At 36.0% G+C, this 72,089-nt stretch overlaps 1 long non-coding RNA gene and 1 pseudogene across 8 annotated transcripts; both read right to left on the reverse strand.

Moving 5' to 3' along the window:
* The window catches only part of LOC114303331 (pentatricopeptide repeat-containing protein At1g15510, chloroplastic-like), a 2,869-nt pseudogene extending 1,080 nt beyond the window's left edge, over positions 1 to 1,789 (reverse strand).
* Positions 1,790 to 23,865: 22,076 nt separating this feature from the next.
* Positions 23,866 to 40,922, reverse strand: LOC114303323 (uncharacterized). 8 transcript variants are annotated; one of them, XR_014332247.1, is made up of 6 exons: positions 40,490 to 40,922; positions 40,310 to 40,398; positions 39,605 to 40,218; positions 38,014 to 38,047; positions 36,334 to 36,440; positions 23,866 to 24,204 (listed from the first exon to the last, which is right to left on the reverse strand). It is a non-coding gene; the product is annotated as an uncharacterized LOC114303323 (long non-coding RNA). The 8 variants fall into 8 exon arrangements; XR_014332242.1 differs by having other exon boundaries at positions 38,014 to 38,368; XR_014332249.1 differs by lacking the exon at positions 23,866 to 24,204 and adding an exon at positions 24,577 to 24,983.
* Between the last annotated feature and the right edge of the window lie 31,167 nt (positions 40,923 to 72,089).

The raw sequence follows: 72,089 nt of genomic DNA on the forward strand, positions 1-72,089 counted from the left end.
TCATCATATTGTATGAAAATCTCCATTACAACCTAAAATAACATTAAGGGACCTTAGGCATCAAAAAATATTATTGTGGACCTCTCCTCTTACTAAAATTGGGCAGGGATCTTCGACCAATTTTCCTAGAATAATAATATTCTATATTTATATATAGTATTTTATATATATCATAAATGAAATATATCTCATAATAATTTTCTCTCTCCTAGATATATGGTATATAATATATATATATATATATTATAATAATAAAAGTTTATAAAGGTAAAATATTAATCTACATAATAATTCTAATATGAGAAAAAAAAGAATTACTGGAATATAAGTTCAAATGTATGAGACTAAGTGGAACACAAGAATACTTTATAGACTTATTGGGCTATAAGTCTTCTAAATGAGATTTATAAATAAATCTCTCTTTTACTACTCGATAAATCTATCAAATAAGATCTCAACTGAATATATAAAATATAAGAAAAATAAATCATTTCTTTTTTGTATTTAAAAGTGTGTAAAAATTTTCACTTCCAAAATTTTACACTTTTGATAAATATTTTGTCATAGGACTCATCCTCTCCGCATATATAGATATATAAAATAAGTGTCAATATTCATACTTTCAATTAATAAAATATTATGCATTTTTGAAAAGTACAAAAGTTTGTGTGAATGTTCATGCTTTTAAAACTATTCACACTTTCTAAAAAGAAATATTATGTAAAATGAAAATGTAAAAATTAGCATGAATATTTATATTTTTTTGCATTCAGTATTTATTTATGAAAAGTGTGAATATTTATAACTTTCACATTTACTAAATATTCACACTATTTTATTCAGACTTATTTCGATTCACCTCATTATATATGTGTGTGGACAGAGATGATTTTAAAAATAAAAAATAAAAAAATTATAAAAAAAATTCAAAAATTTTAATCGAATGATTTTTATATTTTCAAAATAAAAAAAAATATATTGTACATGTTCACACTTTTATTAGAAATTTAATTTTTAGATAAAAATGTTAGATATTCACATTTGTAATTGAATGGGCTAAAAATGTAATAGTGTTCAAAAGTGTGAACTTTTAGATTTGCAATTTTTGTGTTACAAGTGTGAATTTACAATTCCCAAAAAATTATATACTTTTATTTATAATGTCACACCCTGAAAATTAACGTCATTTTATTAGTTACCAATTTATTATTATCATTTAATTTCATAACTTTAATAAATTCCGGATAAATAAAGATAACAAATTATAAATCAAAAACTCATCTATTTCTTGCAAATCAGTCATCTCATGCATTATAACAAATTACAGTACAAGCTATATAAAAAATATATATATATATATATCAAATTGTCACAGAGACTTACACATTTCAAGGTTAGGGGCCTTGATCAAAAATAAAATAAAATAAAATTCTATGTCGGCAGTTAAGCTTGTAGCTAAAACATGAAACGTTAGCTTTAGGGCTCCATCTAAAACTCCAAATACTTCTCAACGAATGAGTCACACCTTGATCACCTACAATTTGGGAATATCCAGCCTATAAAACGGGAGTGAGCAATGACGCCTAATATGTATATATAAATGTTCATATTGGTTACATTCATGCAACACCTCATAATGTACAAGTCTAGTAACTTTATTTGACATTCAATATTCAATGTAAACTTTAAACTCACGATGGACTCCACACTTGGACCTTACTTCTTCTTGCAAACATTTCTTTTTCCGTTTTTGTGAAATCCCAAAACACATCTTGTAATACCTCCACATTTATTGGCTACCAAGCACGGAAGGGTAATTGGGCACCTTTTACATTTTTCAAAAACACCTCCACAGTTATCGGCCATCAAGCATAGATGGGCAATTGAACACCCATTACATTTTTTAAAAAATACCTTTACATTTACTGGCCACCGAGCACGGAGGGGCAATCGGACACCCAACACATTCATTCAACCGTATCCCCTCCTCCCCACATTTATCGGCGTTAAGTACAAAAGGTAAATTGGGCACCTTAACCATATACCAATGACATTCTCACATTCTCCAGCCTCAGAGCATGGAAGGGCAATTAGGCACCTCAACACACACAACACGTTCTAAATTTACACACACCCAATTACACAACCCAACACTTAATCCAACACTCTATGAATGCAATGCAATGCAAGAGTTCATAATATTGTAACTTAACTGAAGTCCAATTCAATCACACACAAAATCAATCCAATGAATACGATATGAAGTACATAAATATTTCCATGTCCCCATGTCATCCCCGCCATCAATTTTAATTATATACTAATTCGTACATTAAACCTTTCAACATTGTCGGATTTTCTACCCAAAACAACTTCCTTAAATCCTTCATTAACATCATCATAACACCAATCCCATTCCACATATGGATACTCAAGAAGATTAATTGAAATTTTCACATAAAGTACAATTTTAATTCAAACCCTCATTTAAAAACAAAATCCCAAATCTAGGGTTTCAAGAAAATTGGGAGTTTTCTTCATTTCATCATCAAATCTACCAATCATAAAATATTACCCATCAATATCTTAAAACATTCTAAATATTTCCAAAGTTTGAGTGAAAACCCCAATTTTTGAATATAAACATCTTTTAAACAAAGATTTCAAAATCAAATCAACCCATACTTCCCATAATACAACATAATCAAATGAAATTATAAATGATTAGAGTTAACAGAACTCTCTACCTCAAGAAGGTGAGCAAACAACGAAGACCCAAGTAAGAACTCCGATGAATTCGCAATCCAATCAGTCAAGAGAAAGATCTTCACTCATTCTTCACTAATCTTGTAAGAACTAAGGTGGATCCTTGGCGTAATGAGGTGAAATCAAAGGTTTTGTGGCTAAGGTTTTCGGACATAAAGAGAGGAGGGAGAGAAAAGAGAGAAAAGAAACAAAAAGTGGGTTTTATACATGCTGATCCCAAATAAACGGCTTAAGAGACCACTTTTGCACTAGACCGAACACAACCAACTCTCAGCATCTCAAGCTTGCAAACAAAAGTACTAGATGCCTCGAAAGACCTCTCAAGCGAACAATCCGTCGCTCAAGTAAAGAGAAAAGAAGAATAGAAAAATTTCCAAAGTGTTACATATAAAAAGTACGAAAATTAAATCATCTAATTTCAAATAATCTTGGATTCTTTTTCACTGTTGATTTCTTAAGTTTTCAAGCTGATTGCATTCCCATTTATGTTTTTTTAATTATCAAATCTATTTCAATAGCTATTTCCATGCTTAATTACATTTATCTATGTAATTAGTGACAATAGAGTCATTTTGTATCACACATAACATGATAGGCTATAAGAATTTTCATAGTACTAAATAAGACATTAGTTCACGTCTTGGGTCAAACGGGGTGAAAGATAGAGATTCAATCGGTGGCTATTCTTTGGGCTATATGGTGTGAACGTAACAGTTTTGTGTTCCAACATCTCCAATCACCATTAAGGAAACTATAGAATCAACTAATGTATCTGATAATTTAGTCATTGGATGAGGATCTGCTTGCACATATACACATATAGCTAATGTTAATGACTCTGTTCAAACTCAAACTAACACATGTTTTGCAGAATACACTACATCAAATAGGAGGTTTAGCAAGCTGGTACTTGGGTGTGTTTGGATGACAAGTACCAAATTGTCACCATCAAAATTGATTGTCAAGTTTTGGTTGGTATGCTTCAGGATCAAGAAGTAGTATGTAATGGCTACTGTCAATGATATTAGATTTTTTAGTCAATATTTTTCTTTCCTTTGTATAAATAAGGTAGAAAATAACGTAACCCAATCAGCTCATAGCCTGGGCACTAATATAAATTGTTTTAATATTTTTAATGTTATGATTTTTTAGTTGTCAAAAAAAAAATAATAATAAATAAGTTGTCCAAATAAAATTTTCTAATAAGTGTCACATAAACTTATTCTAAATCAACACATATATAATAAAATAAATTCTAAAATTTTAATTTTATCAATTTAAACTCTAATGTTTTGATTTATTTTCAATTTAGACCATTTGTCTTTTTTTTTTTTTTATGTGAAACTGATAGAAAAATAATATTTTTAGCCATTAAACTCAATTTGGTGTACATAAAATGTTTAAAATACCATTTATTAAAATACCATTTTTTTTTGTTGATTTTGGTTAACAAAAATAAGCATGTGATTTAGATTAAAAACAAATCAAAAACTTAAGATTTAAATTAACAAAATTCAAAATTCAATTTATTTTCTATATTATTTTTTATCCTCCAAAACACATGGTAACAAAATTATATAATTTTTTTAAGGGAGATGATTCTCTCCAGTTGAGTTTCCCAACTAGAGAACGTTGTTAGGCTTCCGTGGGCCCACCACGAAACCCACATCAATAATCCAAACCATTTAATATGTAAAGCTTGTCGAGTATTTCATCCCTATAAAAAATTACGTTGATCAGATATCGATAGCCACTTAATCAAATCACATTTGTATCAACAATTTATTTTAAAAATTATATGTCTAATTAAATGACTATCGATATCCGATCAACATGATTTTTCTATAGGAATTAAATACTCAACAAACTCTACATATTGAACAGTTAGGATTATCAATGCGGGCTCTATAATAGGCCCACGGAAACCCAATAGTACCCTCCAATCCAATTTGAATTAGAGAGAAGACGTCTCATTTTTTTAACTCCTTTGAAAATTTCAAAATTCTATCACTTGTGATCTAACCTCTATTTTTCATAAATTTGTATTTTTTAAATTGTTTCGTCAAGATTTGTAATTAAGATGCATAATGAATACAAAATTCTAATAAAAAAAGTTGACAAAATTTCACTGACCGAAGATAGGTCAGTGAAATTTTAATTGGTCAGTAAAATTTTGATGACCAAGTCTAAGTCAATTAAATTTCGATTGGTCAGTACAATTTCAATGACCAAGTAAATGAAATTTCGATAACCAACAATCTAAGTCAATGAAACTTTGGTTAGTTAGTGACCAATGGTCTAAGTGGGGAAAATTTCAATGACAAAAAAGTCAACGAAATTTTAATTAGTCAGTGAAATTTTGATAACCAAATTAATCTAAGTCAATGAAATTTCGATGACTAAGTCAGTAAAGTCAGCAAAATTTCATAATTTTTTTTTTTCAGAATTTCATATTACTCATGAATCTTATTTGAAAGATCTTGTCAACAAAATTCTAAAAATTTTAAATTTTAAAGTTTAAAATTTTGAAATCAGTTAAACAATGTAAAAGATGGGATAAAAGACCTAAATTACTAAAATAATAACACTAAGGGATCATAAATAGGAGGATAAATTATCTTGGCTCTTTCCTACTACCCAAACTATATGAAGAATGAATTATTAATTTCCCCACTCTTTTTTAAGGTAAATATTTATATCTATTTATTAAAAATTAAAATACTCATCACTGTGGTCATAATTGTAAAATGACTATTCAAATCATGAATTTTTTTTATTATTATTTTTGGGTAAAATTTTTTTGTACATTTAGCAAATATTTTTTAATAAATTATAGATATACCCCTTAAAATTTGCTTAAAATATGAATTATCCCTTATAGTTTTAAAAATTACATCACGCCCCTTGACATTTCAAATTTCATAACAATTGATAAATTTTATTAACAAATTATTAAGTCAATTAATAGTTTTTAATAATATCAAAATTTTATTTCAGTTAATAATTTAAATAATTTTATTATTGTATAAGAAAACAGTTAGAAAAGTGACGTGAAGCCTAATACTCTGAATCGATCAAATGCTAGGTTGTTCATCTTAAGTGACACATTGCACCTGCCTCCAAGTGTTTCAAAAAGTGAGCAAGGGACGTCACATCGATGCTTAGGTGTGGTGAAAAATGGGCAAAGGTTTTTACATTTTTCTGGAAGAGCGCAGATAAAAAAGTTAGTCCAAGATTATAGATTTAGGGTAACCACATGAAATATACAAACTTTAACTGGTAAGACTATGGAATTGGTAGATGTCATGATTATGAGGAGAGTTAGTATAGCTTGCGTATAAGAAATTAAGTGAATGAGTGAGAAGGCTTGGGAAATAGAGAATACCGATTTTAAGCTGTATTATCGTAGCAAGGATAGAGACAGGAATATGATAGGAATCATAGTTGTCAAGGGTCTTGTAGAAAATATAGTTGCGGTCATTAGGAAAGGTGATAAGATTATGTTAGTTAAACTAATTATTGGAGAGAATTAGTGCATAGGCCCCCCAAGTAGGATTAGATGATCAGACGAGAGTTTTTAGGGACCAAATGGATGAGGTATTAAGAAGATATCCGTAGGAGAGAACCTAGTTATAGGTGGTGATTTCAATGGCCATGTAGGAGTAGATAAACTAGGTTATGAGAGGGTGCATAGTAGGTACGGTTTTGGTGATAGAAATGAGGCTGGAGAGAGTATTTTAGATTTTGCGTTGGCTTCTGACCTTGTAGTGGCCAATACTATGTATAAGAAGATAAAGGAACATTTGATAACCGTCAAGAGTAGGTCAATTAGGAGACAAATAGATTACTTTCTAGTAATAAAAGGAGACCATCTAAAATGCAACGACTGTAAGGTGATTTCTGGAGAGAGCTTGACGTCTCAACAAAGGATTTTAGTACCAAATTTATGTTTTGAAGGACAATACCAAGCTTGAAAAGATAGTGGGCATCGTAGGACCAGATGATGGAACCTAAAATGGAATAAACTAGACACATTTAAGAATAAAATGGATAAAGAAGGTATTTGAACATGGAAGATGATGCTAACACTATGTGGAACTCGATAGCCAATTGTACGAGGAGAATCTCAAAGGAAGTTCTTGGAGAGTCGAAAGGAAAAGGATACAACTTTAGGGAAACTTGGTAGTCAAGGGAGGAGGTCCAAGTGATAATAAAGGCAAAAAAATAGAGTTTTAAAAAGTGGCAGAATAATAGAACTAAGGAAAACCTTAAGAGCTACAGATTGGCTAATAAGGAGGTCAAAAAAATAGTAAGAGAGACTAAGTTAAAAGCCTATGATGACCTATACACTAGACTAGATAGTAAAGAGAGAGAGAATATGATATACAAACTTGCTAAGATAAAAAAGAAGAAAACAAGAAATTTTAATCAAGTTAAGTGCATCAAGGGTGAGGACTCTAAGGTGTTGGTGAAGGATGAAGAGATTAAGGAGAGGTGGAAGAACTATTTTGAAAAGTTGTTAAATGAGGAACATAGAAGTTGGTCAAAAGGGAAGGAAGTAGGCAGTAATAAGAAAAACTAAGACTATAGGTTCTATCGTAGGATTAGGGACTTTGAAATGAAGTTTGCACTTAAAAAGATGAAATTGAATAAGGCTTAATGACCCGATGATATACCTATGGAAGAGTGTAAATGTTTGAGTAAGAAATGCGTTGTTTTGTTGGCTAGGTTATTTAGCAAGATTTTGTTGAACAGGAAAATGCTAGAGAAGTGGAGGAAGAGTATTTTAGTACTAGCATATAAGAATAAAGGAGATGTCCAAGAATCAAATTAATGTGTCACACAATGAAATGTGGGAGAGAGTGATGGAACATCGATTGTGAGATAGAACAAAAGTGTCAGAAAATCAATTTAGGCTTATGACCGGTAGGTCAACAATGGAAGCGATTTATCTTTTGAGGAGAGTAATAGAAAAGTATAGAGAAAAAAAAAAGGCATTCATATCATTTTTATCGATTTTGAGAAATCATATGATAGAGTGCCTCGGGATATAATCTAGTGGGTATTAGAGAAAAAAGAAGTAACAAAATGTTACATTGGTGTGAAGAAACATAGGTATGAAGATGTGGTGACCACTTTTAGATCACCTACTGAAGAGATGAGTGAACTTCTAATTGTTGTAGGGTTGCACCAAGGATCAACCTTAAGTCCTTATCTTTTCATTTTAGTTATGGATGAGTTGACGAGCAATATTCAGGATGATGTTTCATGGTATATACTTTTTGCAAATGATATCATGTTAGTGGATGAAACTAGATAAGGAGTTAACATTAAGTAGAAGATTTGGAGAGAAAAAAAACCCTTAAATCTAAAGGATTCAAGATAAGCAGAACTAAGACAGAGTATATGGAGTGTAATTTTAGTAACAGTCACAATGGAAGTAGAGGAGAAGTGAAGATTAAGAACCAAGAACTACCTAAGAGTGAACATTTTCGTTATTTAGGATCAATTATCTCAACGACTGGGAAGATTGGAGCAAATATGGTCCACAAAATTAAGACGAGGTGGCTTAAGTGGAGAAGTGTGTCTGGAGTACTGTGCAATGAACGAGTACCTATTAGATTAAAAGGGAAGTTCTATAGAACGGCTATTAGACCAGCAATGTTGTATGGGACGGAATGTTGAACAATTAAGAAACAAGATGTAGATAAGATAATTGTTAGCTAAGATTAGGATGCTAAGGTGAATGTGTGCTAAGACTAGAAAAGACAGAATTATGAATAAATATATTCGAGAATAGGTAGGAGTAGTACCGATAGAAGATAAGTTGAGAGAGAATAGATTGAGATGGTTTAATCATATATAACGGAGACCAACAAAAGCAGTAGTGAAGAGATAAAATACAGTGACGGTAAATGGAAATGTTATGGGAAGTGATAGACCTAGATTGACGTGGACTAGTATAGTAAATAAAGATATAAATCTCTTTAATTTGACTAACAAATTGGTCTTGAATAGAGTCAAGTGGAGAAGAATTCATGTAGTTGACCCCATTTGATGGGACTTAAGGCTTGATTTGATTTGGTTTGGTTATAGGAGAACAGTTAAAAATTTTATTTTTTTCAGTTAAATAAAAAATTCCGACAAAAAGATATTTATAATTTTTCAAATCACAAAAGACAATTTATATTTTAAACAAATGTATTTATCTTTTTTGTAAAGTGGCATCACTTTTTCTATCATATTCAAGTTCATTTGGTAACATTAAATTTTAACCACAGTATTATAAAATCCACTAAAATAGTCCCCCAAAAAAAGGGTAAACTACCAATAGGTCCTAATAGTTTGACTTAATTCTCATCAAGTCCTATTGAAAATAAGTCTTAGTAAAATAGTCACTAAAAATAATTTTTTTGTGACAATTTTTTCTGTCACTAAAAATTGATAATTAGTGACTTTTTTTGTCATGATTTTTATAAATTGTCGTTAAAACATACAATTAGTGACTTTTTTATGACAAATATTTCCATAGGACCTATTAGACAATAAGTCTACTTATTATGACCTACATGTAAGTACCCCAAAAACAAAATCATATAAAAAAAATAAAAGGGATTTCTTTTTTAGGGTCCATTGTATTACAATTTTATAGGATAAAAGACATCTACTATTTTCGTAATATCTAAAGCCCATCAACATCGATCTAGAAAAAATTCAATCCAAAGAAATTCCTAGAGAATTTCTTCTGGAAAGGTCAGAGAATTTCTCTAAATTCCAATCTAGAGATTTTCTCTAAATTTCCAAAGAATTTCTCTACTTTTCGCAAGAATTTCTTTAGGTTCAATAACAAGGGACTGTAATAATGATTCAAAATCAAAACTTTAGGGAGCTTCTAAAAAAAAGTAGAATATTTGAAACTTTACTTTCAAGACAGGTATGAAGATGAATTTGGAGAAAGTAGCCAAGTTAGAGAAGTCCAAAAAATGTTAGCAAAGCTAGGGCAAAAGACTAATGGCTCAACATTCCCATCCTCCAAACTGAAAATCCCAGTTTCCCATTGATCATATGCCTTAAGTTCATCATATTGATCATGAAAGTTTTCATCATACAAACTGCAACATTCATCCAAAAAGAAAACACAATTCTTCCTTTTGCATCAATCGAAATCTGCAACAGAAGCAGAGTAGGAGCAATCTGTACCCACCAACAATACTCTCTCATCGAAATCTGTCACTTCAGCCCATCTATGCTCTTATTCATTCAACTTATAAACCTTAAAACGAACAGAGAAATTCAGCGAAATTCTAGGAAGGCTAGAGAAATTCTCTAGATTTCTAGAAAAATTCTTTGGATTTTCCCTGAATTTCTAAATCACAAAATATAAGATATTAGGGAAACAAAAAAAAGTAAAAGGTCTAAAGCATATCAAACAGTAATTGAAAAATCCAACTTTCTCTTTTAAATCGGTCAAATTTAAAGAAAATATCATCAAAACCAAGAACCAATAAGACAAAAATAGAAATTAAGAACATATGACTATATATAGGTGCCTACTAGATGATTATATATATATATATATATGTGACCTTCTAAGAATTCTAAGCATCATGACGACCAGATGGTCTTCTAAGAAAGAGAGATCACTACAAAACAAATCACCATCGCCGTCGCAATCAAACTAAATTCAAGCCGCCATCACAACCCCTTTCCTACCATCTTCGAACCCACCAATGCAAGCAGAAAAGAGAGATTGCTACAAAATGAGGTTTAGAAACCAAATCTCTTTAATCTTGTTCTATAGCGATTCCGGTTTTGACCCATTACTTATTGTATTCCGGACTCGGGTTGGTAAGGTTTTGAATAGTTATTCATATCTTTTTCCCTTATCTCCCCTCTATTTTTGGTTATCGGGTTGTAATTGTGCATTCAAGACAGGTTGGTTGCTTACTTTTCAAAACCTGTGTTGCCTAGATTTTGGCCTCTCCGCTCGAGCGGGCATTCCTTCGCTCAAGCGGGCTTCACAATTTTGCTCCTCCGCTTGAGCGTCCATTCTTGCACTCGAGCGAGAATTGTTAACCCTCAGTATTTCTTTTTGCAGGTCTGAAATACTAGAAATGTGCATCGGACACACGAGCGTCCATTTCCACGCTCGAGCGGGGACCTTCGTTTGCAGAACTTCTGAAAGTGTGCATTCCACGCTTGAGCGACACTTTTCACGCTCGTCGTTCTAGCGGAACCTTGTGTCTGACGCTCAAGCAGGGCTTTCCACGCTCGAGCAGACTGTGTGTATTTCAGTCCGAGAAGATGACATTTTGAATCACTTTTTCTTCTCTCTCTCTCTCTAAAACTCTCCAAAAAGATGGTTCTTGAGTTTCTCTTTCTAAAATTCATCTTCTCTCTAAGATTTTATCTAGATCCACTGATCCTTCCACCCTAGTACCTTTGAGAAAAAGTTAGATCATCTCAAGATCTACATTTTGATACAAATAGAAATGGGTTTCGGCATTCTTGGAGTTTCTCTCTCGGTTGGCTCATCTTCTTCCATTGAGGTAGGGATCCTTCTACACATTCATATGATATTTAGCTTAGTTATTTGCCTCTTGTATAACAATAGTGATATTTTGAGATGTTTAAAACAAACCTAGGGTTTTGGGCATAAATTGGAAAGAGCGATTTTGGGTAAAGATGAAATTAATGCTTGTGGGGTTTGGAAATGATGTTGTGCTATATCTAATTTGATGATTTCGGCTCTTGGCTAATATTTGGGGAAAAGGGAGAAATTACCCTAATTGGATTAAATTATCATTTCGTACAAATAATTAGATTTGGCATTGAAAATGTGAAATTGAGAGAGTGTTGATATGAATGGTCAGATTGATTATGTATTATTTCATTCTTTGGTAGTTTCGAATAAACTATCCATTATGAGATTTTATATCTGTTTAGAAATAACTGTATTGGGCTATCAGTGGAGGATAGCTATGATTATTATAGAAATTACATGCGGATTAGGTAAATTGAAACTAATCACATACGCTTGTCATTGGATATAATTATATTTATATACATTGTATATATATGGTTACTTGGGAATGGAAAGAGGATGTACTCCATTGTTTGAGTTTGTGTTTAGATAAATTGCATATGTATGAATGATTGTTTGGGAGAAGAAAGAGGACGGACTCCATTATAATTAAGTTGGTCGGAGTGTCCCGGGTCAAAGTCCTAAACTTATACATGGGTGCCTAGCCCACGGACGAAATATCCGTAAAATGGTAATGGTAGTGCTTGTGAAGCCTACGTCTACATAGGTCCCGTTCGACGGCTGCCTGCGGACGAAATATCCGTGAAAGAATACATGGGTCCCGATTGATGGCTGTCTGTGGATGAAATATTCGTAAAAGAAAAGTTTGAAATGCCTGCATGTTGACAATGAAATTTTAGAAGTTTATGAGTTGTAATCTCATTCCGGTTGTTGAGAAATAATGAAATTGACTCATGAATTGAGAATGATAAGTAAACGGCAAATGAATTGAAAGAAAATGGATTAAAACTTAAATTGATATCTTATGGGTATATAACTTCATGAGAGTTCTACCACAAGCATTGTATATGCACTTTGTACTTATATCTCTGCTAAACCTCATATATTGTGTTAGATGATTCCTATTGGACTGTGGCTCACCCTATTTGGGAAAAACATTTTCAGGTAATGATGGCATGCCTCCGCCAAGGCAATAGCATTGGAAGAATCTTTGGGAAGCAAGAGCTTCTGGTTTTGTTCTATTTTTGTATAGTCTAGGGCTAAATCTGTATGAGCTAGTCTCCTTTTGTTGTAACCAAACCAAGGCTTGGAAAGGTGTAAGCCAGGAGGACATTTACAAATATTAAACTCTTTTGTATTAGTATCTTCATGTAATGAAAGGATGTTATACTGTGATTGACGTAATCGATAATTATGCTTTGGATCATATTTATTGTATCTTTTTTTGAGGGCTTTACAATTTGGTATCAGAGCATACCGGGTTTGAATACTTTACGTACGTGGGGAGTGGTTAGTATCACAATGGGTTTGTCTCGCTTGTTAGAGACTTAAGTATGGATGATATGTGCTTATATGATAATATGCTTATGTGATTATGTGGATATGTGATTTAGTTCCTAAGATATTGATTGGGTCGACGGGTTCCTAGAAGTCCTTTTAGAAGAGCACTTCATCACTGGTGTTTCTAATTGGAAATCTAGTAGCGCCGCGGGGCGGTAGTTATCTAGGAAAGAAATTTGTATGCGTTTACATGATTATGTGTTTATGTGGAGTGAATTACTATTGTCCGACGTATTAGGACGAGAGTGAGTTAGCTTCGGCACATTTGTGAATGTACTAATCTCTTGTGTTACCTTCGTTAGGATGTCAGGACGTGGTCGTGGTGGCAGGCGTGGTAGGCCTCAAAGGCACGAGCTGCCCATACCGGATGAAATTTTGGCGCAGAAAGAAGGGGTAGGTCAGGCCAATGTAGCCGAGCTAGTAGGTCAACAGGCCATAGGCGCCTTAGCCCATGAAATGGCTGAAGCTTTGCAAGAGTCCATGGACATTCTTAGGAAGGTTGCTGAAGAGGGAGTTCGACCGGTCGAATCCGGATGAGTTTCTAGGTGATCCCCTAAGGAACCACTAAAAGCGGATGAGTGGTTGGAGCAGATGGTGAAGACATTTGAGATGCTTGGCATCGAAGATGGAGGCTTAAGAGTGACTTTGGCGTCTTTCCAGTTGAAGGGAGACGCAGGTCAGTGGTGGAAATATGCGCGGGGGCGCATTGGAGGGACTTGGGAGGCCTTCGTCAATGCCTTTCAGGAGAAGTTTTTGCCTTCCACGATTAAGGAGAAGTTTAGGGACCAGTTTTCCAGGCTGGTACAATTGAACACACTTGTGGCTGAGTTTGAAACCACTTTTACTAGTTTGTCTAGATTTGCCCCTGAGTTAGTGGCGACTGAGGAGCTTCGTTGCTTGGAGTTTGAGAAATGGTTGAGGACAGGGCTCATGTTCAGAGTGGCCGGATCCATGATTAGAGACCAAAGGCACCTTTTAGAGGCGGCGGCCCATCTTGAGACTATCATGCAGGCAGAAGAGAAAATGATGAGGGGCTCCAGAAGGAGCCAGAATAGTCAAGGGAACGATCAGAGGCAGAGGGGTTCTAACCCTTAGCACTCCCAGAGAGTACAGTCGAGATCCACATTTTCAGTACCAAGTTTAGGTTTTGGGAGAGGTGGTCAGGGAGATATGACTTGTTTCAAGTGTGGTCAGTTAGGCCACAAATCTCCAAGTTGCTCACAGATAGGAGGAGGGCAGCAAGCAGTTTCATCTTCGGCTCATTCTCAAAGCCAAAGTCAAAGCAGAGGTCAGCCGCTCACTTGTTATTAGTGTGGTCAGGCGGGGCACCTAAAGAGATCTTGCCCACAGTTGGGTAACACGTCTAGTGCGTCTGGTTCGAGACAGACACAGAGTCACCAACCAGCACAATCAGCACAGGCCTCGAGGGCCAATCAAAGAGCTTCTTCAGCTCAATCAGTGCAACAAGCCTATGCTCCGAGGGGTAAGCAGGTAGATCAGAGGCCAACAGGGCGTGTGTCTACTATTACTGCGCCAGATCTTGTACCGACTTCGTTTGTTGTGAGGGGCACCTTTTTGTTTTGCAATTCAGTTGCTAGTGTATTGATTGATACGAGTGCATCCCATTCTTTCATCTTGTCTACATTTGCATCGGTTTTGGAATTAGAGTTGGCACAATTAGCATCTCCTATTTGTGTAAAATCCCCTATTGGGGGTGAAATTATCTTGAGACAGGGGTGTTGGGGTTGTGATATAGAGGTCGCTGGTCGTCGACTTTCATTTGCATTTGTTTTGCTTGACATGACTAGTTATGATGTTATTTTAGGTATGGATTGGTTATCGTCATACCGAGCCGTTATAGATTGCTACCGTCAGAGGGTAACTATATGTACCTTGAGTAGGGATTGCTTTTATTTCTTGGGAGACCGAGTGGATAGAGTATTATCACCGGTGTATGATCTGTGTAGGCGGAATGAACTTAGTTGTCTTCTTGCTAGCTTCTTGAATAATGAATGTGATGAAGTCTGGGTTGAGTTGCCAAGAGTGGTTTGTGAATACCCCGATATCTTTCCTGAGGACCTTACTAGTTTACCACCTCACCGAGAGATCGAGTTCTCTATTGATTTAGTGCCTAGCACGACACCGATTTCTATGGCACCAAATCGGTTTGCATCTGATGAGTTGAGTGAGTTGAAGGTTCAACTCCAAGAATTGTTAGATAAGGGTTTCATCCGCCCTAGTACTTCACCTTGGGGAATGCTGACCCTCTTTGCAAAAAAGATGGAGCCTTACGACTTCGTATTGATTACTGAAAGTTGAACCGGGTAACTGTTAAGAATAAGTACCCAATGCCTCGTATAGATGATTTGTTCGATCAGTTGAAAGGGTCTGGCTGTTTTTCTAAGATAGACCTGAGATCGGGTTACCATACCTAATACCTCATATAGATGATTTGTTCGATCAGTTGAAAGGGTCTGGCTGTTTTTCTATGATAGACCTGAGATCGGGTTACCATCAGTTGAGGGTAAGGGAGGAGGATATCACGAAGACAGCATTCCGTATGCGGTATGGCCATTATAAGTTCCTAATGATGCCTTTTGGGCTAACCAATGCTCCAACAGTGTTTATGAATTTGATGAACGGGATCTTCCGCGAGTTCCTAGATCGTTTTATGGTCGTCTTTGTAGACGACATCTTGATTTATTCACCCTCAAAGGAGGAATACAAGGAACACTTGCGAGTGGTGTTTGAATTGATTAGAGCCCATAAGCTGTATGCTAAGTTTGGGAAGTGTGAGTTCTGGCAGAAAGAAATTAAATTCTTAGGCCATGTAATAACCAGGGAAGCGGTGACTGTAGATTCATCCAAAATAGAGATAGTGCAAGATTAGGCACAACCTAAGAACGCTTTCAAGATCCGTAGTTTCTTGGGGTTGGCCAGGTATTACCGTCGGTTCGTGAAGGATTTCTCTAAGCTAGCCTCACCCTTGACTAGACTGACGAGGAAGAGAGTTAAGGTTGTGTGGACCGAGACTTGTGAGCAGTCATTCCAAGAGCTTAAGGTTAGACTTACCACTTCTCCAGTCTTGATTATTCCAAAAAGGGGTTTGGGTTATTCAGTTTATTGTGATGCCTCATGAGAAGGTCTGGGTTATGTATTGATGTAAGAAGGGAAAGTAGCAGCCTATGGCTCGCGGCAGTTGAAAACACACGAGATGAACTACCCTACTCATGATCTAGAACTAGCAGCGGTGATATTTGTCCTGAAAATTTGGAGGCATTATCTATATGGTGAGAATTTTAAGGTGTTTTCCGATCATAAGAGTCTGAAGTATTTGTTTACTCAGAAAGACTTGAATTTGAGGCAGAGAAGTTGGATGGAATTCATAGAGGATTACGACTTTGAGTTGCATTATCATCTGGGAAAGGCCAATATTGTGGCTGATGCCTTGAGTAGGAAGTCAATTAGCAGTGTGGCTTGTATCACCATTCGGGAGTGGGAGATGTTGGGTGCTCTTAGGGAGTTTGACCTACATCTTGGTGAGTCCATTGAATCTGCAGCCTTGTTTACGGTAGTTGCACAACCTATACTTGTAAACCGAGTGTTAGAAGCACAAAGGGTGATCCTGAGGTAGAAACCATCAGGGAGAAGATCTCCAATGGAAAGGTAGAGAAGGGTTTGAATGTGTATCCCGACCAGAGTGTGAGGTATCGTGACCATTTGTTTGTGCCGGAGTCTTGCCAAGAGGAAGTACTCCAAAAGTTTCACCATTCACGCCTTACGGTGCATCCGGAAGGCACAAAGATGTATCATGACCTGAGTCGCCTGTTTTGGTGGAGAGATATGAAGAAGGACATGGCGGTGTTTGTATCAAAATGCCTTACTTGTCAGCTAGTGATGGCCGAGTATCAAAGGCGAGTAAGTTTTTTGCAACCCTTGCCTATAGCCGAGTGGAAGCAGGAGCATGTCACGATGGATTTTGTTGTGGGCCTTTCGAGGACCCAACGGGGTAATGATGCCATTTGGGTGGTAGTTGACCGATTGACCAAGTTTGCAAATTTCATAGCTATGCGATTAAGCGATTCGATAGACTATCTTGTCAACCTATACATTAGGGACATAGTGAGATTGCACGAGGTCTCTGTGACGATTGTTTCAAATAGAGATCCACGTTTCACAGCCCAATTGTGGCAGAGTTTGCAGAGTGCCTTGTGTACTAGGTTGACCTTTAGTACTACGTATCATCCCCAGACTGACAGGCAGTCAAAACGTACTATCCAGATCATTGAGGATATGCTTCGAGGTTATGTGCTAGATTTTAAGGGGTTGTGGGAGAGGCACCTGCTCTTAGTGGAGTTTTCATATAACAACAGTTTTCAGTCAAGTATTGGCATGGCACCATTTGAGGCCTTGTATGGCCGACCTTATAGGTCTCCGGTGTGTTGGGCCGAGGTGGGCGATGCATCTTTGTTGGGCCCGGAGTTAGTTCGGGAAACGACGGAGAAAGTGGCACTCATTCGTGAGAGATTGATTACAGCTCATACTTGCCAGAAAAGTTATGCCGGCTGTAAGAGGAGACCCTTGTCTTTTAAGGTGGAAGACCATGTGTTCCTGAAAATATCACCTAGGCGGGGTTTGATGAGATTTGGAAAGAGTGGGAAGTTATCCCCTCGGTTTATTGGCCCTTTTGAAATCCTTGAGCGGATTTGAGAGGTTGCTTATCGATGGGCGTTGCCGCCACAACTTTCCGGAGTGCATGACGTGTTTCATATTAGTATGCTTTGGAAGTATAAGCCGGATCCATCGCATGTGTTGGATTGGACCGACTTAGAGGTAGATGAGGATGTTTCATATGAAGAGAGACCGGTGAGAGTCTTGGACAGACGGGATCAAGTCTTTCGAGGCAAGACAATTTCATTGGTAAAATTATTGTGGAAATATCACAGGGTCGAGGAAGCGACTTGAGAACGTAAATTGAAAGTCCGAGAAAAATATCCGAACTTATTTGTTAATGTTTAGTTTTATATTGACGCTTTCAATATGTAAGTGAAATCTAAAGACATTGTATATATTATGAGCATTTTAGAAACATGGATTTTATATAAACATTGCACATGTTTGGAGCATATGGAATACAGATGATGTTGTATTATTTTGGAAGCATTGTATATTCTATGTAAACATTTGGAAACTTAAATCTTGATTTACACGTTGTGCATGTTTGGAGAAAAAAAAAATTTAAATGTAATTTCAATGTAGCACTCGTGTATCGGGTCGATGGAAATGAATGACCGAAGGATGGGTCATGATATTGAATTTGTGAGAATAATATGGTTGGGAATCGTTTAACTATATTTGTGAACTTAGTTTATAATTTCGAGGATGAAATTCTTTAAGGAGGGAAGATTATAGCGATTCCGATTTTGACCCATTACTTATTGTATTCCGGACTCGGGTTGGTAAGGTTTTGAATAGTTATTCATATATTTTTCCCTTGTATCCCGTCTATTTTTGGCTATCGTGTTGTAATTGTGCATTTACAACAGGTTAGTTGCTTACTTTTCAAAACCTGTGTTGCCCAGATTTTAGCCTCTCCGCTCAAGCGACCATTCCGGCGCTCGAGCGGGCTTCATAATTTTGCTCATCCGCTCGAGCGTCCATTATTGCACTCGAACGGGAATCGTCAACCCTCAATATTTCTTTTTGCAAGTCTGAAATACTGGAAATGTGCATCGGAAGCTCGAGCGTCGACTTCTACGCTCGAGCGAGGACCTTCATCTGTAGAACTTCTGGAAGTGTGCATTTCACGCTCGAGCAACGCTTTTCACGCTTGAGCGGAGCCTTGTGTCTGACGCTTGAGCGAGGCTTTCCACGCTCGAGTGAACTGCGTGTATTTCAGTCTGAGAAGATGACATTTTGAATCACTTTTTCTTCTCTCTCTCTCTTTCTCTAAAACTCTCCAAAAAGATGGTTTTTGAGTTTCTCTTTCTAAAATCCATCTTCTCTCTAAGATTTCATCTAGATCCACTAATCCTTCCACCCTAGTACCTTTGAGAAAAAGTTAGAGCATCTCAAGATCTACATTTTGATCCGAATAGAAATGGGTTTCGGCATTCTTGGAGTTTCTCTCTCGGTTGGCTCATCTTCTCCCTTTGAGGTAGGGATCCTTCTACACCTTCATATAATATTTAGCTTAGTTATTTGCCTCTTGTATAACAATAGTGATATTTTGAGATGTTTAAAACAAACCTAGGGTTTTGGGCATAAATTGGAAAGAGCAGTTTTGGGTGAAGATGAAATTAATGCTTGAGCGATTTGGAAATGATGTTGTGCTACATCTAATTTGACGATTTCGGCTCTTGGCTAATATTTGGGGAAAAGGGAGAAATTACCCTAATTGGATTAAATTATCATTTTGTACAAATAATTAGATTTGGCATTGAAAATGTGAAATTAAGAGAGTGTTGATATGAATGGTAAGATTGGTTATGTATTATTTCATTCTTTGGTAGTTTCGAATAAACTATCCATTATGAGATTTTATATCTGTTTAGAAATAACTGTATTGCGCTATCAGTGGAGGATAGCTATGATTGTTGTAAAAATTACATGCGGATTAGGTAAATTGAAACTAATCACATGTGCTTGTCATTGGATATAATTATATTTATATACATTGTATATATATGGTTACTTGGGAATGAAAAGAGGGTGCACTCCATTGTTTGAGTTTGTGTTTAGATAAATTGCATATGTATAAATGATTGTTTGGGAGGAGAAAGGGGATGGATTCTATTATAATTAAGTTGGCCGGAGTATCTTAGGTGAAAGTCCCGAAATCATACATGGGTGCCTAGCCCGCAGACAAAATATCCGTAAAATAGCAATGGTAATGCTTGTGAAGCCTACATCTACATGGGTCCCGTTTGACGGCTGCCCACAGATGAAGTATCCGTGAAAGAAAACATGGGTCTTAATTGACGACTGCCCGCAGATGAAATATCCGTAAAAGAAAAGTTTGAAGTGTTTGCATGTTGACAATGAAATTTGAGAAGTTTGTGAGTTGTAATCTCATTTCAGTTGTTGAAAAATAATGAAATTGACTCATGAATTGAGAAGGATAAGTGAACGGCAAATGAATTGAAAGAAAATGAATTAAAACTTGAATTGATATCTTATAAATATATAACTTCGTAAGACTTCTACCACATACTTATGTCTCTGCTAAACCTCATATATTATGTTAGATGATTCCTATTGGGCTGTAGCTTACCCTATTTGGGAAAAATATTTTCAGGTAATAATGGCATGCCTCCGCCAAGGCAATAACATTAGAGGAATCTTTGAGAAGCAAGAGCTTCTGGTTTTGTTCTATTTTTGTATAGCCTAGGGCTAAATCTGTATAAGCTAGTCTCCTTTTGTTGTAGCTAAGCTAAGGCTTGGAAAGGTGCAAGCCCGAAGAGCATTTACAAATGTTAAACTCTTTTGTATTATTATCTTCATATAATGAAAGGACTTTATACTCTAATTGATGTAATCGATAATTATGCTTTGAATCATATTTATTGTATCTTTTTTTTAGGGCGTTACATGTTTAGTGACTAGAGATTCAACCAAGGGCTCGATAATCGGTTTCGTGAGGTGAAAGGAGAAAGAGGCAGTGGCAGTGACTTCGGGTCACGAACGCAGAAACAGGGTCACAAAGGCGAGAGACTACGGCAGAAAAGAGTTTGGAGAGAGAAAGAGAGAGAGAGAAAGAGAGAGAGAGAGAGAGAATTCTCTATGATATATGAGGGTCAGGTTGAGAGACCTCAGACATCATATAATAATATTGTGAATATCTTCCATTACTAAAAATAAGAGAGCAACCTTAGACTAATTTTTCCTAAAATAAAAATCCATTTCTATTTCTCTATTTATTTTTTTACACATTTTTTTTTTATAAAACATTAAAAAATTCTATCCCAAACTCTTCAATTTTTTTGCGGCTAAATTTTCAATGACAAAAACTTAAAATCCACTTCCCAAACAACCCCAAGAACAAAGGATCCAAGTGGATTCGAACCACTATCCTCGCAAACGCATAAGAATAGCATTTGAGTGCTCTTGCCAATTTTTGAGCTATTGGATCCACGACAAAATTCATATTAACCCATATACAATTAAGCTCCCTAAAAAGATAATAATAAATAATAAATAAAATTGAGCATTGTTTTTGTAGACTTGTTAATAAATAAAAATAAAAATTTCCATCAACTTCTAATTAAACTGTAAGTCATTTAAAAAAATACAACAAAGTTTAACTCTTATAACAAAATAAACCCGAATTTTTAATTTTATCAAATTTAAATCCTGCTCTTTTGATTTGTTTTCAATATTAATCATTCACCTATTTTCATTACAAAAATAAAATATTTTAACCATTAAACTCAATACATACATGAAATGTTCAAAATATTTTTTTTATCATAAATTTTAGTTAACAAAAATAGACAAATGACAATTAAAAATTAAAAATTACTTTGTTACAAAAGTCTAACCATATATATATATTTTTTTTTGGTTGTAATTTCCTCTTTATTTAAACTCAAAAGCTATTGCCCATAACAATAGAAAACAAATACAGAAACTCTACTCTCAAAAATCCATTTTTCAACAGAAACCATTTTACATAAATCCACTTTAATCTGAAAAAAAACATCTTCCTAACTTCTAATAGAATAAATAAAAATAAAAATCTTTCAATTGACCACCTAGTTTCATGCAAAATACGATTGCAATAAAATATTTTTATCCAAAACAAAGGAAGATTGAAACCCCAAAAATGTTCAAACCCCCTTTACTATTCTACTACTTTTGATTATATATATATATATATATATAAATAGTCCAGTTTTGTTCAGTTTTTGAGTAATCAAAGTAGTTTTTGGGGTTTAGCTATTTTAATTTTAATAAGCCTTATTCACATGAACATAACCCAAGCAAATCTAAAAGAATAATATTTGTAAAAAAACATTTGAACAAATTACAAATACTTCCTAAAATTTATTTTAAATACAAATTACCCCTTATAGTTCTAAAAATTACATCTCATCTTTCAAGATTTTTTATTAATGAATTATCAAGTTAATTAATAATTTTTAATGATATAAACTATGTAATTCCCTTAATAATTTAAACAATTTTAATGCTCATTTATTTAAAATAAAAATTACCCCTTATAATTCTAAAAATTACATCTCATCTTCCAAGACTCTTTTTATTAATGAATTATCAAGTTCATTAATATTTTTTAATGATATAAAATATGTAATTCCCTTAATAATTTAAACAATTTTAATGCTCAATAAGAACAATAATTTTATTGTTTTTTACATTAACTATGTTCAATAAAAATTCTAACAAAAGAATAATTATCACCTCGTTTGTATTCAAAAAATTACACCCCTTTATCAGAAAATTAAATTTTTTATTTTTCATATTTTTTATTTTTAATTAAAAATTTAAATATTTCTTACAAAAAATTAACACCATAATATTTATGAAAAAATCTTTAAAAAAATTAATCAAATACAAAAATAAATAATTTCAATATATTTTCATGTTCTTATTAAATTTTCTAAATAATTTTTTACAAATATTTTCTTTGTAAGTGTAAATAATGTACATCAAAAAAATAAAAATAAAAAATTTACTTACAATATTTTTAAAAGAACCGCTAAAAACAAAAATACACCCAAAAAAAATTTAAAATTAAAAAAAAAACTCAATTTTTAAAAAGCAATCAAAATCATATAATTTCTAAAATCACAAAATAATCCATATTTTAAAAATGAAATAACTTCCTGAATTATTTTGTATTTAGTAAATTTAAAAATATTAAATAAATAAAAAAAAACACAGTAAAATTTAATTTTTAAAGTGAATCTCACATTATGTGAAACTAAAGTCCAAAATTAAAACCAAAATGTTATAAAAAAAAAATCACTAAAACCAAAAACTAACAACAAAAAACTACAGTTTGATTTTCCAAATACAATTTTTTAAAATTTCTTATATTTAAAACAATTTTTTAAAACTTCTTATGTTTAAAACGTTAACATTGTGCTTTTTAAAACTTCTTATGTTTAAAACAATTTTTTCTACTTATGTTTGATTTTTAATAATTTTTCTATTTTAATTTTTTTAAACACATCTAAATTAGCTACATCAAAACAAATAAAATTAAATTAAAAATACACCGTCAAATTTGCTTAAATTACAATTTATCCCTTAGAATTAAAAAAATTACATCCCACCCTTTAAATTTCTAATTTTATAACAAAACCCTTATTATTAATAAATCAAGTCAATTAACAATTATATTTATGTCAGAAAATTATTTTAGTTAATAATTCAAGTGAGGTTAATCATTATATAAAAAACAGCTAAAGAAATTCTTAAAAAATTACATCCCACCCTTAAAATTTCTAATTTTATAACAAAACCCTTATTATTAATAAATCAAGTCAATTAACAATTATATTTATGTAAAAACCCTAAAATTATTTTAGTTATTTTATAACAAAACCCTTAAAATTATTTTATTTAAGGTTAATCATTATATAAAAAAACAGCTAAAGAAATTTATTTTTACAATTAATTTTGATAAATAAAAAATTCTTACAAGATAATATTTATAATTTTACAAATCATGTGGACAACCCATATTTTAAGTAAACTTCAAATGTTGTAATTATAATTTAGACAACAAAATATGAAAAAATAACACTATATCAGTCACTGGACAGTTGTCAAAATTGTTTTAAAAGCAATAATAGTAACTCATTTTCCCGTTTCTTTTCTTTCAAAAACAAAATAAATTTCAGAACCCCAACACAAATTTACTGTTTTAAAAGCACTAAAAAGTCATTCAAAATAATAGACATATTTTCAACTAGCACTATAAATATTTACTGTTTTAGGGTAAATTAAATATTTCAGTTAACACTCCGTTACAAAAAAATATCTCCATTTCAATGCCCGCGGCTGTAGCTGCACAAATATGTTTTAAAAACTAAAAACAAATCCAGACCTACCATTACTTTAATTATAAAAGAAAAACAAAAAGAAAACAATATATACACACACATTCTTTCTAAAGCATAAAACATTTATTTAATGAGAATTAAAATTATTATAGTCGAAAAAAGATGTTGCGGGAAGTGAGGAAAGTTTTCTGGTCAGCTTCTCTAACAATTTAACAGGTATCTTAATCTTCAAACTAACCTTTGGCATGTATATATATGACAGTTCAACCAGACATTGACAAGCACTCCACATTTTCCACCTTTCTACAATCAAACAAGAAAATTTAAATTTAAATTTAATTTACAGAAGCTAAAAAAAAAAAAAATTGCGGCACTAACCACAATAGCTTCAACAACCAGCTGCAAAACTAAATAAAATGATAATGTTCTCGCTAAATAAAATGATAATGTTCTCATAATTTAATAAATAAATTACTAAAAAGTGAGCAATTCTCACACCTCACTTGAGGTCAACGATGCTAAATAAAATAATAAAAGAGTTCCACCATATTTCATCAAAACAGTCTCGTTAACACAACAGATAGTTTTCACCAAAAAATGATTCATAGGGCCATCTCCAAAATATATTCATAAGGCCATCCCTAACCGTGTACCAAATCCAACACCAAATTCAAATTTGGAAAAAAAAGTAACAATTTTTTATACTCCAATGATTTCATAAAACAAATATCAAATTGGAAAAACCAAAAATATAATCAAAAATGTTTCACCAAACTAAAAATGCTGTGTCTTTCATCAAATCAATGTTCATTGTCGAATGGCCCCTATAACCAACTCAAAACAAAATTTTGTAAAAATTTCACACTGACGGGTCATCCGCCCGACCATCAAGTGATTTGATGAAAAGCCAAAACACTCCGTTAGAGCAGGTGATGTCAAAAAAAAAAACTTTTACATCTGTTTCTACGACTATATATTCTGATTCTAAGGTTGAATTTGTGAACAGGCGTTTATGGAGATTCACGGTCGCATGATTGAGACTACTGGGAAATTGAAGCAGGTGAGATACTCTCTTCTGATTCCTGTATGTTTTTAGCTTTGTCATATAAGTATGCACCTCATAACAACACCATCAAAATTGTGAAGTGTTACCACAAAATGGATCTCTTCTCATCACAAAAAATATAAGTTTTACCATAAAGTGGTATAACTTTGGCATTCATAATTTAGAAGTGCACACAATAATTTCATCTTTTGTGTCTTTTATCACAAAGTGTCATAACACATACCACAAAAAATTGTAACTATCACCACAAAAAATCGTAGCTTTCTTATAATGTACTCCTTTTTAAGGGTGTACATAGTAGCCTTTCTCTAATCCTTAATGTTGGAATCCTCTCATAAACAGTGGCAGCTTCATGATTTCTTTCTAGGGTACTCATCCTAAAGAAATCCTATATCTATTATTAAAGAAGAAAATATGAAGATTTATCACCAAATCCTGAATGTTCTGATCCCTAGGTTTGAGAAGTTGACATTCACGCATGTACTAAGAAAAAACAACAAGTTCGCTGATGCCTTATCAACTCTATCTTCCATGATATATATCTCGCTTGGAGTTTGGATGCGTCCGATCATTATTGAACAGAGATATACGCTGGCCTATGAGACTATCACCGCAATAGATGAGGTTCAAGATCAAAACCCTTGGTATTATGACATCTGAAACTTCTTGGAAAATGAAGTTTATCCACCAGGGCAAATGCCAAAGACAAGAGGGCAATATGGTGGATGACCGTTCAATTTATCATATGCGGAGGTAAACTATACAAGAGAGGTCATCTGGGAATGTACAAGTTGTGTGTCGATGTAGAAGAATCAAAGCACCTAATGGAGGTCATCCATGGGGGAGAGTGTAGAGCGCACATAAACAGGGTAATGTTAGCCTGGAAGATTCTCAGGCAAGGTTACTATTGGTCTACTATGGAGGAGGATTGTATCGGTTTTGTTCGGCGATGCCACAAATGTCAAACTTTTCAAAAGACCTAGTCAAGTCTAGTAATAGGTTTTGTCAAAGTTTCTACATAAAGACAAAGACTTTTGACAGACTTTCTACGCAGATAAAAACAAATAAAGGGTTTGGATAATGATGCTGGGTACTGCTTTGGGCCCAATCGTACATCATTCAATCCTTCCTTTTAGATAAAATTTTGACACTATAATATATTACAAGACACGTGTAAGGATTCTCACAGTTTTTCTTTAATAAAGCAGGGTAGGTGTCATCTGCTTTATTAAAGTAGTAAGTGAAGAAGAAGCCTTATTATTGACAAACACAAATATTTACAATAGCTATTTGTCGTTTCTTGGCGTGTTTTTCTCTGATTGCTGAAGAGAAGCTTTATCTTCTACAAATTTTATCTTTTTTTTCTAGAATGCCAATAATTGATGTAGACGCTTGGATGATGAATCCTCAAAGTGGATCCTTTGTAGAAAATTTACAAAAATATCTAAAAGTCAAAAATTTACAAGAAACTATAATACTTCCAAAATGAGTCTAATTATGTGGCGTGCACCTTTTTTTTTTTTTTACCCATACTTCTATCTGGGAGATCGTCAAGATCTGCTGCTGAAAGCTGGTCATAAAAATCATCCTCCATATCTGGTCCATTTCCCTATTGGTTATCTTGGTCATTTTCTCCCATTAATGATGACTCATGAGAGACGCTATGCTGATAGTTGGGATATTGACTTCATCGACGAATGTTTCTTTGCTGAAGGGATAACCTGGGATAGCTAGGTTACAGTATATCTTCTGATTTCTATCTTCGCAGACTAGATGTCCACAATTTCTATTATACGCTAATAGAGGATTATTAGCAAATTTCCTCCATTTATTGAGCTGATCTCTAAGTGAAAATTTTCTGCATGGCCAAGGTCTTCGATTGAGAAGTCCTGGGTATCATGGAAATGTTGAAGTTCCTCTTAGGTACATTTTATGCTTGGCGTGGATGCACCTTATTCCTTTACATTCTGATAGCTTGCTATCAATTAATGTTTCTACATATGGATGATGCTCTTCTATTACACAAAGTACTGAATGAGCAAGTTTATTTCCAAAACTATCTGTCTGATCTAGATCTAAGAAAATTATTCTAAAGACAAAGCCGTAATCTAACAATTGTGAAATTGTTAGATAACACGGTTTGCCCCTAATCTCTATCTCCAATGGCTCGAACGTTGCTAGATTTATCTGGCAAAGGCAAAGGCAGATGCTGAAATCTAAATTACACTGACATCTATCAAAATATTCTGGCCTGTCCATACATCTTTCCTCTTCTAAGCAGGGCTGCTCTTCATCCTTATAGAGATCAGTCTATTGATAAGCTATATCAGGGCAGTGAACTCCTGTTGAAGAAACTACTGTATAGTGACTAGCTCACTATTTCTGCTATTTTCGGCTAAGGTGTATATATAGGGTTTAAGGTCCTTTATTTCTTGATTTTTCTCACAAAAAGATCGAATGATAGAATACCTGAAGAAATACATTCTACCACTCAATTGTTCAAATTCCTCACTGGTGAGTTGTCTGGTTTCTAGGTCAAGAAATGAAGTGGGTGCTTTTTCTGGAGTTAGTTTTTTAAGCTGATTGGTTAGGGTTCGAATGGTAGCTCTCAATTGTTTTTCTTCGTCTCGGAGCTGGTCTAGCTCTTCACTGACCTTTTTGCCTTTATCCATGATTTTCTTGAAATTTCTGTTAAGGCCTTCACAATGTCTGCACATTTGGAGAGGATTTTGAGAATCTATCTGAAGGTTAGTACTACTACTTTCAATTATCTGGCTAACTGGAGCTCCACTAATAGCAAGAATGGTTGACTGCATCTTGCCCAATGTGTCTAGATAATCTTTAGTTATCTGACTGATAAAGTAATTGGTTCTTATTTGTCTACAGGCATATGTACTAGCCGACTCGAAATCATAAAATCATTTAATCTGAGATATGGAAAAGTTTTTAACTAAGGGTTCAACTTCTAATCAATCATAGTAAATACCAGGCTTGGTTCCTTTAGCTACTACATAAAAAGAAAAGCTTTTAGACAGGTTTATTCTGGCTTTTTAAAAAGTATACACTAAGAGAGTTTAAAGTTGACAGACGTTTAACTAGGTAGTTATGGTTGTTCCAAAGGTTAACTAGAAGACACTGTTAAACTGAGTCTATCTCAATTCCTGTTAATAGTCTGAATTTGTTTCTGCCTTCATAAATGGAAAGGGCAAATCTCCCAAAGTTCATGATTTTGTTGTTCTCCATTATCTGCACAAAAATTAACCTGGTTATTTTCTTTTTTTAAATAAATCTTCCTACTTAGCCAATCTATTAATTTATTATCACTCTCTTTTAAATGTTCAAATTCTACTATATATCATTGTCCTACTATACAATCTAAAAATTTTGTCCATCTTCTGGTACTTAGTCTGCGCTCATTAAGTTCATTATGGAATCTATCTATAGCTTCACAGTCTGTTCTGATTGTAAAAGGCTTGTGCAAGAATAATCTAAATTTTTTTTATTGCAAATACTATTCCTAATATCTCAAAATCTAAGCCAGTCATGATAGCATATTTTTCTTTAAATTTTTCAGAATTATATCCACAAATGCACTCATTTTTACTATCATACTTACTAGGTTTAGCTAATAAGATTGTTCCCCATCCTAACTGACTTGCATCTGTCTCTACGACTATATATTCTGATTTAAGTTAGTTTATGCATTTTGCTTATGGAAATAGAGTAGTTTTTATTTTTAGACAATTTAGTTATAAATTTCATGTTATAGTAGCTTTTAATAATTTTAAAGTATGATTTAATTTTGTGTATGAAGAGAGTAGAATATTTAAATTTAGAACTCAACAATCATAACCATCGTCTTAATATAGATAAAAATAAATTCCGTTGTAATTTTAAAAATACTTTTACACATCAGCTCCATAGTGAACATAATCCTCAGATAAATAGTATTATAGATTACCAGATTAATTTTGCAAAAAATATTAAAAAGGACATAGATAAAATTAGTAATCTTTTTACTTCATCTATAAACTATCTTCATAATACTCGCAGTATAATTAACGATCAAGATAAAAAAATTAGATTATATCTAAGATCAGTGTAGTTTTATCCTACAAAAACGAATCGATTTAAATTTAGAAAAATTTCCCACTAAGCTAGAGATAGAAACTCTAATTTCAACTACAAATATTAGCAGTTCAAAGCAAATAGAGTTAGAATTTAAACAACTAATTAAAAAAATTCATAATCAAATAAATCAAATAACTAAACAAATAGAACAAAACAACCAAATTCAAGATAATTTAAAACAGAAATTAGAAATTTCAGAACAACTAATAAGATCTTAGTTTATGAGTAGCGATAAAAAAGCTAATAAGAACTATCAGATTATTTTAAAACAAACAAAAGACTTTCATAATAACCCAGAAGGAATCAGTAGCTATCAGTCAAATAAAATAACAATAAGACAAAATAATATAAAAATTTTATTTTTTGTCAGATTGTGTGAAAAATTTGAAGAATTAGCAGAACAACTACACAGTTTAGAAAATCGTTTTAGTTTTTCTAGAAAGAATAATACTTCAAAAAATTAAAGGAATAGAAGGACAAGTAAACAAACCTCAATCTCAGATAAACGAAGAAGATATAACTAGATATTTCGAAAAACTTAAATTACCAAAGAAACCTGCATGTATAACTTATAGAAAATAAAGATGTTTAAACAACTAGTAAAAGGAAGTAGCAGTAAAAAACATAATAAGGATGAATATGTTAAAATGGAAGAATTTATAGATGTAGAACAACAAATAGAAAATTTGAAAAAGAAAAAGTTAGAATTAATTCCAGCTAAATATATATATAAACTAGGAAAAATACATAAAAAACAGTATCTATTTAAACACTATGGTGAACAAATGATTAATGTAACTCATGAAGGTGAAAAAATAGAACTAAATTTAATAAATAGAGAAAGTTATAAATATGCAGTAAATGAACACCTAAAAATGACTCTCTTAGGATTAGTTGTGATAGGAGTTAAGGCTTTAACCAGAGAAAATTTAGGAACTAAAGTTTTTGTATGTCTTTACGATGATAGGTTTAATGATATAGGATAAAGTATTTTAGGCAGTAATAAATTAGATATGAACTCAAAAGGATGAATAGTTTATTTTACACCAGATTTCTTATTACCAACACCAACCTCTCATAAAAAAATAAAAATAGGGATAAAAAGTAGAAGATACAAAATGAAAAAAGAAGAAAAAAATTTATTAGTTTGCACAGGATTTTTAGGCTTAGCAGTCTCAGAAAACAATACTCATTATAGACTTACAAATGATCAGATAGTTAAAATATTAGGCGCAAAAGGAATAAAGGCACTACCAACTAAAAAATTTAATTCTAAAGATAATGCAGTACTAGATTGGAATTTATGAGATTTTCTAGGACAAAAAAGATTAGCCCCTCAAGATAACTTACTATATCAAAAAATAGATAGAAACTATGCAGTAAGATTTACTTAATATACATATGTAGCACCAGAAAAATCTGAAAATGATGAATTTCATAGTATAGATAGGAAAGAAAATCAGGATAATCGTAATGACATAAATCAGCTTTATGTAATGACAGGAAAAAAAATAATATTACAAAATAAGATATATAATATTGATGAGATAGATTTGAAAATTGTCACCCTAAGCGACATGAATAAAATATTAGATACCAGATATTTCGAATATATAAAGAAGTGTCATTTTTAGATCAAGAATTTCATACAGAATATATAGACGATATTATAGAAGATAAAATACATCCTAACAAAATATTTAAAATACCAAAACAATCTAACTTAGAAGATATTTTTTACATGAACACAGAAAGCACAGGAACTAGTAAACCACAACCAACGGTAAAAGATCCAGTAGAACCAATGCATTATGTAGTAAAAAGAAGACCATTAGCTAATTCAGGGCGTAGTAAAGTAGATCCGAATAAAAGTTATAGATCTCATGAAAAGCGTAGGTAACCAGATATAAGTATACAATTACAGTCAGCTAATAACCAAGGAACCCTTTTAACCTTAGCTAGATTTGACCCTCAGACATGGCAAGAAGTAATAGAAAAATGGAAAAAAAGATGCGGTAAAAACATGGATGAGTAATCCCTTTGAATCAACAGATATGTGGGAACATATGGAAACATTTTTAGGAGATTCAACTTTTAATATATATTTAACTTTTAAAGGAAAATATGAGGAGACAATTAGACAGCTTAAAGGACTAAGAGATAATCCATAAAATTTTACTAGCTTTGTAAAAGAAATACTTATAGGATATGACCCTTCTAGAAGAAATGATTATACTCAAAGCATAACTTTAATTTAGATCAGATAACATTAGGAAGTTAGAAATATGTTGTATCTTTTAGCAAAGAATATTTAGCCATAGCAGCCAGAACTGGAAAAAGCTTTGATGAAGAAATATGAAATAAATATTTTAGAAGGTTACCCAGAGAACAAGGAAGAGAAATAGAAAATAAATGGTCAATTTATTATGCAAACTTACCAACAAAAATAGCCTCAGTAGAAGTAAAAATAATAGGAATTTTAAGAATAGGACCTAAAATAACTTTTACATTTCATAAGCTCAGAGAAAAATGTATAGAAGTTGAAATACATAAAGATTTGAAAAAACAAAACTATGGTTTCTGTAACAACGTAATATACTAATTAACAATATGAAGATAAATATAATAGGAAAAAATATATCGAAAATATAGAAAATAAAAATATTAGGAGAAAAAATATAGAAAACCATGAAAAAAAACAAAAATTCATTAGAAAGAGTAGAACTTTTAATAGGATAAATTATAAGCGACTACCAAAAAAAAAAAAAAAAAAAGATCAAAGAAAACAACGATATGTTAGAAAACCTAATAGTAAAAATGCAATCGCTTTATATGTGGAGAACCCAACCATTTTGCAAAAACCTGCCCAAAAAGACAAAGGCCTAATACTAAAAAATAGAAAGAAAGACTACATATTATAGAAGATTTAGAAAAAGATATAGTTAGCATAAACAGTGATGATTCAGAAGTCTACAGCATAGTCAGTGATTACGAATATCAAATAGAAGCCATAAGTTCAGATAGTGGTTCAGAAAGCGATACAGACATAGATAATCTTTTAGGACAACTTAATCAAGAAATAGAAATGACTCCTTCTCATGACACATTCTTTATGATGGAATGCAATTCAGATACTGAATGTCAGCATAATTTTCAAATAGAACTAGGATTTGATACCACTAGATGCAGTTATTGTAATTGGTTTCCAGCTAAAGATAAGAGAGCTCAGTGTTTATTATGCAGTATAACCTATTGTGTGATCTGTCTAGAAAAATTAAACATAACACACAAGATAAAGAATCTCAAAAAAATTGTTAACCTAGAATTATTTTTTGCAAAAATAGAAAAATAAAAGAAAAAAATCAGTATACAGAAAGACAGAAAATGATTTAGATGAAATGATAAAATTAGCTGAAACAACAGAAATTTTAGATGAACAGCCCATGAAATATTGGGAAAGAAATAAAGTGATATAAAAAATAAAGATTATAAAATTACATCAGCATAAATAGATCATACGCCATCAGACATAGAAAAATTTATAGCACAGATTAAGGAGTTATTAGATTTAGGAGTAATTAGACCCAGTAATAGCCCACATAGGAGCGCCGCATTTATGGTTAGAAATCATGCAAAGATAAAAAGAGGAAAAGCTAGAATAGTTATTAATTATAAAAGATTAAATAACAATACAGAAAATGATAAATATAATATACCAGATAAAGACAAGCTTATAAACAGAATACAGACAACAAAAATATTTAATAAATTTGATTGCAAGTCGGGATTTTGACAGATAAAAATAAAAAAGAAAAGTATACCTTCAACAGCCTTTTGCTGCCCACAAGAACATTATGAATGACTAGTTATGCCTTTTGGACTAAAAAATGTATCTTCCATATTTCAGCGTAAGATGGATAGTATATTTTGGTCAAGTTTAGCAACCCAAAAATTATCTATCTTTTTATCTTTTTTTCATCACATCACCTCTCTATTTTTCTGCACATCTTTTCATAAAAAGACAAAAAGTGCACTTATTTAGGTCATTCCAAACAACCCCTTAATAAATATAATTTCATATTAGTATAATCCAAAATTTAGATTATTTAATACCATTTAATATTAGATTATTTAATATTAGGAATAGTATATGCAATAAACAAATTTAGATTATTCTTACACAAGCCATTTACAATCAGAACAGACTGTGAAGCTATAGTTACATTCCATAATAAACTTAATGAGCGCAAACTAAGTACCAAAAGATGAACAAAATTTTTAGATTATATAGTAGGACAATGATATAAAGTAGAATTTGAACATATTAAAGGGAGTGATAATAAATTAACAGATTGACTAAGTAGGAAGATTTATTTAAAAAAAGAAAATAACCAAATTAATTTTTGTACAGATAATGGAGAACAACAAAACCATGAACTTTGGGGATTTGCCCTTTTCATTTATGAAGGCAGAAACAAATTCAGACCATTAACAAGAATCGAGATAGACCCAGTTCAACAGTGGCTTCCAAATAACCTTTGGAACAACCATAACCACCCAGCTAAACGTCTGTCAACTTTAAACTCTCTTAGTATATACTTTTCAAAAAGCCAAAACAAACCTTTATCTAAAAACTTTTCTTTTTATGTAGTAGCTAAAGGAACCAAACTTTTCTTTTTATGTAGTAGCTAAAGAAACCAAGCCTGGTATTTACCATGATTGGTTAGAAGTTAAACCCTTAATTGAACCCTTTACTTGTTTTTATCTGCGTAGAAAGTCTGTCAAAAATATGCATATAATTGTATGCATAAGTCTTTGTCTTTATGTAAAAACTTTGGCAAAGCCTATTACTAGGCTTGACTATGTCTTTTGAAAAGTTTAGCCGACAATTTGAGTTAGCTATTAAGTCTAGGTTTTAGGTTTTTGTTTTTACCCTCCTTTTTGTTGTATAAATTGACATTCATGCCAAAGGAAGAAGCAATGAAAAATCTCCCTTCACTTCACTTTGCAAAAATTTCCAACTTCTCTCAAAAATCCTAAGTGTTCCAAGTCTTCTAGAATTTCAAAGTTTGTAACATAATCTTTGTAAATATACTACTTATTAATATGAAATGTGATTAATCTCTCTTTTTCCTTAAATATTTCAAAAGGGTAACTCTTCTATTCTAAAATTTTATTTTTATTTTTTTTTGAAAGAACTAAGTTTATAGAATACTTACTTGCTCATTAATATTACATACTTTGCACCTTCGTAGTATCTATTGTTTTCTATTTTATTACTAAATGACCTTAGCTAAAGAGCCCGTGTGAGCCGTAGTTAGGCGTTCGAGGGCAAATTGTAGGCAGAAAGGGAAAAGTAAAAAATAAAAAATAAAAATATACTATGTTGAACGAAGTTTAGCTTCAAAGTAAGAGTACATGTAATAAAAACAAACATTGTCTAAAAATAATTTTGCCAAAGAAAAAAAATTTTAGAATACAGAGCGAGCCACCCGAGTAGAAATATTAAGGAAATATTATCCATAAAAGAATTTTAAAAATCAAAATTTTATGCCATTAGATGAAGAACTTAGGATTAAAATCAGAACCAGTACTGAGCTTATACAAGAATTAACAGATCAAAAATTAAGATATCAATTTCTATTATCATTAACTTCCAGTAGATCTCTAGAAAATTATAGTTTGGAAATTACTCAAATAAATAGACAGATAACTATAAAACATGAAACATTACAGCTAGCTATACAATAACTTGAAGATTTATTAGCATAACTATAAAATTAATTAGATAATTCTCAACTCAATTTCAAAATAGTAATAAACTACTAACCCCAACCCCAAAATTTTTTTACTCAAATTTGATAAGAATTTTAACGCATCATTGGAGACGCACTCAGGCCTCGTTTGGAAACAAGCTAATTTAATAATTTTTTGACTATTTGACTAAAATATGAGCTAAAAAAAACTAACAAACATGCTTGGTTAGAGTTTTTCAAAAACTCTTTTCAGAAAATTCTACTTTCTTATTTTTCATGTTCTTTTGTTTTTACTGAATTTTTTAATATTTTAAGTAATTTTTTTTTATTTTTTAGACATACCTCACATAAATATACCTAAAAAGTAAAAAAATTGTGAGAGAAACCTTTTAAAAATTCACTAAATACCAAAAAAAAAAAAAAAAAAAAAAAAAAAAAATTCAATACATTTTTTCTATTTTTATGTATTTATTAATTTAAAAAAAATATTTTTTACAAATTTTTTACTTTTTTAGATACACCGGTGTATCTAAAAAAGTTAAAAAAAAATGTTTAAAATTTTAAAAACATTCACTAAAAACAAAAAAACACAAAAACCAAAAAACTCGCTTTCAAAAAATTTAATTCAAAAAACTCAAACCAAACACACTGAATATGTTTGGGATGACTTTTTGATTTTTTACGAAAAAATGTACAAAAAATAGAGAGAAAAGAGAATCTAACTTTTTGGTATGAGTTGTTGACTTTTTGACTAATTTAATAGCTTTTTGACTAAAAGGGAAGGTTGCCAAACAAGGCTTCAGACAGCATTGAAGTTTGTTTAGATTTATATTTTGTAGAAAAACTCGTGTAGAGAAACAAAGACTCTTTTTGGTTATGTTTGCCAAACACATTTCCACCCACTTTCATGAGTGTGGTGCTCGTTTTGAGTTTTCAAATTATAATTCCACACCGAATTTTGAAAACTCCTTTCTAGACAGAAAATTTTGGTTAAGCCGATCATCCCCCGAACGTTCGGCCGATTAACCAGAACAATATTCAATTTTTTTTTTTTTTTTTTTTGTACTCTTGCTATTTTTATATTGTAAATAAAAAATACTCTCAAAATTTTTGAGTTTTGAATAAAATTTTAAATTGTGTTCAATTATGAATTGTAAATTTTTAAATCAAACTTTTTCAGTTTTAAAAACTCAAAACCCCCTCCGAAACTTAACTCGAAACTCTTTTTAAAAATTATAGCCAAACAAATTTTTCAAACTCAAATCATAATTTCAAAATATAACTTTATTCTCAAATTATATTTAAAAAATTTTACCCAAAAAATAAAAAGAAAAAGAAAACCAATTAAGTAGCACCTAAATTTTTTTAGTATTACCTTTACCTACCCCTTTTTCTCTCCACAAATACCTGCGCAAATTTTTATCCAAAACAGTTACAAAGACGTGACAGATTCCTAATTCTTACTGAGTAAAGAAATACCTTATTGTGGCATTGCAACACTTTAGCAAACATGGCGTGTCCGAAGCAAACTCTAGAAATCTGTCTCACACGTTAGATGACCCAATAACACTTCCAACTCAAGCCACCTGAGGATCAGCACCACAACATATGACGTAAATACAACAAATGGCCACACCCTAGGGTAAAATAAAAAATAAAACTCATTATAGCAAAAATTACAATTTGTAATATAACTAACCTATCGCCCATACTATTCACGAAATAATTTTAGATATTTATATTTATTTTAAATTTTTTTAATATATAAATTATATTTTTTAAAACTTTTTATAAAAATAATTTAACAATCTTATCACTAAATATACTGTATAGGAAAAGTTGAAAAAAGTACTGCAACAATTATACACGGATTATATCTATAATTATTTGTATTAAGTGATTTTAAATACTAATCAGAAATTTTTGACCAAATCAATAAATGCAAGCATGTGAAAAGACATGTAGATTGAAAAAAATTAATAAATACTGATTAGAAAATTTTGACCAAATTAATAATGCTGAACTTTTTTTAAATAAAAAATTTTAAAAATTCAGATTGGAATATTAAAATTCTCACAGGCCTTAGGATTTAAAAACCCCCTTTTACTTAATATATAGTACTAACATATCACCCATGCTATTCACAGATTATATTTACAATTATTTATATATGTAAATTACAATTTTTAAATGTCTTTTTCTTTTTAAATGCCTTCTTTTTTTTCTTTTTTTATATTATATAAAAGTTTAAAATTTTGATAATAATCATGTGTTAGACTTTTCAAGGAATTAAATTTCTTTTTTTTTTATTATATTATATTAAAATTTAATATTTTAATAATAATCATATATGTATTAGACTTTTTAAGAAATTTTTTTTATGTTTATTCTTAATGCATTAAAGTGTTATTATGAGGGATAATAATTATATATATTGAGACTTTTCAAAAAATTCATATGTTGAATTTTAGAGATTTTTTTTTATGTTTATTTTTAATACATTAAAGTATTATTATCAGGATAAGACTTAGAAATTGAGAGAAGTTAATAAATACTACAAAAAAAAAAAATTTAAATGAAAAAATTAGAAAAATTAGATTGAGAGATTGAAACTCCCACAAGACTTGAGATTAAAAACCCTCTTTTACTTAATATATAGTATAGATGTGCCTGTTTGGTACAGCTTTCAACTTAATTTAAACTATTTTGATATGTTTGGTTTAATTTAACAATGCAGTTATAACTTTTTGTAAATTAGAAATCAGCTTATTCTTTGAGTGGGACAGGAGATACTTAATTTATAAATCAAAAATCAGTTTATGTTCATAATTATAAGCTATAAGCTGTTAAAACATAAACTATAAACACTTTCATACAACTCTACCAAACAGGACTAATAAGGCTAAGTTTGGCATCCTTTAAAAAAGTTAATAAGCCACTATCCTACTTAAGTCATATCATCTTATTTAAATTATATCACCTCTCTACCACATCACTTCAAACCCAACCTATATTTCATAAAAAATCAAAAAATACATTTATTTAAAACATCTCAAACATCCCCTAACCGTCCAGCTAGTTTACTGTATAAAAGAAACTACAGACAACCTATTCTCTACAATCAATGTGTCGATTTTCAATAACAGAGTTCACACATACCCTCAAGAAATACTAGTATTAAGGACTCCAACATCTGCCAAAATATTAATAAAGTTAAACACTACAAAATCTACACATGAAGAATCAAGATTTGAATTAGACATGCTCAACCCCAAAATCAGAACCAATGCAATTCAAAATCTGTCACATTAGCTAGAAAAACTACGCAGCATTAAAGAAATAGCCAAAAAATTACGAGTTCACCACAAAATAAAGTACTCTCCTCTCGCACCAACATGATGACAAAAAAATTCTTTTTTGCAATGCATGAATTTATTCCTTCAAATGATCTGCTAACATACATCCTCTCTCCAGCTAGCACAAAGGAATCAAGAATCTTTACTCTGCTGCAACGCTGAAACAAAATCCATGAACCCACATCTGAGATTTAAAGTCACAACATGCAACCACCACCAACCCTTGAGCTTCATACTGGTTTACAATTGACATTTTGACTAAATTACAATTACGCATAAGGGACCAACCCTCCAAACCACCATACATTCCAACCCAAACCCTAACCAAAAACGCAAATATAAACCAGCCCACGCACATCATCACAGTACAACTAAACCTCTGTAAAATTACATTATGTGCACAATTACACAATATCTGAACCAACAATCTTTGACATTTGAACCATCTACAATATTAGTGTTACTTACGATGGGGTCATTCTAGAATACAGAGCCTTACCATATGCACATTTTTTTATATTGATTACCATAAATGCCATAACTAAATCATTTTCAAACATAACTTTAAAAAAATAATATCACACCCAAACACCACATAAAAATATATCCAAAGTCATTTCTGATTACAACCAAAATAATGATCACTATAAGTCATAACCAACAAAATAATAATCACTATAGTGGTGTCTAATCATCACCAATCATCTTTCCATACATCATTGCATCTAAAAAATAAGCCTAAAAAATAAGTTTCTATATCATTTTCCTAATCACAACTGGTCATAAACACCAGTCATGACCAAGTCATAACATAGGAAGTAACCAAAAGACCACAAAATCATAATTTGGCATATGGTGTCTATAAAATTTTCTTTTTGGGCGTATGTTAGATGTTACTTGGATTTTATTATTGAAAAATGTAAACCATCAAGAATTTTGTAGCCAGAAATTTACTTGTTGATTAAATTTTGAGAATAAAGATTAAGGCCAAGTTTGACATCCTCAAAAAAATTCAAAAAGTCAAAAAGTCACTATCCTATTTAAGTCATATCATCTTATTTAAATCACATCACCTCTCTAACACATCACTTCAAACCCAATCTAAATCCAACCCATATTTCATAAAAAGTCAAAAAGTACACTTATTTAGTCTTCCCAAACTTGGCCTAAATTTACTTATTGATTAAATTTTGAAAATTTTGAAATGAGGCTAATGAGATGGTAGATTCAGACATGCTCGAATTAAAAACTTAACTTCATAAATATTAATAATTGAAAATATAAACTTTCATAAATCTGTAATAATTTATTGATGCATAATTTTCCCTCATTAAAATGCTCAAAATGCAAATAATTAGTGCCAAAATAAATTAAAGGAAATTGTTTGTTCGTACCTCTTGGACTGAATAGTCATGACGTGCTAATCCCATCCTTGTGTTTGCTTGCTTGCTTGATGAATACAAATAGTTGGCGTGTTGATGTCCCTACTTGTTTCGAATCGATGTAAAATCATCCATTCGAGAGACAAATAAAGACACGATGAACAACTAAATGGTTTGGAGAGAGAATTGGGGTGGACAAAATCAAGAAAAAACCAACAAAAACCAAAAAGACGCAACACACAAGAAGGGGAGAACCGGGCAAAACCCCGTACCATCTCCCCCTCAAACACAAAAAACAAACTTTTTATTAGGGCTTTTTTGACCTGCCAAGCAAGCGCACCTGACATGGCAAAGGTCGATTGACAACCAGTAGAACATTACACATCTCACATTTTTTTGTTACCCTAGGCTATACCCCTCTGGTACACACCGAAACACACACACACACACACACAAACAAACTATCTTCTTTATTATACCAAGAAGATGACAAAAGAAAGCACATCAAAAAAGCATAAAGAAACACTTTAGCAATCCTTCACAGCTTCATATCAAAATACGATCTGAATCCATAAAGAATCACGATATCTGAATTGATTGCACCGATCTAACCAAGCGTTTTAGATCTGAAAATGAACACAAAAGGTTGAAAAATTAATAGATCTGAAACCAAGAATTACAATACATACAAAATTGTCAAAGCCTGCAAATACACACCTCAAGAATTTCAGAAAGACAGCAAGGTTTCGCATCGAACCAGATGAACAAAGCCCGAGCACTAATGGTTCAGAACAAACATTAAGAGCCTTCAAGAAATGGAGGAGAATACTTAATTACGTGCAAAAATGGGGATGAAGAACAAGATATTAATCTATTAACAACAAATCTACTACGTACCTCGATGGATCTTTCGATTTCCAGTCAATTCACCCATGGCCGAAGAAGGGATGAGTCTTGAACCACATATCTCTGAATCGAAGATCGGAAGCGAATCGCTCAACGAAAACACTCGAATCCATAATCAAAACGCAGATCGTCGAACGAATTCAAAGCTGAGAAATCAAGGAGAAGAGATCTAACGAAAAGGGGGTAATGGAATTTCACGGTGAGAGAGAATCTGTACAAGAAAATGAAAAAATCTGTACAAGAAAATGAAAATGTATATGGGGACTGAGAACGAGGGGTGATTTATTAATTTTCCAGAACGATCCAACGGCTGTCAATGAATGAGTTGCGAAAAAATCAAGTCAGACGTGCCTGGCCGTAGATGAGACGTTGAGCCCTGTTAATAGGGGTTGGCAAAGATCGACGGCTCTCGTGATTTTTATGTGAGAAGATTCTCCATTTCCTTCGACTTGAACGAGATAAGCTTGCCACGTGTTTCATCGTGGCTCACAGAGCAACTCGTTTAAAATGTGAAATGAGAAATAAGTGTATGTATGAGAAAATAAAAATAAATGAAAATTGTAATTATTATTTGGTAGAGTTTTTTAAATATGATTTGAGAATAAAATTATATTTTAAGTTTATGAGTTTTAGAATTATAATTTGAATGTAAAAAATTTATTTAGTTACGATTTTTTAATAAAGTGTTGAATTGAGTTTTGAATTGAGTATGGAATTAAGTTTTAAAATATTGATGTTACATATGAAATAAGAAATTTTGTTTAGTTATGAGTTTTGAAGAGAGTTTTCAAAACTTAATTCAAAAAATTATAACTCAAAATCAAACACACAACTTAAACCGTCATAACCAAACTCTTTTTAAAATTTAATTCAAAAAATTAATTATTAACAAAAAAAAAATTACTGTTAACCAAGCTCTTTTTAAAATTCAATTGAAAAAATTAATGATTAACAAAAAAAATAGTAGTCATACCCAAAAAATTTCAAATTCAACTCAAAAAATTAATTATTAAGAAAAATTTAAAAATAAAAATTTTTGTATTGAAAATATTATAAACAAAATAAATTGAAAGTCACAATAAATATTGAATTACTAATCAAACCGAACTTATGATTGTATATTTGATTCGAATTATGTTTTTTCAATATTTTTAAGTTCAAATATTTTTATATTTTTAAGAATTATTGTCATCAATCATTTGCTAGTTATTATTTTGTTATTTTCAAATAAATAGCAACAAAATTTATCAATATTATATATATTGGGAGTCAAATAAAAATTAAAATATCATTTGATTAGTATCTACACAATTTACAGCACATAATTCAATATTATTGAATTTTTTTCATTTGTTAAATTTTATCACTTTCGTGGGAAATTCATGAACCTGTACCGTCCTCACCTTCATTATTGTGTCTCACCCGTGAACTTCTGTAACATCAATATTATTGTACCCATTGATTTATGTGTTTGGCATTGAAATGACTAAATTGCCCATCTGTTATGGAATGTTAAATTGGTATGTTAGTAAAAAATAAAAAGGGCAACATCGTAATTTCACTTATGTTTTGCAGAGCCATCACTCCTTTGCAAAACCTCAGTTGGTCAGTTTCTGATTTTTTTTATTTTATTTTTTTAAAAAAAAAACAACCTCATCTACAGATTTTCTGGCCATTTGTTTGGCTTTATATTAGTGAGCACATCCAACAACTTTGCTTCATAACTTTCAGCAACTTCTTCACCATCTTCATTTACCTTCATTATTCAAATAGTATCAATACAACTAGATCAAAGACTTGAAACATATAACCACCTCATCCACCACCTACCTCAATTAATTTCACAAATTTAGTCCACCACCTATGTCAATTAATTTAAAAATTTTAGTGTATATATTTACAACTCATATCTGTGTAAAAAAAGAGAGAAAAAGCTTCAATCAGAGGTTCACAACACCAGAGCTTCACAATTTCAAAGCTACAGAAGTAACACCGGAAAAGTTCACCAAACTGGTTGACCGGGCAGTCAACTGGTGGATCATCCAACCGGTTAACCAGTTGTGCCTGTTCCCAGCTTCTAGTAAGACTTAACCTGAGGCTGAGCTTTGGTTATTTGTTGCTTACCTATTGTACACTATTTCCTCACAGTAACAGCCGAAACCTTCCATACATTTTTCTTACCTTCATAAGTCATGTCGAGAACAAAAAGAGCCAGACTAGAACATGGTGAAACCTTTAATCATCCACCACGCCAACAACAGCAGACTTATCCAACTATTGATTTTCTCACGTATAATCATGAACAAGCTTATCCAAATTTTTTTAACCGACTACTTGTTACTGAGAGAAGAAACAGGGCATGGACGCCTTAGCCCCTGAAATGACAGGAGCTTTGCGAGAATCTATGGACATTCTCAGAGCTGAGAATCAAGTATAGGCCTAGGTTCTTGAGGTAGGGCCATCTTTTCTGAAGATGGAGTTTTTCTGGTCGAACCCAGCTGAGTTTTGGGCAATCCTAAGAAACCACTAAAAGCGAATGAGTGGTTAGAGCAGATGGTAAAGACTTTAGAGATGCTCAGCATCGAAGATAGGGTTTTGAGAGTAACCTTAGTGTCCTTCTAACTGAAGAGAGACGCGGGTCAATGGTGGAAGTATGCGCGATGGCGCATTGGAAGGACTTTGGAGGCTTTTGTCGACGCCTTCAAGGATAAGTTTTTGCTTCCCACTCTTAGGGAGAAGTTATGGGACCAGTTCTCCAAGCTAGTGCAGTTGAACACACCAGTGGCCGAGTTTGAGGCCACATTCTCCAGTTTGTCGAGGTTTTCATTAGAACTTGTGGCAACTGAGGAACGCTGTTGTCTGGAATTCGAGAAGAGGCTAAGGACCGGGCTCATGTTTGAAGTGGTCGGATCCATGATTAGAGACTATGGGTGCCTTATGAAGGCGGCAACCCATCTTCAGACCATTACGCAGGCAGGGGAGGAGAGGATGAGGGGCTCGATGATGAGTCAGGATAGTCAGGCGAATGGGAAGAGGCAGAGGGTTTCTAACCCTTAGTCGTTCCAGGAAGCTCAGTCGAGGTCCACCTTTCCAGTACCAAGTTTGGGTTCTGGAAGGGGTTGTCAGGGAGATTTTACTTGTTACAAATGTGGTCAGTTGGGCCACAAGTCTCCAGCTTGCCTGCAGAGGAGAGGAGGGCAACGGTCTGCATCGTTTTTGGCTCGTTCTCAAGGCCGAAATCAGGGTAGAGGGCAACCGCCCACTTGTTATCAGTGTGGGTAGACAAGGCACCTGAAGAGATTTTGCCCACAGTTGTGTGGCACATCTGGTGCGTCTGGTTTAAGGCAGACATAGAGTCATCAGCCTGCACAGTTAGCACAGGCCTCGAGAGCTAATCAAGGAGCCTCTTCGGCTATGCCAGTGCATCAGGCTTATGCTCCGAAGGGTGAATAGGTTGAGCAGAGACCTACTGGACGTGTGTATGTTGTTACTGCACCAGATCTTGTACCAACGCCTTCTGTAATGAGAGGTACTTTCTTGTTTTGCAATTCTATCACTAATGTGTTGATTGATACGGGTGCATCCCATTCATTTATCTCGTCTACATTTGTATCGGTTTTGGGGTTAGAGTTGGCCTAGTTATCATCTCCTATTTGTGTGGTGTCATCTATTGGGGGTGAGGTGGTTCTGAAGCATGGGTGTCGGGGTTGTGATATAGAGATTACTGATCTTCGACTTCCCTTTTCATTTGTATTGATGGTTTGTCTTGTTTCAATGTTATATTGGGTATGGATTGGTTGTCTTCATATCGAGCTATTATAGATTGCCACCGTCAGAGGGTTACAGTATGTACCTTGAACAGGGATTGTTTTCATTTCTTGGGGGACCGGGTTGGTAGAGTCCTATCACCGGTGTATGATCCGCATGGGCAGAGCGAACTTAGTTGTCTTCTTGTCGATTTCTTGAGTAGTGAATGCGATAAAGCCCGGGTTGAGTTGCCAAGAGTGGTTTGTGAATATTTAGATGTCTTTCCCGAGGACCTTACTAGTTTATCACCTCACCGGGAGATCGAATTCTCTATTGATTTAGTGTTTGGCACGACATCGATTTCTATGGCACCATATCGGTTTGCATCTACTGAGTTGAGTGAGTTGAATGTTCAACTCCAGGAATTGTTAGATAAGAGTTTTATCTGCCCTAGTACTTCGCCTTGGGGAGCACCAGCTCTCTTTACTAAAAAGAAAGATGGAGCATTACGACTCTATATTGATTATCGAAAGTTGAACCGGATAACTGTTAAGAACAAGTACCCAATGCTTCGTATAGATGATCTGTTTGATCAGTTAAAAGGGTCTTGTTGCTTCTCTAAGATAGACCTGAGATCGGGTTATCATCAGTTGAGGGTAAGAGAGAAGGATATCCCGAAGACGGCATTCCGTATGCGGTATGGTCATTATAAGTTCCTACTGATGCCTTTTCGGCTGACTAATGCTCCGGCAGTGTTTATGGATTTGATGAATCGGATCTTCCGTGAGTTTCTAGACCACTTTGTGGTTGTCTTTGTGGACGACATCTTGATTTATTCGCCTTCCGATGAAGAACACCTACGTGTAGTGCTTGAGTTGCTTAGAACCCATAAGTTGTATGCTAAATTTGAAAAATGTGAGTTCTGGCTAAAAGAGGTTAAATTCTTAGGCCATGTGGTATCCAAGAAAGAGATAACTGTAGACTCATCCAAGATAGAGGCAGTTCAAGACTGGGAACAACCTAAGAATGCTTTCGAGATCCGTAGTTTCTTGGGTTTAGCCGGGTATTACTGCCGATTTGTGAAAGATTTCTGTAGACTAGCCTCGCCATTGACTAAGCTGACGAGGAAATGGATCAAATTCGTGTGGAGTGAGACCTGTAAGAAATCATTCCAAGAACTTAAAGTTAGGCTGACCACTGCTCCAGTTTTGATTATTCCGGGAAGGGATTTGGGTTATTCAGTATATTGTGATGCCTCGCAGGAAGGCTTAGGTTTTGTTTTAATGCAAAAGGGGAATGTAGTAGCCTATGGCTCGCCACAGTTGAAACACACATGAGAGGAATTACCCTACTCACGACATAGAGTTAGCAACGGTGATATTTGCCTTAAAGATTTAGAGGCACTATCTATATGGTGAGAGATTTGAGGTATTTTCTAATCACAAGAGCCTAAAATATCTGTTCACACAGAAAGGCTTGAATTTTAGGCAGAGGAGGTGGATGGAGTTCATAGAGGATTATGATTTCGAGCTATATTATCATCTTGGAAAGGCCAACGTTGTGGCCGATGTATTGAGTTTAAAATCTATTAGCAGCATAGCTTGTGTTGCCATCCGGGAATGAGTGATGTTGGGTACTATTGGGGAGTTTGACTTACATCTTGGTGAGTCTGTTGAGTCCGCCGCGTTGTTTTCAATAGTTGCCCAGCCTACACTTGTGAACCGAGTGATGGAGGCATAGAAGGGTGACCTTGAAGTAGAAACCCTCCGGGAGAAGATCCCCAGTGGGAAAGTAGAACGGGGCTTGAGTGTGTATCCTAAGTCAAGTGTTAGATACCGTGACCATCTTATCATGCCGGAGTCTTGCCGAGAGGAAGTACTTCGAGAGTTTTACCACTTGCACCTTGCGGTGCATCCGAGTGGCACAAAGATGTATCACGACCATAGTCACCAGTTTTGGTAGAGAGGTATGAAGAAGGATGTAGCTGTGTTTGTATCAAAATGTCTTACTTGTCAACAAGTGAAGGCTGAGCATCAGAGGCCAGCTGCTTTGTTGCAACCCTTACCTATCGCCGAATGGAAGTGGGAGCATGTCACGATGGATTTTGTTGTGGACCTTCCAAGGACTAAACGAGGTAGTGATGCCATTTGAGTGGTAGTTGACCGGTTGACCAAGTCGGCACACTTTATAGCTATGCGCGTGAGCAATTCGGTAGACTATCTTGTCGACCTTTACATTAGGGACATAGTGAGGTTGCAGGGGGTCCTTGTAACGATTGTTTCGGATAGAGATCCACATTTTATAGCTCGATTGTGACAGAGCTTATAGAGTGCCTTGGGCACTAGACTGACTTTTAGCACAACATATCACCTTCAGACTGATGGGCAGTCCGAGCGTACCATTCAAATCCTTGAAGATATACTTCGAGATTGTGTCCTTGATTTTAAAGGGTCGTGGGAGAGTTACTTACCGTTAGTGGAGTTTGTCTATAATAACAGCTTTCAATCGAGTATTGGCATGACACCATTTGAGGCCTTGTATGGCTGACTGTATAAATCTCTAGTGTGTTGAGCCGAGGTGGGTGATGCACCTTTGTTGGGCCCAGAGTTAGCTCGGGAAACGATAGAGAATGTAGCACTTATTCGTAAAAGATTGGTTACGACTCAGAGTCGCCAGAAAAGTTATGCCGATCGTAGGAGAAGACCCTTGTCTTTTGTGGTAGGAGATCATGTCTTTTTGAAAATATCACCTAGGCAGGGTTTGATGAGATTTAGGAGGATTGGGAAGTTGTCCCCTCAGTTTATTAGCTCTTTTGAGATCTTTGAGCGGGTCGGGGAGGTTGCTTATCGTTTGGTATTGCCGCCACAGCTTTCCGGAGTCCATGACGTATTTCATATTAGCATGTTTCGGAAATATGAGCTGGATCCATCACATGTCTTGGATTGGACCGATTTAGAGGTAGACGAGGATGACTTGTATGAGGAGATACCGGTGAGAGTCTTGGATACATGGGATCAAGTCTTGTGAGGCAAGACAATTCCCTTAGTAAAGGTATTATGGAAACATCACGGGGTTGAGGAAGCGACTTGGGAGTGTGAGTTGGAAGTCCGAGAGAAATATCTGGACTTGTTTGTGGATGCCTGAACATGTATTGAGATTTTGATTATGTTAATGGAATGTAATAACATTGTATATGTTATGGGAGTTTAGAAATCATGAGTTCAATACAAGCATTGTATATGCTATATAAATTTTAGAAAATGAACTTGGATTTTGATTAAACATTGCACATGATTTGGAAAAGTATGAATTGTATATTCAGTATTAAGATATCGTTTGACTTGTTACTGGGAATGGATAACTAGTGAATAGGTCATGGTGATGGAATTGAATGATTATCGTTGTCATAATTAGTTTTAACTGTGTTTTAAAACTTAATTTGAAATTTCAGGGATGAAATTTTTTAAGAGGGGAAGGTTATAACGATCCCGATTTTGACCCGACGCTTGTGGTAATCCGGACTCAAGTTTATGGTTTCTGAGTGTTGCCCATTGTCTTTTCCTCTTTATTCCTCTTAAATTTGGTTATTTGGGCATTTTGAGTGTGTTTGGAATAGGTTGGTTGCCTAGTTTTCAAACCTTGTGTTGCTAGAATTTTAATCCTCCAATCAAGCGGCCCTTTCTGCGCTCAAGAAGGGTTTGCAAACTTTCAGTACTTTGCACGTCTGCAAAAGTACTGGAGGGGTGTTTTTCACGCTCGAGCGGCATTTCCTACACTCGAGCGGATGGGTGCTCGAGCAGTCTTTCTTGCGTTCGAGCGATTTGTCTGTTGTCTGCAAAAGTTCTAGAGGTGTGCATTCTACGCTCGAGCGGAACAACTTTTTGTGTCTGACGCTTGAGCGTCAACATTTTTGCTCGAGCGGACTGTGCATATATCAGATCATGAAAGTGACATTTTATATCACTTTTTCATTCTTTTCTCTCTCTAGAACTTTCCAAGAACCTAGATCTTGACTCTTTCTCTTTGAAACACACTCTCTCACTCTCTCTCTCTCTCTCTCTCTCTTTACATTTTTGCCTAGATTTTTTGGGTTCTTTACCCTAGTGCCTTTGAGAAAAAGTTAGAGCATCCCAAGAGCTTCATTTTGATCCGATTGGAACGTGGTCTCAGCGTTGTTAAGGAATCTACTTTGCTTTGCTTGGTCTTCTCTTCTTGAGGTAGAGGTTTTCTACACTTTAATATAGTTTTTAACTTTGTTATTTGTCATTGTATAACAATGGTGGGGTTTGGGGGTAATGTGAACAAACCTAGGGTTTGGGTGTAAAATGGAAAAACGGGTTTTTGGTGAATGAGAAGAAAATGATTGTGGGGTTCAAAAATGATGTTGTATGGTGTCAAAATTGTTGATTTTGGTACTTGGTTGACATTTGGGAAAAGAGAGAGTTTGCCCTAAAAATGATTATGATATTTATTTTGTATAAATAAATGAAATTAGTGTTGTAAACATGAAATTGAACGAGTGTTGACATACATGGTGAAATTGAGTAGATGATACGCCTCATCTTTGGAAATTTAAATATATATATATATATATATATATCTAGAAATATATATATTTAGAAATATATATATTTTGAGATTGTTTATCTATTTAGAAATAACTGTATTGGGCTATCAGTGGAGGATAGCTATGATTATTGTAGAAATTGCATAAGGATTAGGAAAATTAAAACTAATCCATGGTTGGTTATCATTGAATATTTTCATGTTGTAAATACATTATATATGTATGATTGTTTGGGAGAAGAAAGGGGATGTACTTCATGTATGATTATGTGTTTAAATACATTGCATATGTATGATTGTTTGGGAGAAGAAAGGGGATGTACTCCATTATAATTAAGTTGGCTGGAGTGTCCTGGGTGAAAGTCCCGAAATTTATACATGGGTGCCAATCCCGCAGACGAAATTTCCATAAAATGGAAAATTTAAGTGTTTGTATGTTAATGATGTGATCGTAGAACCGTTGAGTTGTAGTCTCATTTGGGTTATTGAGAAATAAGAAAACTGGCTCATGTATTGAAATGAATTGAATGAAAATGGATAAAGATTTGGATTTGGTACCTTATGACTATATAAAATGTGAATGTTTTATCTCAAGCATTGTTTATGTATATTGTACTTATACCTTTGTTAGATCTCATATATTGTGTTAGATTAATCCTACTGGGCTGTGGCTCACCCTATTTGGGAAAAACATTTTCAGGTAATGATGACATGCCTCTACCAAGGCAATAGCATTGAAGGGATTTTTTTTTTGGGGGAGGGGGGGAAAGCAAGAGATTCTTTGTCTTGTTTCACTTTTTGTATAGCCTAGGGCTTAAATTGTATGAGCTAGTCTCACTTTTGTTGTAACCAAGCCGAGACTTGGAAATGTGTAAGCCTATAGGGCATTTGTTTATGCTAAACTCTTTTGTACTATTAACATTGTGAAATGAAAGAACTTTACACTCTGATTTATGCAGTTATTTATATACATTTGGGTTGAATTTATGATCTTACTTTGGGGGCATTACAACTTGGTATCAGAGAGTGGGGCGTTGTAGTTATTCGGCGAAATACATGAAAATAAGCCGAATATATTAATAATTATGCCTTTGCCCTAGCTGATCACTGAATAGAATTCCATGGGATCAGGTGGGGCATTGTACTTATTCGGCGAAATGCTTTGAAGATAAGCCGAATATATTAACTTGCCTAGCTGATCACTGAATAGAACCGCCGAATATGTAAATGAAAAGTTGATGGGATCAGATGGGGCATTGTAGTTATTCGGCGAAATGCTTGAAGCGATCGCTTCATAAACGCTACATCCGTAATTAATAAGCGGGAGGGGGGGCAAACGCGTGTGGGTTCTATGCTGTCGTTAAATATATTTTGCTCAAGAAGAGTATTTTGCTCAAAAAGAGCATTGTGTCGAACTGAGGAAATTCTTATGTCAAGAAGAGTATTCTTTAACAGTAGAGGAAGGGCAAGACGCTAGCTGAACTGGATTTACAAATAAATCGAGGGATTGGTGGCGAGCCTGCACGAATGGATAAGAGGACGTCGGAGAAGCGTGAGAGGTGTCGCTCTCCCCGTCGTCGAAGTAAGTCTCCAAGAGGGGGCGAGGTAGAGAAGTCACCAAGAAAGGAGAGGTAATAACGAGGAAGCTCCAGGATTGGGAGTGCACCATGCCTCACCGCGAAACAAAACTAGCAGGCCATCACGCCCGTTGAGTTTTTCGGTTTTTGTTGGGAATAAACCAATGACTGAAGCAGATTCAATTATCCGTGACCTAAATGTGGCAGTAGAGTTTACTCAACAAATTTTTCTGCTTGAAGTCCAACAATTAATGGTCGGTCGGCCTAATTAAGAAATTTTTCGAGAGGGCGTCCATGGAGTGGTAAAGGGACTATACACCTCTTACGAAATTGGCATACGCCTTCGTGCCGCGCGAAGAGAGATAGAACAGAAAGACGGCTGTATTCGGAGCTTGGAACATCGTGCAAAGAAGGCTGAGAGCGAGCTGAGAAAAGTTAAGGCTTCCGAAACGCAGTCGGCGGGTCAAACGAACCCGATTGTGAGGGAAAAAGTAAACCAACGCCTTCTAGATCATGCCATTGTCAATCGTGATACGGTGAGCATGTTCGCAAGAGAAGCGATAAGAATGAGGGCCTACGAACAAGGCTTTTTTGACGGCCGAAAAATTGGTATTGAAAAGACTAGGGAAAAGTTAGCTGACGATGTTTGCCGATGCGAAAATCGTGGATTTAAGCATCGATGGATTAAGGCTCTACAAGCCGCGGGTGTCGATTCGGCGTCATCTCTATTTTAGAATTACAAGTTTCCCTTCGAAGCTTACAACGCCAAAAAAATCGACGACGAAGAGGGTGCCGAGCCAGAGAAGACTTAGATATCAAGAAACATATTATTGTACTTTTGAATTTGTAAAAATCCATGTATTTGTACCTCTTTGGTGAAATAAATAAATATTTGTTACATTGTTTTGTTTAATGTTTGTATCAACATGTGTGATAATTGCATATTTGTTGGCCCATACCACTGTATTGCCAAATACAAAGGGCTTTCTGAATTCAGAGGATTACTCGACCATTAGTGGTCATGCACGAAGGGCGCTCCGAATTCGGAGTCTTTGCATTCAATCGTGATATCCACGAACGGAACTTCGAATTAGGAGGCTTATTCGGGCCGAACGTGAATAGGCTCGAAGGGCACTCTGAATTCGGAGTCTTTGTGTTGGCCAATCGTGATACACGAAAGGCACTCCGAATTTAGAGGCTTATTCGACCCAAACGTGATATCCACGAAGGACGCTCCGAATTCGAAGCCTTTGTGTTGGCCAATCATAATGCATGAAGGGCGCTCCGAATTTGAAGGCTTTGTGTTGGCCAATCTTGATACACGAAGGGCGCTCCGAATTCAGAGGCTTATTCAGCCCAAATGTGATATCCACGAAGGGCGCTTCGAATTCGGAGGCTTTGTGTTGGCCAATCGTGATACACGAAGGGCACTCCGAATTTGGAGACTTATTCAGCCCAAACGTGATATCCACGAAGAACGCTCCGAATTTGAAGTCTTTGTGTTGGCCAATAGCGATGCACGAAGGGCGCTCCGAATTAGGAGGCTTATTTGGCTCGAACGTGAATAGGCACAAAGGGCGCTCCAAATTTGGAGTCTTTGTGTTGGCCAATCGTGATACACGAAGGGCGCTCCGAATTCGGAGGCTTATTCGGCCCAAATGTGATGCACGAAGGACGTTCCAAATTCGGATGCTTATTCGGCCCAAACGTGATATTCACGAAGGACGCTCCGAAGTCGAAGTCTTTGTGTTGGTCAATTGTGATGAACGAAGGGTGATTCGAATTCGGAGGCTTATTTAGCCCAAATGTGATATCCACGAAGGACACTCTGAATTCGGAGTCTTTGTGTTGGCCAATCATGATGCACGAAAGGCACTCCGAATTTGGAGACTTATTCGATCCAAACGTGATATCCACGAAGGGCGCTCCGAATTCGGAGTCTTTGTGTTGGCCAATCGTGATATCTACGAAGGGCGCTCCGAATTCGGAGGCTTTTTCATTATTCAACCATTATTAACGAGACAGCGATAAAAAGGGCATTGCATTGCGAAATTCGTAGACGTGTACATGTTAACATAACAGCAAAAATTAGAAACAAACTAGCACGCCGTACAAGTTGGCTTAATAATAAAATTTACGCAAATGTGTGAAATTCCAAGGGCGTGGCAAACTTCTGCCAGCCATGTCTGAAAGCCGATACGTCCCTGTTCTGGCAATTGAATCAATCTGATAAGGGCCGTCCCAGTTGGGGCCTAATTTATCGTCTGCTAGATTCTCAGTAGCAGGAAGCACTTTCTTGAGGACTAGTTCTCCATGTGTATAATGACGCAACTGCATGCGCTGGTTATATGACTTGGCAAGTTGCTGCTGATACCACGCCATGTATGCAAGAGCACGATCTCGGTGTTCTTCAATCAAAGTCAGATCTACGGCCAACATCATGTCATTATAGCCCATGTCAAAAACCTTGGATTTCAATGTGGGTAGGCTGATTTCAAGAGGGATAATTGCCTGTGTCCCAAAGCACAAAGCAAATGGGGTTTCCTTCGCAGATCGCCTTGGAGTAGTGCGATGAGCCCACAACACACTGAGCAATCCTTCAACCTACCTGCCTTTGGATTTTTCCAATTGTTTCTTGATGCCGTCCAAGATCACTTTATGGAAGCCTCCGCCTGACCGTTGCTTTTTGGGTATGCCGGCGAGGAAAAGTAGGGCCGGATACCATATGTGTTGGCATAATTCTCGATAGATGCCACAATCGAATTGGGTGCCGTTGTCGGAGACAAGTGCTCTCGGTATGTCGAATCGTGTTATGATGTTTTTCCATACAAAACATTTAACATCGACATCTTGAATATGTGTTAAAGCCTTTGTTTCGACCCACTTTGTAAAATAATCTGTTGTGACGATCATGAATCGCTTGTTACCTGGAGCCCGCGATAATGGCCCGACGATATCAAGTCCCCATTGAGCGAACGGCCAAGGACTAGTAATGGAATTTAATTCTTTGGTAGGCAGATGAGTTAAAAGGGAAAACTTTTGGCATTGTTTGCACTTCTTTATGTAGGTCTCGGTATCTGTTCGCATGGTCAATTAATAATACCCCTGTGTTACAGCTCGGTGGGCCAATGAGCGTTCTCCAAAATATGCACCATAGCTACCGTCATGTATTTCAGCCAAGAGTTCCTCAACTTTATCTAGGTGAACACATTCCAGGTATGGGCCAGAGAGAAATTTTTTGGAAAGCTTTCCCTACGGATCCAGATAATATTGTAAGGCTTTATTTCGCAGCTTGTGAGCTTCTTTCTTATTCATTGGGAGTTGTTCTGAGGAAATGAATGTAGTGATAGGGTCCATCGAACTTGGTCCTGGTTCAATGATGTTAATCTGAACAGGTTCAGAAGAGGTAATGCTCGGCTCTAGGATGAACCCAACTTCCATTGTTCGTTTGACTTCTGAGTTAATGGCGGAGGCTAGGCAAGCAAGGGCATCTGCATGCATGTTCTGATCCTAGGTTATCCAATTTAATTCGTGGTGGTCAAATTTTGTGAGTAAGGAATTCGCCATTTTCATATCGGTTACGATACGGTCATTTTTAGCTGCATACTCTCCTTTCAATTGGTTGATGACTAATTTCGAGTCACAGAAAACAAGTAACCGCCGTGCACTAAGGTGAAGTGCGTTACGAAGGCCGGTTAGCAATGCTTCGTATTCTGTCTCGTTATTTGATTCATCAAAGCCCAGTTTGACCACCTGCTCGATTATTGCCCCTTCGGGGATCATGATTACTACGCCTACACCGCTACCACGTTGGTTGGATGATCCGTTGCAGTACACCTGCCAAATGTCTCCAACATATATTCGCCAGTCGGGTTTAGGTTGCACTTGATCAGACTTGAAGTCGGCATGGCATCTCGTGAACTCGAATACAAAATCGGCGAGCACTTGCCCCTTGATGGCAGTTCTAGGCAAAAACTAGATATCATATTGGCTGAGTTCCAAAGCCTATTTCGAGACTCGCCCTAATGCTTTTGCGCTACGGAGCGCTAACTGGAGGGGATAGTTCGTTAATACCCCTATGGTGTGAGCCTGAAAATAGTGCATTAATTTTCTTGCAACCACCGCGAGAGCAAGGATAAGCTTTTCCAATGGTAGATATCGCATTTCGGCGTCGACCATTGCCTTGCTTACATAGTAAATTGGTCGTTACTCCCCGAGTTCATCCTTTAGTAGCACGGCGTTGACCGCCCGATCGGATACCGCCAGATACAAGATGAGCGGATCGCCTGCCGATGGTGTTGCCAAGAGTGATACTGATTGGAGATAAGTTTTCAGGCCGTCCAGTGCGTTCTAGCACTCGGAAGTCCATTCAAATTCTTTGCCCTGCTGAAGTATGTGAAAAAATTGTCGGCAACGTTCTGAGGAACGGCTAATAAACCTATTAAGGGCGGCGGCCATCCCCATCAACTTTTGAACTTCTTTGACCGACTGAGGGAAGCCGAGTTCTAGAATTGCTATGATCTGCCACGAGTTGGCCTCTATTCCACGATAGTTGACAATATAGTCGAGAAATTTGTCGAATCCGATACCGAATGCACATTTCGAGGCGTTTAGTTTCATCTTATACTTTTGGAGAATGCCGAAGGTCTCTACTAAATCGGCTAGATAGGCGTGCTTTTCCTTGGACTTCACCACCATGTCATCGATGTATACTTCCATGGTGCGACCGAGTTGTTCCTTGAACATAGTGGTAACCAATCTCTGGTAAGTTGCCTCCGCATTCTTCAGTCCGAAGGGTATGACCTTATAGCAATAGGTTTCCCTTGGGGTGAGGAATGCGATCTTTTCTTGATCCTTTGGATGCATGGCAATTTGGTGATAACCCTTGTAGGCATCCAAGAAGCTCATGCGCTGATGATGTGTCGTTGCGTCCACAAGTTGGTCAATTCTGGGAAGAGGAAAACATTCGTTTGGATAGGCCCTATTCAAGTCCGTGAAATCGACACAAATGCACCAAGATCGATTTTTCTTCTTTATAACCACGGTATTGGACAGGTGTGTGGGATAAGTGACTTCACGAATTGCCCCAGCATCAAGCAATCTGTCAACTTCATCAACAACGGCCGATGCGTGCTCCACGGCTGACTGCCGACTTTTCTGAATGATTGGTTTGACTTTTGGATTGAAGTTTAAACGATGCTGGGCCACGACTAGATCCACGCCCGGCATCTTGTATGGTGTCCATGCAAACACACCAAGGTTGCCGAGTAAGAAGGACACCAGCTTGCCTCTATCAACTTTGCTCAGGGAAGTGTCGATCATGAAGAATCTGTTAGGACTTTCATTGATTTCGATCCGATCAAGGTTTTCAGTTGCCTTTTTGCTGGGGATTGTCCCAGTGCCCTCGAGGCTCTCTTGATCTGGTATTTCAATCGAGTTCATTTCCAGTTCCTTTGGTCTCTTTGCATCAGCAATAAGATAGCATGCCTGTGCCGATTTCTGAGAACCCTGAATTTGCTCAATGCTATACTCAGTTGGAAAGCAGAGTAATTAATGGTAGGTGCTCGGCACAGCTTGCATAGTATGCAACCAAGTCCTTCCCATGATAAGATTGTATGGTGACGGGAGTTTGACGACCAAAAATTCCACGCCTATTGATCTAGTGCCTGTTTCGTACTGGTAGTGTGATCTTACCCAAAGGATACTCGGGGTAGGTGTTGAAGCCAAACAATGGGTAATCGGCCGGTAACAGATTTGAATCAGTGAAGCCGAGTTTAGCAAACGTCTTGTAATACATTATTTCTGAGATGCTTCCCAGATCGATGAGAACATGCTTAATTGTGAATCTATTCACACGTAGCTTGACGACGGGGGATCAACGTGGGGGACAGTTACTCCATCTAGGTCGGTGTCATCAAAGCTTATCCTGCTAGTTTTGTGAGTCCGTTTAGCTGGTGTGATTAGCTTGGGTTGGCTAGGTTACAACTGCATTGTATGTACCTCGGCTGACGATGGTAGGCTGTATATCATGTGAATTACACCAAGTAGAGGCAAATCCGGTCGTAGGGCTACCGTATTCGATGGACTGTTCTTTCGAATGTGTTGCACCAACTAGCCATCCTATACCAACTTCTCCAGGTGGTCCTTCAGTGCTAACAGCTGTCAGCATCGTGGTCATGGGCCTTGTGATATTCATACCGCTTATCCCTTCTCCTTATATCAAGGGGTCCCATCATCTTGGACTGCCACTCAAAGAACAGAAGATGTTGGACTTTGGGCAGGATCTTACTGATCAGCTCCGCCAATTCCGTATATTTCTTGTCCAAACGTTTTGTGCGCCTACTATCCACTTGATATTGTTCATTTGAACAGTGCGAACATTGGCCGCTTGAACGGTGCGAATCACGCCGGTTGTTTCGTTTAGTCTGAGTTCAAGGTTCGAGGCTCCTTGATGGCACGACGCTTATCGGCTGAACCAGACCAGATGGAGCCGATTTAACGACTTTCTGTCCGACCTTGACGCGCAAGGCATCATCTTCCACCTTATAGTATTCTTCAACTTTCTTCATTAGCGCCCAGACTGTCTTGGGAGGTCGTCTGGTCAATGAATTGCAGAGAGGACTATCAAGGTGTAATCCCATCTTAAAGGTGGTAATGGCCATGGAATCATTGCAGGCATTATCCACCAAGTTGAAACGTTCCCAATAGCGGGCTGAATACTCACGGAGGGTCTCTTCTGGTTTAATTTGCATTGCCCAGAGAGAGTCGGCTTGCTTTGGCTGAATTTCATTGGTGATTAATCTTGCCCTGAAGGATTTTTGGACTTGATGAAAGCTTCTTATTGACGTTAACTCCAATTTATAGTACCATCTGATGGCCAACGGTCCTAGGCTACACATTCGACACATGAGGGCTGTATCATCTAGATGCAATGTCATCCCTTGTTTATAATGACGAATGTGGTTAGTGGGATTTGATTTTCCGTTGTATAGGGTGAAAGTTGGTACTTTGAACTTTTTAGGCAACACAGCCCTTGCAATGCGTCGTACGAAAGGGTCGTGCCTGTCCTCTTCTTCTGAATGATCACTTCATTTCCCTCGCTCATGCCGTGCATATGGACTTCCTTCAAATGAGCTCGATACATCGACTCGCCCCTTCTTTCTGGGTTCCTAAGATGGTGAGTCGGAATCATTGTCATTATCATGTTTTTGAAGTCAACACCGTCAATCATCCTTCTTTTTTTCTGGGGATCGACCCCAGTCATGGCGTATGGCCTGTTGGGATTTGGCTAACTTCAGGGCTAATTTCTTACGCAAGCGCTCGTTCTCAGCCGTTATATCTTCTAGAGGCTATTCATTTTGTTTTGTTTGATCCACGATCATCTACACAATCTCTTATAGAGAAGCTGATGGTGAGGTTTGAGCTACTGGGTTGAAGTTCAAGGCCCGTCGCGCGGTGATATTCTCCGGTCCAAGCATGTTTTCTTGGAGTAATGTCATCTCTTGGTGTAACATTGTCAGCAACTATCGAAGGATCATCTGTCATGCCTGCCATGGACGCACTTGAGTATTCTCACAGGCGGCGCCAATTGTGCAGAAGTGGTTTACAAATACTCCAGAATCCAATTAGACGTCCTTGATCCTCTGATTGCTACCTAAAAAATGGATAAACACTCTGGTCGGGGGTGCCGGGATTAGCACTCCAACGGACAAGTCAATATTCTCTCCAATTTACTTCTATCCCAAGTTATCTTGTATATTCACACATACCTCTCTTTGGCTAATGCTTCTCCTTTTTATATTGCTCTCCAGGGGCCCACCCTTTCATCATCATACCTGGGACCCCTAGGTACGTCAGAAACTAATCAGCATATTCAGCCCGCGGACTGGATTTTACTCGGTCGTGTTCTTGTTCAATGGGTTTGATCACGCCGAGTTAGCCTTACCTGCATTCTCGGCACTCTGTTTGAACCTCTTGAGCACATAATTATTCAGCCCCCATAACTCACTTGGGGTTAAGGGTGAGATGTGGTGTAGTGAGTAATGGGGTTTTACTTTGCGTGGTGTGTACCGTTGATGTGAGAATCACAAATAAGAAAGGGTGGGGAAACAAAACCTAAAGAAGTAGTGGGCTCCCTACGAACCGAGAAGTCTTCTACCGATGGAAAATATCCAAGCCCATTAAGGTTTCAGCCAATGCCAACCCTATGCGGCTTTGACCCCTCCTTAAGGCATTGGACTTCGCTGCAACGAGGGGCAAGTAGGAATCACCTTTTATAGAGATTGAGAATGGATGAATGCATGACAGTTGTATCCGAGTGCCCGGCCGCTAAGTGGATCTGGTCGTGAGTAGCTTAGATCCTATCGCATCTTAGTTTTGCCCAAACTGCAGAAGCAACAAACCTCATCGTTATGTTTCGAGCTCTTATTTTAAGTGTTGCTTTAGGTCCAGCAAGTGTAAATAAGTGTGTTTATGTTGTTTTTGCTTTGTTTTTCTTTTATCAAGTTATATTTTGCATTTTAGTCGATTGTAGGTTTTTTTATCTGGTTTAGAACTCAATTCAGAAACATTCATTCTTAGTTTTGTTTTTTCAGAAAATAGATCATTTTTGTGCAAGTACCATGCCATTCATCAACATGTTGTGCAAAAACAAACAAAATCTTTCTCTTCATAAGTTGTTAGGTCCAACCCTGATCATTGTTTCACAAAAACAAAAATAAAAGAAAAGTCTTCAAAAACAACGAGAGGTCCGTCTAAAGCCACATAGGTTCCTGACTACAAAGCAAAAAGGAAAAGAAAAGGTAAAGTCAACCCCTCCTAGCCCTCTTTATCCTCAGTCATGATGGAAGGGACTTATCACTTTCATTGTTGTCTCCGGTAGACTGGATATCAGCACTAGCATCCCTCTCGCCCTTAGAGGCAGTGTACTCAACATCGTCAAGGGTCTCTTTTGAAGAAGGCGAGTGTTATCTCGCTCTACCTCTACCACGTCTCCCATGGTGAGCTCGCCCTCTACCTTTCGCTGGGGCTCGTCTCTCTTTCCTCCTTCTAGTTGAAGGAGGTCCTTTTGGTACAAATGAGTGCAGGCTCAAGCCAGAAAGATACAGGGTGTCAGAACGAATATAGCAGAATTATGAACAGGATATCAGAGTATATTAGGGCCGGAGAATGAATGAGTTGCAAAGTAGTTGACTATGGAGAGAATGGGTAAGTATACCTCGATCCCATGAGCAGCTAAGGCTGTATGTCTCCTCTGCACCATGAGAAGTAGACGGCCAACTGTCTGCAGGAGATCGTCAACATACTCCACGGGCACCTGCAAGTGAGACAAGACATCAATAGAAAGAACAAACTTGTGAAGTACAGTGGGTGGATACAAAGAAAAAATGTTTACTTGTGCAATGTCAAGAGTAATCACCAACCTTTGATCCCTCTCCATAATATGATCAAGAGGGATCTCCTCAATCACTCTATCTGGTCACATGTGTACAACCTTAGTAGGAATCGCGGGAAGCCCAAGAATGGGAGCTGCGGCGGGAACACCTCCAGCAGCGGCGATGGCAGCAGTAGCAGCAGTAGCAACAGAGAGCACACAAACTACACCCTTGGTGAGAGGAACTATCACATGGGTCTGCAAGAATGTAATGAAGTCGCCGTCTCCATGATGAAAATCGTCGTCCTCCCCTAACATAGTGTGGTCAATCTGGTGTCCATCACGAAGACCATCAACGATCCTCATGTTTGGAGGAAGAGGATGTGGAATGTCAGGATCGGCTCTTCTCCAAGTCAGGCAGATGAACCTCTCTCCCAAGTAATAGGCCCTGCCGAAAGGACCCTCGAACAAAATTCACATGGTGGAGGTGTTCCATGCAGCGGTATAGGTCACCCTCGGTGCCTAAGAAATGCCCTTCCAAGGGTGCCAATCAATCTGCAAGTCGAGGATGCAAGTCAAATGCTAGATATCAAGGTTTGAACTTTATGAAAATAGTGAAAGCAGTAAAAAACAAAGATCAATATGAGGTTTTGTTACCCTCTTTGCGGTGACTATGTCGAAAAAGTGGTGGAAGTAGGAAAAATCGGAATCCGCGCATCTCCGACACTCTAATCTGGTGTTGTAGTACCGAGAGCAGGGCACAGACAACTCAATAGGTCACACAGGAACAGGGGCGATAGATGTGAAATATGTGTAAACCCACAACTGCAAAAGGAAAACAAGTTGAAGAATCATCTGGACATACGAAACAGATATAAACAGAAAGTGCAAAGCAGAAAGCATGGTTTGTAGCAAAAAAGAAAAGGAATTGTAAGGTGTACCTTCCAGACTCTCCAGTATCCACCAAGTGAATCCGCCTTTCGGCGAGATGCCGAGCTTATATAGCACCAGTGCTCCCAGAAAGTATAGCCCTACGACATTCTCCTTGTTTGCAAACAAGGTAGTACCAAGAAGATACACGAGGAACCCATGAGCGTACTGTGCAATCTCATCTGGAGTAGCTGGTTGTAGGGCAGAGAAATGGTCTAAGAACCAGCTATAGCACACCATCCCATATCGGTAACATCTGGGATCGCTCCAAGAAGGTAAAGCTGTGCAACTCTCTACTAAATCATGTCAGGATCAAATGAGATAGAGTCGCCAACTCCCATCCGTAAGCTAGTGAGCATCGAGAAGTCATAGGGAGTCATGGTCATCTCCCCGGTCGATGAAAAGTAGAAAAAGTTGGCGGTGTCCCACCACCTCTCCACTAGAGCACCGTATAGCAATGGCTCAACCTTCATTTGTATGAGCCCTAAGCAGAAAGGTCCGAAGCCAGCATCACCAATCAAAGTGTAGACCTCCTGAGGGAGCCTCTCATACCCGCCTTGCGGTCTGGTAACAGTCCCATATCTGCTCATTTTCTAGGCCATGACTTGTAGCAAAAAATGTTGTTAGCATTTTGAATAAAGGAACTAAAATGCAATTCAAGTAAAATATGCTTGAAGGGAAAGATTTCTTACCATGAAGGCATCAGCGGATAAGTGCTCCATCGGCTCTCACAGTAGGATGTCCTCATCCATCATAGGAATAAGGCCCTCAAATCTCAAAATGCCGCCAAGAGTCAAGGCATGTGAGTGCAGCTAGTAGGTAGTTAGGTCAAATGGGCTATCTGCAAGGTGGAGCAACTCAGGCTCCGGTGTTGGAGGAGGAATGTCCTCAGCCACCAAATCCTCGCCAAGAATGGCTCGATGTCTACGGCCAGCTCTGGAATAAGCATGGCAACGTTAGCCCAAGGCACACCACCCTATGGAACCTCATCATCAGCCATGGAGGGTGTAAAAGTGAGCAAGTGTATGGGGGTAGTGAGAGAAAAGTAAGGAAAATGAGAGAAATTAGTGAAAAACCCCAAACCTAAGCCCTAGGTAAGACAAAATGATGAAAAAGTTAAAAATCAAGAGGGGGTAAAGGAAATCACAAGAAAATCGTGAGAATGAGACAAAAAATCAAGAGAAACCCAAAACTCAACCAATTGAAAATCTAATTGGTCCATATGTAGAGGATTAAAAGGGTTTTCAAAATAAATTTTGCAAGAACCATTGGGTAACGCGAATGGAGGAAAAATCAAGAGAGAGAGAATACCTAGAGAAAGGGGGAGAGGATTTTGGCATGGTGTGGGAGTGGAATAAGAGCCCAAAAGTATGTTTGAAGGAGGCACAGTCATGAAATGTCAAAACTGCCCCGAAACCGCTATCCAAATCCAGCCGTGTCGTTTTGGGCATGGCCATGTGTTTTTAGATCCGGTCGGATCTAAATGTTGTTCTGCTTTCAAAATGCCATTCTGCTTTAGTTTGGCTGGGTGCATGGGTAAGTCTCTCCGAACTGAAATAAGGTGTTTTCACATCAGAGCCTTTTCCAAATTTCAAGAATTATAGAACCGTAGTACACTTCTGTGTACTTCATCTTTTTCCAGAGACATGTTAATCGTGGATTTGGGCCCATTTTCAAGAATAAAATTAGTAGAGTTGTTTCTAATTTTTATAATTGTATCTGTAGACACCCCATTTTTGACCACCCGTAAGACTTAGGTGTTTGGTCCAGCGCACTCGACAATGAAAACTGCATTGTGTAATTCGAGTTCTCGGCGAAGGAATCCAAAGTCGAGCCTCAAAATAATCCCAAAACCTTCCTACTTGTCTCATTCTTAACTTAGAGGCTCATTTTCGACCATTATGCCACCTTATACTGGGTTTGAAACAGGGGAGTAGGGCAACACATTAGGGCTCGGCAATGCCCCATTATGAGCTGGCCGTGGCTATTTGGGCCCGGCCATGCCTCAATGGCGATACACACAATTCTGGGCGAGAGCCTGCCAGCTGTCTTTTTTTGATGCTATTTTCAACTTATTTTGCTCAAATTCTATAAAAACGAGTTATATCTCTGTTTTGAGGGCTGAAAAAATTTCAAAAGAACATATACACACAAGAGAGAGCTCATTCTTCCTATACAAGTCATCTTTGAGCCAACCTATCTCTCTTGATCAATATCCATACACCATACATCACCTTAGATCATAACCTTAGAACCTTGGTTGAGGCTTGAGCATCACAATTCAAGCTTGAGAGAGTGCTTAAACCAATTTTGTAGTACAAACAAGAGCTTGATTCTTTGAGAGGTATAAGCTTACCACCCACTATTTTACTTCTTGTTCTATCTCTTGCTAGCTACTTCTTGTGTTTTTGTGCTGTTTTGAATCCATTTCAAGTGTCTAAGCTTGGGTTTGGATAGCTACCAAAGGGTAGAGAGAGTTGACACGGTTTCTTACATCTTCACCTATAGCTCAAACCCTTGTTTTATACCATTTTCTTTGCTTTCTAAATTAATTTTTAGAGTATAAGATAGGCTAAAAATCATGCTTTGAGATTTCAAAGGTAGAGGGGTTAGCCACCTCTCATTGTTCTTGCTTACTAGCCCTATTTTCTTTGCTGTTTGTTTAGCTTTTTGGGCACTTTTCATGTACTTTGGGCCACTGTTTTTCACCTATTAGAGGCTATTTTAGGGTTGTCCTAGGTTGTTTAATTGGTTCAAGCTATGATTAGTTCGTTTGTTGTATCATAAGTTCTCATATATAGCTTGTTGTATGTTGTTCTTCGCTTTTCTTTAATTAATTTCCATGTTAAGAACCTCATTTAATACGTAACTTACCATTCATTTCTTTCATTTGAGAGTTATTTCAACTGGTTAATGGTTGTTCAAAACATGAGCTAGAGATCTACGCTTAATGACTTAATCTCTACGAAGGTTCATCGTCAATGGCATGGTCTCTCTTTCATGTTGAGAATTACTTCCCGCTTGACATGCTTCTTATTTAGTGGACGTAATTATCACCTTGGACAAATGGATTAAAGAATGGAAAAGACTAATGAATTTGGCTTAAAATGAACCAACCAACATAAAGAACATAAGTTATATTGCTTGGGTTTGGCCGAACGTTATGCCGAGTCTATTGTGTCAAGAGTCGTCACATGTCAATTCATGGTGTTTTGAAAACCCTTGAAGCATCTTTACTTCCCTCTTTGAGCTCACTCCATGATAAATGGGAGGGACTGGTGTTGATTTATTGCATTCATTGATTTTTGTCTAAATCATGGCCAAAATCCCCAAGCAAGCAACCTGCTCATTGATGGTTTTGGAAACGACTCCATCTTTCTCTTGAGGCTTTCCATGACAGAGAAGTGTAAGAGGGACAAATAGACCTCAGAAAATTTTGTCTGCACTGTTTTCACCTCAGAACACAAAAACAGAGTTTTGCATGAAACTAGGGCACGACCGGCCCTATTTGGGCCCGACTGAGCTTTATTAGGGGCTGGCCGGGCCCCAATGTTTGGTAAATAGAGTGTTTTGCAAAAAACAGAAGGCAGTGGCTAAAGGTGAAACAGGGCAAATTCCAAGCAAGGTAGACAGAGTTGTTTCTGAAAAATATCTCATGCATGCCATCCATATTCTTTTTAGTTCTATCAAATGCTGTAAATTAATGCTCTCCTTATCGTTGTAATTAAATATAATTAGCATTATTGTAATGATTATGAATGTTTATTGGTGAGTAAATTAGATAGTGTTGTTGTAGTAAATTAAGTAGCTAAATTTTTTCTTATTATTTGTCTTGTTGTAATAGCTTAGTTAATTAGTTGTTTATCCATTCATTTGGTTTTGTAATAGTTAGTTTAATCCGGACACTTGGACACTCATTCGGACCCTCTTGCATGAGGGCAAAATATGGAATAATGTGTATGTCTTCCAACTCCACGTCTTTCTCCCTTTTATATACCCGCTTATGATGGTAACATAGAGCATCATGTTACTTAGCATTCTCATGTTTGCATACACTCGTCTCATATGCATTTGAGTTCGGCTCATCATACTAACCAATGTGAAAATTTAACTTCATTGCTTGAATACGTGATTTATCACATGTTTTGAATCATATCATACACCATGCTCATAGCCGAGCCTATAAAAATTGAATAAATGTATGCGTTGCATTAGTCACATTGCATTGTTTAGGAACATGCACATTTTCTAATTATTTTGCTTTGTTTGGCTTGCCTTGGAGTACTAGGTGAGCGTTTATTGCTTTAGCATCTTGCATCTCGTGTAATTCTTGCCATATCGAGCATGTTTTCCATGAGGCTAAATGCTTAAGTGATATAACTCTTTGAATGCTTGTAGATGAAGGTTAATTGTGAAAATTGGGATAAGCTGTTTAATGTACATACAAACTCACATTTTCGAAGTGACGAGTATCAAAAACAATTTTCAAACAAACACGAAATCAAAGTGTTCAAACTTTTGCAAATTAGTCTATATTTGTGTGCAACACATAGTAATGTTAGTCTAATAATCGAAACAAGAGCATATAATATAAATAAGAATCACATCATGATTAGTAGAGGCCGATATTTGATTGAGCGAGTGGGATGCTTAATTCATGACCTTCCCCTCTCGTACCTAAGTTCTCGAGCCGAGATACTTTGGTGATGACGGATAAGTGGCCTTTGGCACTAGCCACGGGTTTCCTAAATTTTTCAAAAATATTTAGGTGGCGACTTTGAAATCTGGCAATGCAGTCCATTTTTGAAATTTTTTATTCAAATCAGTTTTCCAAAAGAATTGCCGAATTTGGACTCTTTTTGTGTTTTCACTATTTCACATTGCACTTATGAAATCAGATTCAGAACCACGGGAGTCTGGACTGTAGGGCTAGTTGTATTCGAAAGGAGCACGAAAAGCAAGCTATAGTTTCTGGTGACTCTGCTGGGGAGTTAGAGAACTTGACTTGAAATTCATGATGTGAAATTTTATTTACACTTATATGTTCTTTGCATTGTATTTGCATGGTTACTTCAAGTCACTGTGTTTTCCATTTGCTATTCTTGGGCGGTTTATCGGAGGCTTTCCCAAACGGTTGACCGGTCATGGGCTCTGCCATGTTGGAAACACGACCGTTGGATCTAGATTACCGCTGTACCGCTTGATCCTCCTTTCACTTCTCGGTATTAGTTGTGAGAGGTATATTAGGTAATCTTACCGAGGTAACCTTTCGACCATTTAACCTAGTTACATATAGTGAAATTATAGTGACTATTCCAAATTAGGACAGGATGCCACCCATATTCAGGATATTGGGAGACTCATTAATTGAAGTAATGCAACCTAGACTATGTCAAAAATCTAGGACAGGGTAACCCTACCCCCCTCATAGGGGTGTTTTGGTTCTTTTACTTGGCATGTGCTTTTACAGTGAGACTGTGCAGGATGGTTCATATCAGTATGAGTTTGAGAACAGAGTTCAGTGGGGATTGTGGTTCTTAAGTTATGTTTGATCTGCTGTGAATTGGGCCGAAGTGCAATTTGATTTTGAACGATGGTTTTTCTTTTCTTTTACTAGGTAGTTTACCATCATAGCTTCAAAAAGACCCAATATTCGCCAAGTTGTATGGACTTGCTTTGGCAAGCTTTGCAAAGCTCAAGACCTTGTTGGTGGCCAGCCTGTGTTAGTCTTATTTTTGCCAGTTACTCGACGAAGAAGGAACAGACAATCAAAAACACTAATACAAAGCATTCAGCAAACACCTACCCATTCTCACTCAAGCCATTCACTAGCATCTAACTTATCTAGACAGCAATGGCATAGTACACGAAACAATTTACTGCCATGATGGAAACTTTCCAAAGAACCATAGATATCGTAAACCAAAGAATGGACGCACAGGACGAAGTCATCGCTGATCTACGACGTACATCTGGGACATCTGCATCAACCGTGCATCTGATCCCGACTGTCTAGCCAAACTCGGATCCACCTCCACTAGTAGAAAATCCCCAAATCTCAGATCTTCAGGAAATGTTTCGCCCAGCTCCAGCTTATTGGCCTCTGGTTCAATCCCCTGCGGGAATCTTTCCTTTTGATATCAATGAAATCGATCTGGCCTTGGTTAAGATCGCCAGGCTAGAGAAAGCACTGAAAAAATCCCAGGGCTTCAATTCCATTCCGGATATCGAAGATTGGTACATTGAGGCTTTAGTCAGATTACCAGAGAAATTTAAGATGCCCCACATCGATAGATTCGATGGAAGTAGGGATCCGATTGTGCACGTCCGCTTGTTTTCAGATGTGCAAAGGCTAATGGCCTGTCTAGGGCTTGGAAACAATCACTGTTTGGAAGAACCTTGTTTGATGTGGCGGCCATCTGGTATGCTAAGTTAGAGGACTCTACAAAGCGGAATTGGGAGGGGTTATCCGAGGCGTTTGTCAACCAATACTCTTATAACACTCAGATAGAGGTAACCATCAGTGAGTTGGAGGCTACTACCCAGAACCCCAAAGAATCATTCATTTACTTTGTTGCCAGATGGAGGGCAAAAGCAGCAAGAAGGACAAATAGACCTTTTGAAAGAGAGCAAGTCCGACTGGTAGTTTAGAACCTTGAGCCAGATATGCTGCAGAGAATGATAGTGGCACTACTGTCCACATTTGCTTCCCTACACAAGTTAGGGGTCCCTATTGAGAGTGCATTCAAGAAGGGTATCATCCACACAACTAGTGAACTTGCCAGAAGGTCATACTCCCAGAGTACCAATGCTAGCAGTAGCATTATTTCGTGACCTGTAGATGTCAGTACTGTTGTCACAACGGCCAAGATGGCTGATCTCTTTGCTACTGCCACAACTTCGCAACCTTCACAAAATACCGGCCCACCTTGAAATCGAAGAATCTTTACCCCCTTCCATATGAGCCCAGCTCGCGCCGTCAAATTGTTAATGGAAAAGGGGCATCTTAACCCCCTCGATCCTCAACAACTTCCTGACCCATTACCACCCAAACATGATGTAGACACCCCAATTTTGACCGCTCGTAAGACTTAGGCGCTTTATTCCGAGCACTCGATGATGACGATTACATTGAGTTAGTGGTTTGAATTCTCAATAAAAGGAATCCGAGTTCAAGCTCTAAACAATTCCAACCTACCATACCCACTATATTTTTACCCCAGAATTTCAGTATTGCACCTTGTACCAACCTGTATTAAACCTGAAAGTAAGAAATAGTAGAAATACACTGAAGTCCGGCCGGACCTCCGTGACATCCGGCCGGAGATACAAGGTCCAGCTGGACCTCTTGACTTTTCAGGCAGTTTCAGTAGTGTTCTGCCAGTTGCCCAATTTTGTTGATATTTTGATCAAACCTGCTCGAGGCCTATAAATAGCAAGGTTCAAACTGCTGTAAGGAGGCTGAAAAACAATATGGAATTTGGTTAGAGAGATCAAATCAATATCAAGTGAGTTAGAAATATCAAAGCTACCATCCATCTTGTTCTTCCGTAAGCCTTGAAGCTCTCATATCATTCATACATACCATACAAGAGCTTGAACTTGGAACTTGAGTTGAGAATTGAAAATCATAACTCAAAATTGAGGGTGCTTTGGAATCAAGTTTGGTTTACAACAAGAACATCTTCTCTACAAAAGGTAAAGCTTCCTCACTTTCATTTCAATCTTTGTTCATCTTGTTCTTTTGTTTTCATATTGTTTTGGGACTGTTTTAAAGGCTGAAACTTGTGATTAAAAGCTACCCAAAAGTGGAGGGGTTAATCACCCTTGCTTGAACCTTATTCCTAGCTTTAATCCTTGTATTTCCCACTTGTTTTCTCTAATTTTTATTATTGTTTTAGGGCTGATTTGGGAGTGTTTTGGGGCTATTTTTCAACATCTAAAATATGTGATTTGAAGTTATAAAAGTAAGGAGGGGTTGGCCACCCTTCCTTATACTTGTTTACTAGCTTTAACCTCTTTATGATTGTGCACCTTCTATAGCTTAATTTCAGCACTATTTTATGCTATTTAGGGGTTGTTTAATTTATTTCAATAATTTTGCTTTGCATATTATGTTTGTTTTATAATAATCAATTAATCAACCTCGCATAATCATCTCTGTAACCTCCCTCAATTCTTTGGTTATTTTGATCAAAAAGTTGTGAAAAATTAAGGTTGTTATTCAAGTGTAAGAAAGAACTTTTTTCCATGCTTAATGGTTTAATCTCTTCGGCTGTTCATTACCAAAGGCATAAAACTTTTTCATGCTTAATGGTTTAATCTCTTCGGTGGTTCATTGCCAAAGGCATACATCTTTCTTATACTAAAGCCAATCTTTTCTTTTTTATTTCTTTTTATCACCAGTGTGTTTACTTTTAAGGGACTAATGGACCCTTGGAAATCACCAAGGAAAGTGTCATTATCACTAATTATCAAGTTTGGATTTCAAGTCATTATCACTCACTTTGGATTTTTCTAAGTCATTATCACTCTTCTGAGTTTGACTAGTCCTTGTTGCGCATCTTGGGTTTGACTTGAAATCCTTAACTTGTAAATAAGTTTGACTCTTCCTTTGTAATTTCTCCCGAATAAAATAAGGTTTATTTCCTCGGGTTAAGTCGACACTTGTTTCCCTTTAATGTGTTTCGGACTTAGTGGATGTAAATATCACTGTGGACTTAATGGATTAAAGAAAAGTAATGGTAATATAAAAGAGACTAATAAAATTGAGTTTAAAATGAATCAACCGATATAAAGAACCAATATGATTGATTGAATTCGGTCGGGCGTTATACCGAATTTATTGTGTCAAGGCTTGTCTTACATCAATTCATGATGTTATTGATGAATCTTGAAGTGTCTTTACAGCCAGATGTTATGCTGGAGTCTATTGTGTCAAGGCTTGTCTTACATCAATTCATGATATTTTGATGAACTTTGAGCGTCTCTATTTCCCTTCTTGAATTCACTTCATGATAGGAGGGAAGGGTGGTTGTTATGCATTGCATTTATTGATCTTTGTCCTATCGTGTCCAAAATCATCTTGCAAATCAACTTGCAACCATAGAGGGTTTCGGAACCGAGTTCACTCCTCTCTTGAGTAATTTCTATGATAGAGAAGGGTAGAAGAGACAAACATGGTTAGAAATACCCTTTCTGTACTGTTTCACCTCAGATACAAAAAACAAATTTCTACAAGAAAACAAGATATTGGATTTATTTGGGGCTCGACTGAGTCTCATTTTGGGTCGGCAAGGCTCCAATAAATTGCAAACAATACACTTTTAGTTGAAAGCAATGATAGGGTAAAACAAAACAAATTCTAGCAAGGCAAACAGAGTAATTCCTGAGGAACATCGCGCAGTCATTGTATATTTGTTGTGATAAAGTAGACAGCCCCTTTTAGTTATTATTCATTTGGATTTGTAATAATTATTTATTCGGACACTTGGACATTCGAACTCTCCTTCGTGAGGACAATTATGTAATAAGTTATATGTCTTCTAACCCCTATTCTTTCTCCCTTTTATTTATCTGCTTATGATGGTTAGTATAGGGATATCATATTTTCAAATTAGCATTCCCATGACTTGCATCCATTCGTTTTACATGCATAAGAGTTCGGCTTATCATATTATTCAAATGTCAAATTTAAACTCTTTACTTGAATACGTACGCTATCACATGCCTTGAATTGACTCGCATGCTATGCTAGTAGCCGAGCTTATTAATTGCATATCGTATGTGTTGCATTAGCCATATCACATAGTTAGGATCATGCATTCTTTTCTAACTAATTCCTCTTTTGGCTTGGAGTACGAGGTAAGTTTTTATGCTTTAGCATATTGCATAAGTGTGATTGCTGTCATATCAAACATACTACCATGAGGCTAAATGCATACTTGATATACCTGTTTGAATGCCTGTGGATGAAGGCTATTCACTGACATTGGGATACTTTGATTAATGTATATATATGAGATCATTTTTTCAAGTGGTACATATTCAAAACACTTTTTTCAAAACAAACATGAAATCAAACGTTCCAACTATTCGTGAAATTAGTCTATACTTGTATGTTAAAGATAAAATAAGAACATAAAATGTACATAAGAAGCACATCATGATTAGTAGAGGTCGATCTTTGACCAGGTGAGTGAGGTGCTCATTATTGACCTTCCCCTCTCATACCTAAGTTCCCGAACCAAGACACTTTGGTAAGGACGGACCAATGGCCTTTGGCATGAGTCACAGGTTTCCTAAATTTTCTAAAATAAATATTTAGGTGGCAACTCTGATATCTGGCAAAGTAGTCCATTTTTGACTTTTGATTCAAAACATCGATTTTCCAAAAGAAATTGCCGGATTTGGGCTCTTTTTGTGTTTCCACTGTTTCACATTGCTATGTGAAATTAGATTCAGAACCACACGAGTAGAGTCTGAACTATACGGGCTATTCATTCTTCCGAAAGGGAGCGTGAAAAGCCGAGCTACACATGACCCTACTCAGTATTGTATTTTCCGCCAACAACATGGTTATCCCACAGACCTGTGCTACCACTTACGTCATGAGATCTAGGATCTCATTGACAACAAAGTCATTGCTCCACCTGCCAAACCGAACGTAACCACCAACCCACTTCCTCTACATAACCAAGCCCCCCCACCCAGAAACATTAACAAAATACATACACTACCGCCTTCCTTTAACCTCAGTGTATACATTACCCCATCTCATCTACCCAAGCCAGAGATGATTATTCCGAAAGGCACGGATATGCGCATGCTGGATTTAACACCACAAACCCAACCCGAACCCATGGTAGTAGAAACGATGAAAAAAGAGAGTGCACTAGAGAAGGGTTTTCCTGATGCCCAAGTCATAGAGAAAGGGGCCTCACTCGTAGAGGAGTACGACCCTAGTTTATACATCATGGCCGTCGGTCAGCCAAAGCTAGTAGTCATATTGCCGGACTTCCTCAGTATTAACGCCATTAGGGAGGACCAGCTAGGGCAAAATCAAAATGATTAGCTGGGACAGGGTCTAAATGACTTGGCCGAATGAGAAGAAGACTTGGCCGAGCTGGAAGAAGATCTAGACAACCTTTGCTTCTTTGAAGAAAATGATACAAGTAGTGTACAACTGGGATGGTGGGATCCAAGCCAACCGAGAAATGAATGGCTAAGTGAAGAGGATTCAGATGTTGAGAAATAGATAGAAAAGACTGGGAAGGAAAAGGAAATTGGTGTTAGTGGCAAGGCTGAGGCTGCACCTCTGACTGAGAAAGAACGGGGCATTGGAACAATTTCAAATGGAAATGATAGAAGAGATCTAGACAAAAATAGCTCTGGAGCA

The sequence above is a fragment of the Camellia sinensis genome, chromosome 6 (assembly GCF_055761805.1).
Source record: "Camellia sinensis isolate YWXY chromosome 6, ASM5576180v1, whole genome shotgun sequence".
Taxonomy (NCBI): Eukaryota; Viridiplantae; Streptophyta; class Magnoliopsida; order Ericales; family Theaceae; genus Camellia; species Camellia sinensis.